The 72,089-nt window shown below is 47.5% G+C and overlaps 1 protein-coding gene across 1 annotated transcript; it reads left to right on the plus strand.

Annotated features, from left to right (window-relative positions):
- The first annotated feature begins 7,439 nt into the window (after positions 1-7,439).
- On the plus strand, positions 7,440-52,254 carry LOC149358247 (uncharacterized). Its single transcript, XM_089567532.1, has 6 exons — positions 7,440-7,498; positions 36,293-36,361; positions 39,114-39,453; positions 40,709-41,056; positions 45,371-45,618; positions 52,027-52,254. Exons 2-6 carry the CDS (start codon positions 36,344-36,346, stop codon positions 52,252-52,254), a joined length of 1,182 nt encoding a protein of 393 aa, XP_089423658.1. The 5' UTR covers positions 7,440-7,498; positions 36,293-36,343.
- The last annotated feature ends 19,835 nt before the right edge of the window (positions 52,255-72,089 follow it).

Consider the following 72,089-nt stretch of genomic DNA (forward strand, 5'->3'; position numbering starts at 1 on the left):
AGTTACACGACCTTAAGGCGGCTTTAGCTAAAATGCGGCGAGGTACGGCTCCGGGTCGGGATCGCATAACAGTCAATCTGTTGGCCAACCTCCCAGATTCGGCCTACCTCCACCTGCTAGGGTACATTAACCAGATTTGGGACGGGCGTCCACTCCCTCCCGAATGGAAGACCTCCTTGGTCACTTTCATCCCTAAGCCAGGCAAGCCAGTGAATACCGACAACCTGAGGCCCATCTCACTAACCTCTTGTGTGGGCAAGCTTATGGAGACGATGGTTAGGGATCGCCTCTCTCCACACATAGAGACCAAGGGCCTCTTTGCAGACACTATGTTCGGGTTCCGACCGCATATGTCTGCGCAGGACGTCCTCCTCCAGTTACACCGCTACATAATACGACCCACTGCCATGCGCCACAACGACAAGGCCATCCTTGCCCTTGATCTTAAGGGGGCCTTTGACAACGTTCGTCATAGCAGCATCTTGGCTAACTTGAGTACCATTGATTGTGGGCGCAAGGCATTCACATATGTAAGAGACTTTCTCTCGAAGCGTCAGGCCTTCCTCAAGATTGAGGATGACGAATACGGACCATACACGATGGGTACACGGGGTACACCCCAAGGGGCGGTCTTGTCGCCACTTCTTTTCAACATTGCCATGATGCAGCTTCCCCACCAATTGGCCCGGGTGGAAGGCATTCATCACGCACTATACGCGGACGACATAACAATTTGGACTACCGAAGGGAGCCTTGGGGAAATGGAGGACCGCCTTCAGCGGGCCGCCACCATAACCGATAGCTACGCTATCGGCTGTGGTCTCCAATGTGCTCCCGCAAAATCGGAACTTCTGCACATCAGATCCGATCCTAAGGACAACACGAGTTTGCAAATCTCTCTGACGGGAGGCCCTATCAAAGAGGTCGGGGAGCTCCGCATACTAGGTCTGTTCATCCATAACAGGCTCAGCCCGGAATCCACTATTGCCAAACTCAAGCGCGTAGGCGAACAGGTCGGACGCATGATCCATCGCGTTTCTAACAAGCGCGGCGGGTTGCGAGGCAGGGACGCGCTTCGGCTCGCCCATGCCTTCGTGACCAGCAGGATCCTCTACTCCGCTCCCTACCTTCGCACCACGAAACAACAAGAAATAAGAATCGACACCATCGTTAGAAAGGCTACAAAGCGAGCACTGGGCCTCCCAGTGGCCACCTCCAATGCTAAGTTGTCGGCGTTGGGGGTGATCAACTCCTACCAGGAGTTACGAGAGGCCCACCTCGTGAACCAATATACGCGACTCTCGCAGACGGCATCCGGGCGCCGCCTGCTAGACCGCTTGCACATCCAACACGAGTGCACTCCAGAGGAGACGTGTCGGATTCCGGAGCTATGGCGTCACAAGCTCTGGGTCCCTCCACTCCCGCGCAACATGGACACACATACACACGAAGGCAGACGAGAGGCGCGCGCTCGGGCCCTCGAACACCAACACGGATCCAAACAGGGTGTATACTACGTTGACGTGGCAGGGCCGTCGCCCAATGGATTCTACACGGCCGCAGTAGTTCACCAGGATCAATGCGTTAACGGGCTCTCCTTTCGGGCTCGAAATTCAGCACAGGCTGAGGAAGTAGCCATTGCGCTTGCCGCCTCGGACTTGAATTCGAAGGTAATCGTGACAGATTCGCGTCGAGCCTGTCAACACTACCTGGCTGGCGAGATTTCACCTTTAGCCTGGAGTATATTAAAGCGCGCAGTGAGGGAATCGGACCCTTCGCCCAAACGCATAGTTTGGACTCCAGGCCATCAGGGCGTTAGAGGTAATGAGGCTGCGGACGCGGCTGCCCGAGCGCTTACCTACCGGGCACCTCACCCAGGCTCTTCCGGCTCGGAGATTGTGCAACCGCTTCTGCGGTTCAGAGAAATTCTGGACGACTATTGCGAACGCCATAGTCTTTTCCCGGTCCCTGCTAAGGGCCTGAGTAAAGCTGATGAGCGAACTCTGAGGCGCTTGCAGACCAACACTCTGTTGTGTCCTGCAATAGTGCAACATTTCGACCCCAAAATTGATGGGCGCTGCCCTCACTGTGGGGAAGTTTCCGATACCTTCCACATGGTTTGGGCATGTCAAAAGAATCCTTCCCTTCCCCCCAATCCTTCCCCTTCCCGAGAGGCATGGGAGGCAGCCCTGCTCAACTGCTCGGGGCTGGAGTCTCAAAGGGCTCTAGTCCAACGGGCGCGAGTAGCGGCCTCGTCCAGCGGGGTCCCGGACTAAGGACTCCACCTATGTAAAGGGCCATTTTTGGTCTGAAAACTCTCCTGTTGTTTATTAAAAAGTTTTCACCACCACCACCACAGCGGCTGCGTCACCGACGAATTCCCGCAGCACGGCCAGGCAGAAACCGCATCGGTGTAATCATCATGCACGCCGAAGACATTGCGACGTTCCACGCGCCAAAAGAAGCCAATGAAGCGAATTGATCACTAAGGGAAGAGAAATGTTGCAAACATGCCTGCAGCCTCATCACTTTGGCAAACGTTCAAAGCGCAGGACTCTCCCGAATTCCCTCGACCCTTCTTCCCGTCGCCCTCTGCCGGTCATGCTGTATAATCTGGCTCATCGGGACGAATAAATGATTTCCTTCCCGAGCGTCCGTCCGTGTTCCATGGAAGCACGACAGGCGCAATGCGTGTACTTGGTAGCATGATTGAAACCAAAAATTCACCCCTCGATGCGTGACCAAGGTGAACGCAAACTTCGAGTCCTTGTCCAAGACATTAATTCATCATTGTTGCTGCCATGAATTGCTTTAATTGCAATGAGGTTGAAGTTTGTCACAATCAAAGCAAAAAGCCAGGTTAAGTGCTCGAACGATAGATTTCATTATTGAAATAATAATTTTGTCTGCTAACGCTTTTTAAGAGGCTTCAGAAGAAGGCGCCAGATAGTTTTCCCCGACATGAACCTTGCTATGCTCACGCATTAAAATTCACTGACTTGTCAAAGCTGTGTGTCGTCCACTCTATGTTTGCATCTGTGTCCAATCGCGCCGTTGCCAATTTTTATGCATGCACAAACTACCGAGTCAAAATATTTCAACTTGTTATCAAACAAAGCGGTAAAAAAAATATAGAACATTCACCATGAAAATACTTTGGAATCTGAACCGGTACAGCGCAATCCTAGCTTGGAGCTTATACCGACGACATCTGTACCGAAGAAAGAATCTTTTGAAAACAAAATCTTTCGCCGGTCCTCGAGCATTTCAAGCACACGAAACGGCATCACAATGCGACGAGAAGTTTTGAACATGAAAAGTGCACCTTTCCTCATGCCTGTACTTTCAATGGAAGAATGTTCTCAACTTTGTTGATGCTTGCTGCTCTATTTTCCTTACTTTTTAAGCTTGGTGTAGCTCGATGCTTTAAACCCTGTTTTTGTCATTTGTTACGCTCCATGAAATATGACACGTCTGCATTTTACGACACCTACGTTAAATGTCTGAAGCGTTCGATGCGTTTCGAAATGCTTCATGTGGCTCTGCTATTGGTGGAATACTTGCAGTATAAGTTTAGTCGCGTAAGTGCTCTTTAAATATTAAGGACACCGCTGCAACAGAAACGCAACATGAATTTTGAACCTCAGGAAATAGTTACTTTGTATATATAAATCAAGCTAGTGTATAGTTTTTTACCACACTGACGACTTGAACGCCGGCTGTTGCCTTAAAAAGGGCAAATGAAGAAGTTTTAGATTTCGACCAGTTTAAAGTTGCGGAATGTGTGAAACTTGCAGGGAAAGCGCGCGAAGCTTTTTTGTGCTCGCAAAAAAAAAAAAACACAACGGCACTTAGGCATTTCTGCACTGCACAGTGCAAGGTAAAGGTACAGGGCGGTACATTTCGAAGCAGGAAAGGTTGATCGAAAGAAAGCCCTCGGGGCCTTGATTGTGGGCGTTCGGCGTGGAATGGAATTGACTAGGCGAAGAGAGCGGAACTCTGAAATCAAACTCAAAATGGCGTTACCACCAAACTTCTCCCAACCAAACAAAGCTCTGAGGAGGGACCTTAAGCCTCGTGTAGTTCTCGAAACAAAAAACGCTCCTCCTTTCCTTATTAAGGCCTTAAAAGAGGAGTATTGCTTGCTTTCTTGAATGGGAATGCAATTGCGCATTGGCTAGCATGTGTGCAAGTTTTCGAGAGTCTGCGTGTGCTTTGATCCGCGCTTGTGTGGGTGTGCATGGGAACGCTTGCGCGTGCATCTGCTTTTTTGATGACGGTGTTTCTTCTTTATTTAAGATCATCAGTAAAGGAAATGTTGAAGCCTGGTAGCGTCTGCGGCTACTCATGTTCACAAATTTGGTTTGGTTTGTGGGGTTTAACGTCCCAAAGCGACTAAGGCTATGAGAGACGCCGTAGTGGAGGGCTCCGGAAATTTCGACCACCTGGGGTTCTTTAACGTGCACTGACATCGCACAGTACACGGGCCTCTAGAATTTCTCCTCCAAAGAAATTCTAGCCGCCGCGGCCGGGATCGAACCCGCGTCTTTTGGGTCAGCAGCCGAGCACCATAACCGCTAAGCCACCGCGGCGGCTGTTCACATATTTAAAGAAATCACTTGCACAGACGATATATTGCTCGAAAAATCAGAACACAACAATACAATAAGTGTTCTTCATCTCTAACAATACTTCGTATCTCCACGAAAGCTGGCGATTGGCAGTGCAGAAGGCAACACGTTCATGACAAATACATTCTTCTCGTGTTGCTGAATTAAGCTAGCTAGCGACAGTAAAAAGCAGATGATCTGTATTGGAGTAGCGTTTCTGCGAACTAGAAATGGAAGACAGCGGAGGGTTTCTGAAGTGGAACTTTCAGCACTTACTGAGCTTTCACATCTTGTTTTTTTCCTTCTTGGCAGGTTCGACCTAAATGAAGCATCATATTTTGCAATTTTTTGGCATATGGTTATAATGTAGATGCCTGTTTTTGATAAATTCTCTGGACACGCGATTGTTTTGGTCATTAGACCTGTGCTCAACACAAACTACAAACTGATAGTCGGATTTCACTCCAGTAGTTCGAAAGTAAAAAATCCAAAGGCATTCACTGCGCTTTCAGATAGGGTCTTGCTAGGTGTGTCTCACTCTAAACAGACGCAAGGCAGCCCGTGAAATACATGTGTCTTTCATGTCAGGCCAATAATTACTTTGGCATATTATCCATGAAGCTCACTTACATTGCTATTGTAACAATTACCTCCAATTCATCTTTTAACCGATAGGAAAGCACTGTTAACAAAAATTGTTGGTAGTGTAGTGTTCAATGCAGCTTTTTCAATAACAAGGCCAAAATGGTGCAGACAACCGTCTTCTGGAAAATATCATCAAACATGCAAGTCTGTGGAAGTATTTAAAGTGCCGAAAAATTGTAAACTGTTGCTGGAAAAGAGGACGCGATGCTATGGCTATTATGCCATGCAATGCCAAGGCACACTGGACTGCGCAAAGTTCTCTATGACATCAGTAGAAGCGAGCAGTAAAATATTCACAGCCGTGAAGTGTGAGCCCTGCGCCAGCACTTCTTAATGTGACAACTAACATGTGCATCTGGTGACACTTGTCGAGCTTAGAGTATAAAATATAAACGGAGCAAGGTTTGCGCGACGTAGCTGTTATGCCGATACACGTTGGTTTGGTTTGGTTTACTGGTGTTTGACGCCCCGAAGCAACTCAGCGTAACTGAATGGAATTCACCGTAACTTAATGGAATGCTTTACCTTTAACAGCACTATGTGACATTGACTCCATTGAAGAAATAGAAGATTGACGCCATCTAACTTATTTGCTTTGTGTTTCGAATTTTCTTTCAGTGTTTTATTTTGTATATTCATTTTGCACTGTATTGCCCCTCCTGCTAGGGCCCAGAAGGGCCTGCAGTATTCTGTAAATAATAAATAATAAATAAATAAAATAACTCAGGCTATGAGGGACGCCGTAGTGAAGGGCTCCGGAAATTTCGACCACCTGGGGTTCTTTAACGTGCACTGACATCGCACAGTACACGGGCCTCTAGAATTTCACCTCCATCGAAATTCAGCCACCGCGGCCGGGATCGAACCCGCGTCTTTCAGGCCAGCAGCCGAGTTGATGCACCTAATGAAACACGGTTGCATTGAAATAATTAAGCTCGCAGAAGGAAATATAATGAAAAAATATGAACAGAGGCAAAGCATACTTAATTAGGGCTCTTTTTCAATAAAAAATCAGCCTCTGAGTCATATTACGGCGTACTTATTTCTCAAGGTATCAGTGTATGGAGAACAATGTATCTTCAAGAGCAAAAAGGTCTATAACAGCAATAACTTTACCTAAACTGAGTTCTCTACTTAGCGTTGATAAATGCGCTTTTCTTGCCTAAACACAGAGGTCGGTTGTAGCAGGCATCGTAGCAGAGGCTTTGGCGGTGGTATATTCCACCTTGTGTTCTTCAACATTCATTAACTGAAATCTAAGTGCGCGAGAATTCTGCATTTCAGCCCGACAACTGCTCTGCAGCAAACCACCAAAGTCTGGGCTACAATAAGTTAAAAGAAGTTTTTCCTTGCTTTTTAGGTCACCACATGTCTGTAAATATTTCTTTGTAGCAGTTCTCATATGTTTGTGGGTAAATTTGATTACACTTTCTTTGTACTGTTTAATGAAACTGCGGCATAGGGAAGTCTCTAAGATTGAATGAACCATCCAGTGGAATATTTTCCAATAAAATCTTGCCAGCATTTTAGTGCGTCTTTTATTCGTGCTCTGTTCCGCAGAATAATATGTGGTCCTAGCCCAATCACCACATTTAATCGGTCCAGCATTCTATGGGAATACTTTATTGTATTTCTTGTCACATCTTCCCAAGAACAGCAAGTTTTTCCTCCTGCGTATTCAGTTACAAACCCCGCATCTGATGCTTCTTCTTAGATAGACGCCCGTATGTTTCAGCTGCTCACTTCCGTAAACATCGCAGAAGAGTTCCACTCTATCGCGTTGATACGCCGGCTTCGAGAGTGCCACCTCGGCGGCAAAGCTATTGGCAAACACCCACGGCACTTGCGCCGACCGCACTACCGTCACGCGCCATCACGATTCCGAGAAGATATGCAGGGTGTTCGCCTGCGTGTTCGGTAATGCACGGTGATCAACACCGTCGTTTGACCCAACTTCGTCTGCCAGAGCTAACAGAAGAGTTTTGCGTTAGGCAATCAAGCAATCGAACGATTTCCAGGAGGGGCACCCACTAATTATGGTGCTAAATGAAATGAGCTACGCAGAGTCGACCTATCGTGAAATGTTTTGGACGAGTATAACGCGCATTTAGTGAGACCACCCAACAACTCATTAGTGGGCCCGCTGCTGAGGCGTGGTAGTCTTTCGTTGCCTGGCAGGTAGAAGTCGTTCCTGAAGCAACGCAGTTAATTCAAGAACTTCGACAACAAACAGATGTGAACAAGTACCTGGCATTTCTCGTGATTGCCATAAACGTCTCAGTCGATGCGACTAACCAGGCGCTAGATGTATTGAGGGCGTTCCACGTCCGCCACTATGGTCGAGGTGGCGTTCGTCAACATTCTAATGGTGAGGCTACATGCAACATAAATACACTCCTTATTATAACGTTGGCCGGCCGCCGTCGTAGCTCATGTTCATAAAGCAGCGCATGAAACGCGCGGATTGCGCGCGTTCAGATCCGACCAGCGGCATGCGGTTGTCTCTTCTGCTTTCTAATCGATTATCATTCAGGAAAAAAGTTCGCGCTCATTCATATCGCAAATAAAAAAATCCGTATACACTTTCCTTGGTCAAAATAAATGTTTGTTTCCTTCCATGCATCAAGTGTGTAGTTGCGCTAGTCCAACATAACATCGGAGTAGCCTCTTTTTCGAAAGATTTTTTGCTCTTTTTGTCGACCTCACATGTTTTACCTACGCCGAAATTTATCGGAATCACTTTTTCATTATTCGAACGCTTCAAGGACTGCCTTACCTGGAACGACAAGTAAAAGCGTCACATCTAAGTGCTTTCGAGAATGCACCTTGCGTTGTTGTGCAAATTATGCTGTCCCAGCCCAGTCACATAGGCATGGTGTCTGCTATTCATGAAGTTGAAACCCGTACTAGAGATTATGTGTTTTAGAGAATGTGTCATCGTTACTGAAACGTTTGGTACGAACCGCGTACTATATAAATTAATTGAATTAGAAAATTTGTATAATGTGAAAGATATATGGATATCCAGCATTCCACATGGTTGCCGTATAAAGGCTATGACGTCATATCAATTCAATCTGCATTTCAACTCCTGAGATAGCATTCCCGTATAGTCCGTGTAGTTCCATATGTTCTCCGCAGGACCGAACATAACAAAGTAGAGGGGTTGTTATATAGAACGTTTGACCAGATGTAAAGAGTTGCGTAATAAAGACAGACCTGGCAATGAGAGCTTCTATATGAGACGTGGAAACCGGCATGACTACCGCTGTCATTCTCCGTGCCAGAACACCAATTAAGTCTGGAAGCTTGATATTTTAACACCGAACTCGTTGTTACGCGCATCTTGAAGCACGCAAATCAGTTACGAAATTAGTCACATAAGAAATAGTTGCAATGAACGACGAATGTTACTCACGGGAAATTTGTGTGGCGTTTCATGTCTCAAAACCTCACTGTGGCCGTGCGATGGAATGATGGTAAGCGCAAGATTATAGTAATAGATTACAGTATAAGAGATAGTATAAGGTCTGGGAATACAGAAATATACATGGGGCACCTTTTTTATGGGGGTTTAACGTCCCAAAGGGACTCAGGCTATGAGGAACACTAGTGAAGGGCTCCGGAAATTTCGACCACCTTATTTTTACCATTATTTTTACCCAGACCTCCCTGTGGATGTGTAAGGCGTGGCCAACGAGGCAGCAAGAACAGAACAGCCTGTTCTAGCGCCACTGTCTTTCAGCACCTGCTAACTTCTTTGTCGTGCCACTGATTGAGTTTCTCTCTCTCTCTCTCTCTCACTCTCTTCCGCGTGACACGCACACAGGGAATGGGCGCACATATATTACCCACACGACTTCACACGTCCGCTATTCCTCTAGGTGCATACAAAAAAAAAAAAAGAGGGGCTGTGCAACATTGAACCGATCTGCTTCAAATCACTGGGACACCTCGTTCGGGGAAAGGTTATCTAAAAGCATTGCCTGAAAACTTTTGTATTGCAAATCATAGCATCATATTATTTTTCTGTCGTCACTCGTCACTTTCTCTTTTTATATGCCTGTTAAGGTCCACAGCAGTGTGATTTAAAGGTGCTGGCTCCTTTCCCAAGCCTTGCACCCTAAGAAGCCGAGCAGCAGGCCGGGCCATAGCCTGTACCTATTTCAGGAAACCGGCAGGTAACTGGCCGGCAGCGGGGAGACGAACCCACCACCTCCCGAAGCCGAAGCTGGTGCTCTGCTTCGAGCCAGTTAAGCGCTGCTACCTCTTTCCTAATTGGCAAAGAGGTTGCTAGAAGAAGAAAGCCTTTTGGTAGTAAATGTCATCCTCAACAAGAAATCATGGAATAACTACAGGCGAAGTTCACCGCTTTACTTTAGTCCAGAGTGAAACTTTCCTTACAACTCCGAACAATGCAAATACATATATCATCTATGACTGGGCAAAGTTTCTCTATTGTTCTCCCAAAACTCCTGTTGTTTACGACATGGCGTGGATTAGCTTAGGTGCTGTTGTGTCCCCTTATTGCTTTTGTGTGTGTGCGCCCCCGCGTCCTCCTCCTAACGACAGTTCGCATCCTCCTCCTAACGACCACTCGCATCCTCCTCCTAACGACCACTCAATCCTCCTCCTAACGACATTGCCCCTCGTCGCACGCTGTCACCAGATGCCCCCCCACGGTGCGCCCCCGCACCCTCCTCCTGTTCTGGGAAGCCACTCCCTCCCGTGGACGCTTCTCAGCTCCCTCCTTTCTTCGGGCGGCCAGTTCGGCTCCTGCCTCGGTCGACGCTGGTCGCACCCTCATCGGCTTTAAATAAACGAAGTCTCAAAGTACCGTGTGCGTCTTTCGCTGCATTCAACACAGCGACCGGACACGACAGTGGCGACGAGAAAGTGGATTCGACCCGCGCTACGCAACGCTATTGACAAGCCATGGCTACGCGAGGGTTTCCCAATCAGATACCAGAGTTCAACGGCTCATCGTGGTCATCGTGGGTTGGACGCCTTCAGTTCTACTTTGAAGCTAACAACATCACAGACCCAGCCTTGAAGAGGGCCAACCTGCTGACGCTGTGCGGGGAGCAGACCTACGATACTGTCTGCGCCCTTATTCAGCCAAGCACACCAGCGGCAGTGTCTTACGACGACATCGTAAAAGCGCTGCAAAAGCACTACGACCCAAGGCCATCCGAGGTCTACAGCCGGGCTCGCTTCCAACGACGAGATCAACTGGGAGGAGAAACTGTGAGCGCCTACGTAGCCGCGCTCAAGAAGCTCGCTGCCGACTGCAATTTTGGAACGCTGTCGACAACAGCTACCGGGCAGGAGGGAGACGCAGCTTCTTCTGCTAACACCACCATGCTTCCCTTGGACGTGATGTTACGCGACAGATTTGTGTGCGGACTGAGTGACGAGTCACTGCAGCAGCGCCTGTTCGCTGAGAAGGACCTCACATTCAGCAAAGCTTACGACATCGCCGTTCGAGCGGAGAGCGCCGGTCACCAGCAGAGAGGGATTCGCCGGAACACCGAGCCGGTACACCAGACAAGCAACCAGGTGCGCAAGCCTTCTGTTGTTGTAAAATCGGTCAAAAAGGCACAACGCTGCTGGCGGTGTGACGACCAACACAACCCCCAGGGATGTCGATTCCAGTCAGCCACGTGTAATTTTTGCCACAAGCGAGGGCATATCGAAAGAGCATGCATTACGAAACGGAGACTTGCCAAGATAAAGTCACCTTCCCAGCCTAATCACAGCGTCAACGCCTCAGAGAATACGCCGCTATCTGATCTCCATGGAACAACATCAGCAACACCATCTGTGTTGTACGACCTGAACACCATGAATCTCGGCACGCGACCGAAGATTTTTACAGAAGTAAGCGTACATCACCAGCTGATTAAGTTCGAGGTGGACTCCGGCGCAGCCTGTACTCTGATCAGTGAGGACACGTTCCGAACTTCATGGCCATCTGACGCACCCGCCCTGCAACAAGACGACACGCACCTGCGAACGTGGTCAGGACAGAATCTGCCACTATTGGGCTCTGCCAACGTGCAGGTTAACTACAACGGCCAGACCCATACGCTACCTCTGCTTGTTGTGAAGGGCACAGGATCAAGCCTTCTAGGGAGAAACTGGTTTTCTCCACTAGGCGTGATGATATGCGGCATACACCAGACGCCGAGCCAGAACATGGTTGAGCAACTGCAAGAGAAATACGAAAGAGTATTCTCGGAAGAGATTCCAGGAAACGAAGGGCCCCCGGTCACACTGGAGTTGTTGGACAACGCGCAACCCAAATTTCTGAAGGCCAGGCCGGTGCCGTTTGCTCTCCGAGATTCAGTTGAAAAAGAGTTGGACAAACTGGAGCAGCAAGGTGTCATCGAGCCGACGCAGCATTCAGAATGGGCCACACCACTTGTCGTAGTTCGCAAGAAGAACGGAACCATACGCCTCTGCGGAGACTACCGGAGCACCGTCAATCTTGCGACTAAAGCGTCCTCTTACCCGCTACCGACACCTGAAGAAGTATTCAGTGTACTGCGTGGCGCAAGAGTCTTCAGCACATTGGACCTCACCCAGGCGTATCAGCAGCTGAAGGTGAGCGAGTCAACTGCTGAATTATTGGCAATTAACACACTGAAAGGCTTGTACAAAGTCAAGCGACTGCCTTTTGGCGTAGCTGCAGCCCCGGCCATATTTCAAAAATTCATGGAGACAGTGCTTCAGGGCATCCCAGGAGTTTGTGTCTACCTTGACGATGTCATCATCAGTGGCACTTCCACTGAAGAGCATGCAGTGCGCCTAGAGCTCGTTCTCGAAAGGCTAGCAAACGCTAATTTGTGCATAAGCAAATCGAAGTGCTGTTTTGCGGTGCCAGAGGTGCAATTTCTGGGACACCGAATTGATGCGGAAGGCATTCACCCTACCGAGGACAAAGTGCGAGCGATCACAGAAGCACGAGCTCCAACAAACAAGCAGGAGCTACAGGCTTTTCTCGGACTCTTGACGTTCTACGACCGGTTCTTGGAACAAAGAGCTACCGTGGCCAACGACTTATACCAACTCCTTCGGAAAGATGTGACATGGACATGGTCGCCACGCCATCAGCAGTCATTCGATGCCCTGAAAGACCTGATTCGAAGATGTACAGTCCTCCGCCACTACGACGAAAGGAAGCCTCTGCTTTTGGCTTGCGACGCATCACCGTACGGAGTCGGCGCGGTTCTATCGCAAACTGACGAGCAAGGAAGGGAAGCTCCCATCGCCTTCGCCTCACGTACGTTGTCGCAAGCAGAACGCAACTACGCGCAACTTGACAAAGAAGGGCTAGCCATCGTCTACGCGGCGACACATTTTCACCAGTACATTGCCGGCCGGAAGGTGACCTTTATAACCGATCACCGACCGCTATTGGGCATTCTGGGACCACAAAGGCCTATGCCACCAACTTTGTCTCCGCGAATGACACGTTGGTGCATCAAACTCTCAGCGTACGACTACGCTCTGGTCTACCGCAATGGGAGTAAACATCAAAACGCCGATGCGCTAAGCCGTCTGCCACTAGACGCAACTGTTGACGAACCATTTCCACCAGGAGACGTTCTGATGTTCGAAGCACTGCCAGAACCTCCGCTTACAGCAGGCACAGTTGCAGCATCTACGCAGAAGTGCGCAGCTCTCCGGCTAGTTTACACAGCTGTTCAACAAGGCAACGTGCATAAACTCAAAGGGGACAACTTCGACGCTTACCGCAGGCGAGCTACAGAGTTGAGCACCCATCGCGGCTGCATCATATTTGGGTCCCGAGTTGTGATGCCGAGAGAACTACGCGCACAAGCTATGTCTCTCATCCACGCCGGACATCGGGGCATCGTTGCAATGAAAAAGTGTGCCAGAAGCTACATGTGGTGGCCTGGAATTGACAACGACATCGAAACAGTGGTGCGAGAATGCAAGCCTTGCCAGAGCAGCCGGAGCGCCCCGCCGAAAGCTCCTGTCCCAGAATGGGAAAAGCCAGACACACCATGGCACACACTGCACATTGATTTTGCAGGACCAATTGAGGGCTGCACTTTCCTTGTGGTCGTAGATGCCTACACAAAGTGGCTTGAGATAAGGCAAATGGGACAGACCTCTTCGGCAGCAGTCATTGACAACCTCCGATCACTATTTGCAACGTTCGGCCTGCCGCGCAAGGTAGTGTCGGACAACGGAACACCGTTTGTGTCTGCGGAGATCCTCAAGTTTTATCGCGACAACGGGATCTCATCAGTTACATCGGCCCCCTACCACCCAGCGACAAACGGACAAGCCGAGCGCTACGTAGCCGAGCTAAAACGCGCCCTTGAAAGAGATCAGACAGGCTCGCTGCAGCGCCGCCTTGCGCGCTTTCTCTTCAAGCAGCACACGACGGTTCAGAGCACAACAGGCGAGACCCCCTCGAAAATGATGTTCGAGCGTGAAATGCGAACCCAGCTCACAGCCATCCTCCCCGAGCCAAAGGCAGAGACGTTCCGGGAAGAAAAAGCAATTCCGCGCTGCGGCACGCTTAATGAGGGGCAGCGCGTCCTCGCCCGACAGTTTCTGAAAAAGCCACGCTGGGAGGAAGCTACAATTGTCAGACGCATAGGCCTGCGCTCTTGGCTCGTCAACATACATGGCACAGTAGCACGCCGACATCTCAACCAGCTGCGTAGATTTACGACGCCGTCTGAGAGCTGTCCGCCAGCGGAGAGAGCACGTGCACCATTTTCCCACATAGCCTGGCACCTCTTCCCGGAAGAAGAGACTTCGCCCAGGACAGACCCAGGAGACACAGCGAACAACAGCCAGCCTACAAGTGTTTCTCCCCCGAGCGCACAAAGCCAGCGCGCATCCACGCGTGAGCGCCGACTCCCTGCACGATACCAGGCAACTTTCTAAGGGGGAAGGAAGTGTTGTGTCCCCTTATTGCTTTTGTGTGTGTGCGCCCCCGCGTCCTCCTCCTAACGACAGTTCGCATCCTCCTCCTAACGACCACTCGCATCCTCCTCCTAACGACCACTCAATCCTCCTCCTAACGACATTGCCCCTCGTCGCACGCTGTCACCAGATGCCCCCCCACGGTGCGCCCCCGCACCCTCCTCCTGTTCTGGGAAGCCACTCCCTCCCGTGGACGCTTCTCAGCTCCCTCCTTTCTTCGGGCGGCCAGTTCGGCTCCTGCCTCGGTCGACGCTGGTCGCACCCTCATCGGCTTTAAATAAACGAAGTCTCAAAGTACCGTGTGCGTCTAGGTGCCTACTGAGAACTGCCAAGTGCTGTGCAACATAATGCTGCACATAATTTCTAGCGTAATGCAAGAAAACAAGGACATGATTAAGGGCCGAGTTACTGGTTGTCACCGTAATTTTTGCCACGACAGAGTCATGCTAGGTGATTAACAATGCTAAAGAATGAAAACATGCCTCAAACGAACAGAAAAGACGACGACGAAACCCGCAAGGGATTATAAACAAAAGCAGTGTAGGCCAGCACTAACGTTGCACAACGCAAGAAGGTACGGCACAGAATACTAGCCGACAGCGCGAGACCTGGAGGTGCTGGAAACGCTGCTGAAAGAGAGCAACTATGCTGAAACGCGTAATGGGGGAGAGGTGTGAACAGCAAATTGAGATGCCAGTTGTACTGGAAGAGCAGTGTGGCTAATAATGCAGCAAATGGAGAGACACATGGAGTACGATTATCATCGGTTAGAAGCAAAGTAAACGAGAGCAAAATATCAAGAAAGTGGTCGCAAAAAGAGTGGTGAAGTCATAGAAGGCTCTAAACGAGGAGCAATGGTAAGAACGTTACGCGGAATGGAGCGGACTTTTGCGAACGAATAGGTAGCGAAGCATACTTGTTTTTGGTAGGCCAAGGCTTTTTCTGCCTGGGCTGTGGTTCCTCGAATGAAGTTAAAAATATAAATAAGCAAGGTAATGACAAGCGTTGCTGTCAGCGCAGCATATACATGAGCTTTCAGGTACGCCGCAGTGGAGGACTCTGGTACAACTATGAATGGACCGTCTGGATTTCTTGAACGTACGATGGCGTAGCTCATCACAAGGGCGTTTTTGTACTTCGCTTGCACTGAAATGCGACCGCCTTAGCTGGAGTCGAAGCAGCTATTTTTGCATCAGCAGCCGAAAACCAAAGCCGCTCAGTAATGACGACAGGTCGATTTGGTTTGTCTTAGGCCATCATTCAAACTCAGTGCAATCATGAATCAAGGCTTCGAAGATAGCGTGCAGCTTTGCAACATGCTAGCGTGATGCCATTCTGGATCACCGAAACAACACCTCTGAGACCACTGTCAGCGCTACAGCCTCAGATCACCACTGGACGAAAAATTGTTTTAGGACGACAGTTCACTAATTAAAATACGGCCAAGCAACCAAAGGGTTCGCGCAGCCACATAAGTGACAGCCTCCATCCCACTGCCTTATCTGATCATGTCACAGAACTTCTTTCTCTGCTTAAAGCCGTAGCGAAAAAACAGCTGCCCTTTTTTACTTTTATTCGCATTAGGCCTGACGTGACGATTCACGCCGCGCTTCGATGCGGTAAACATGTAGCTCGGCGAACTAGGCCAGCTGACTAGGCCGAAAAAAATCAGCTCGAAAAAGTTTGGCTACAACGCGTGCGCCTGACTACACGCCACAGGAGAGGAGTCGTTGCAGTTCACACCATCTGACTGCGCCATGGAAGAAACACGGAAGGAAAGATAATAACTTCTCAACACATGGACCTTTTGTTTAAGCTGTCCTTCGAAACTAACAATATCCATCAGAACGACGGTATTTCAGAGAAACCGGACCTGAGCAGTATGTTACGAAACATTACTGCGAAAAGGCACCCCTTGTTTTCCATAAACGGCAACCTTATGAGTACTGCTAAAATTAGATTCGCCGGAAACAATTTTGGGCCAACCACCAGCATGTGCGCGAGTGTTTCTCAGAACTCCCTGTAAAGCATAGCACGTACGCTGTGCATGTCACGATGGCCGCAGCTGCAGTAATAATTAGCTCGGTTCCTCCGACCCAACTGATTTCAGCTACCGTACTGGACATAACTACTTTGCTGCATTAGAGCGTTCGGTGAAGGGGCCGTAAGGAATCAGGCGTTGCTTAAGAAAGTGATTCAGTCAGTCTTGATGGGGCCATTGCTCTGCCTTGTCCAATTTCGTCAAATAAAAGCCTACATATTTTGCATTACAAAGCAGGAGCAGGAACATGGCGTATTGTTGTTGCTAACCTCGTACAATGACGCATAGCTGTTTTGGCGAGATTATTGCCTCCCCTGCTTTCTCGGCACTATACACGAAAGCGCGTGGCCGTTCCCTCTGCCCATGCATTTTCTTTAGAACTGAGTGCTTCGGGATTTAATAAACATTTTGGGAGAATCTCATGTTGACAGTCGGTCGCCTTCCGACGACATGCTTCCCACCCTCTATGTCAGGCAACGGCTACCTACTTGCGGCGATTTTTTTTTGTTGTCATTTCGAGGTCATGAGCTGGCTGTTCACTAGCCCTCGTTTGCTTGGCTAGTTCAAATATTTTTTTCCGCACTCATGATTCCTCCCTTTACTTTTCTATGTACCGAATTCGGCGAACAAGTCCTGGGCTTTCTCGAGGCTGAGAAACTTTAAATACATTCTTTACTGAGTGCTCTCCTCGCTGCCCTGATCATTTCCGTTCAGTTTATCGTCACCGTGAGATTCTATTTCTACCGCAATCTATTTTAAAGTTTGCCGTTTTCTTCCGTCAAGGTAATTTTTAGAGAAAGGACTGAGCTTGCAACATGACCACCATTACCAGCACTTTTGTACCAGCTCTTCTCTTGCGGAACAAAAAGCTTTGGCTTCTGTTCAGTTGCTTTAAGCATTTTCTGGAAAAGGACATCTCCTTTTTTAGATTTTAAACGCTCATACGAGTGTGTTTACAGTAATGTTTTTGGTGTTAGCCCTGAGGGGCGCGAAGCATCTCTTCTGCCCACGCAGCCGATATTACGTTTTAGTTTGTTGCTACTACCGCTGTAGAATTGCTTCGCTCAGCATTCTGAAAAACATTTCTCGCGGAGCTTTGTCGTGGAGAGAGAAGACGGTTTGCTGCTAGAGGATCTGAAGGAATACAGTTGTATCATTGACCCACAATGTTCCAAAATTAGTGATCTTGCCCTTTAAGAGAGCTTTCCTGTATACATTCTCGCAGAGCTGGTGCCAATTAAATACGTCTTGATGCAGTTGCCAGCCTGTTTCGCCCTTTCTGCATCGTTTGCGTTCATACCGACTAAAGCAATTAGACTCCAGATAAGCCATATTTTTTTTTTAATATTGACATCCATGGCGGGTTTATAAATTGGTGTGCCGTAAATGGCTTCTTTAGAAATATGAGCCCGATCTGATGGCGCGACCCCGCACCGACGGCCGCTTCTCCGAGCGCGCACCGTTTAACCGATGCTATTTTTATGTTCTTTTCTTTTAAACTCTATATCTGTTGTTGAAAACTCCAGCTCCGCGGTGACACTACCCATGGACAGAGCTTGAGTTCTCGTCCTATAGCAGCGACGTTGTCTATTCCTTTTTTTTTCATCCTCTTGGAATCAAGGCCACCGGCACCCACGCCTTATTCTATTGTTAGCCCCGCAAGACGCAAACAGTTTACTCTAGAAATATCATGGCAGTGCGCGTCAGCTTTTGTGATATCCGAGGCTGTTATTAGTTTTTCACCTAGGTGCCTTCTGTGTCTTCTTATTTCAGTTATTAACGGTTTAGTTAGCTGTAGCTCTCCGCGAGGAAAGCTAACTCATTAGAAGCCATAGTGTCACTCTTAACAAAGAATTATTTCACTCATCAACGCCACCTTTCAAACGATATGTATCAACGTAAACCCAAAACGAGAACAAAAGAAATCTACTGCCGAAACAAAGATATTTAGTCAACATGAAATACACGAAGGGCCTAATAACAGTTCCACTGAGCGCTGATTCCATTTCAACCGTCTTGTTCGCGGTTCATTTCACGCTGATAGCACACCAGAACTTCGTACCATTGGAGCGTTCCTACTTTTATCTAGCTATTTTTGTTGCAAACGCTTACAGTCCCATTTCCTCAACCAAAACAAACAAGCCTTTTTGCGAATAATCCCATAACTCACCAAGACAGTATTTATGCGAATCACTAATAAAAGAAACAGTTATTCCTTTTCATATAATCTTCCCACCCGGCACCTTTCAGAAGTCATAGAATACAAGTACCTAGGAGTAACACTAACAAATAATTTTAGTTGGAATAAACATATTGAAACCGTATGCTCTTCTTCGTTTCGCAATCTCTGTTTTCTTAGGCACAAGTTAAAACAAGCTCCCCCTAACGTTAAGCAATTGGCATATTGCACCATGATTAGGCCAAAACTTGAGTATGCATGCACTGTTTGGGATCCTCACACAAAGACTAACATTAATGCCCTTGAAAGAATTCAGCGCAAAGCGGCTCGGTTTATATTTTCTAAATATCGTACCACTGACTCACCATCTGCTCTGTTGCTTCAACATAATATGCAGTCCCTTGAAGCTCGGCGTAGAATACTAAGGTTAGGATTTCTCTTTCTATTGAAAAATAACAAACTGTCGATGGCTCCCGATTTGTATCTCCAACCGATAACGTCCAGGTCAACAAGAAACAGGCACACTGAATCTTTAAAACCTTACTTTGCCAAAACTAACATATTCATTTTTTTTTCCCCCGCACCATTACCGAGTGGAATCAGCTACCACCATCGTCAATAGTTGACATTGATGCCATTGAACATGCCGTTCATTGAATTGTTTTTGTTTCATGACTTGCCTTGTACTTTTATTTTGTACTTTTTGTATTGTGATTATTGTGCCCCTCCGGCCAGGGCACTTCACTGGGCCTGCAGTATGCTCTAAATAAATAAATAATAAATAAATAAATAACAAATTATAGCTTATACCTTTCCGTAACGCTTGCATTTTCGTTCACTGCTGCCACATCCATTTCATGAAGCTCCAGAGTTTTATCCATTCCCGCCTCTAATCTGTCTAGAAAATAGCTAAAAAACGGTCGAAGCAAACGGGAAAATTTCGCAAATATTTGTTTCCTTGTGCTTTGATACCGTCTCATAAGCGTGTATTCTAATTTGTTTGTCTATTTTTATCCTTTCGTGCCATAGCCTTGCGGGAGACTGAAATATGTAAAAATAAATAAATAATTAAACAGAGAAAGGAGGTAAATGCAAGTTGTAATAACAACCAACTTCGGACATAAGCCGCTTTTAAAAAATTCGCATTCGTTCGTGCATTGCGTATTGTTAAGAGTGGACAACGTGGTCCTGAGAGCCGGGTGTGTCTCATCGCAAAGCAAGGGATATGACGAGGCCTGGCGCCGGCGGCAGAAGCATAGACGACGACGGCCGGGGCTGTTGCACTCCAAATCACCGATCCTCCGAACCGATCGAAGGAGGCCGTCTCCCACGGGCCTGGGTGAAATTACTGTCAAACGAGTGTCGTCGTTAGGCAAAGATGCGGCGAGAACTTGGCACAGCAGCAGCACGGCGGAAGCAGCGGTATACGTTGGCCGAGTCAGCCTTCGGGTCACCGGACTGGATGGTGCTACGCAAGGTCACGCTGAGCGAGGCTGCTAATTGAAAGACGCTGTGTCGAAGGGGTCTCGTGCTTCGGCCATCCGGCGGGGGAGTTCGAGAAGGTTCAACCACCTGCGAGGAGACTGCGGGATTCTGCTTTCCCACGGAGGCAACGTACAGAAAACTTGCAGCAGTGGTCAAGGTGACGCATCTGTGTTTGATGACTGTCTTCCCCTTCTCATCCCCCGAGCTGTGAGAGAGCGAGAGAGCTTCAGCACCGCCCCGTGCCGTGGGTGGTACCGCCAGCGTCATCAATGGCCCATCCGATTGGACAACGTTATTCGAACCAAGTTCCCCAGTCAGGGATCTAGGGAACGCGAACCGTATTTAACGGGATGTTGTTGTGTGATCGGAGCATTATTGCATTGCATTCAATTCGATTCTCATCTGTAAATATGTAGAATAAACCCTTCTGTACAGTTTCCTCGATAACGCAGTCCGACATCGTCATTCGGAGCCGGTACCTGCGGGCTAAACGAGTTAGTCATCTCCAGGACCCCTCCGTCTTCAACTCTGGTTCCAGCGGTGGGATAGAAGCCCCATCTTTAACACTGGTTCCAGCGGTGGGTGTGTGGCCCCGTTCCCAACAGTATTTACAAGGTCGCGCCTCAAACACAGTGGAACCTGCCTAAAACGTCCGAAAAAATGAAAGCCTCAAAAGATATAGCGACAAAATAAACACCATTATCTTCGACAGCTAGCGCTAGTTTCCTGCCCGATGAAAGCTTAACGAAGCATGTGCGTGACGGGGAAAACACGCAGTGAATTATGAAAGCTAAGCATTTTCACTTGTTTTCACAAACTGTGCCGAAACGAACAATATTGCCTGACGGCGGTACCGCGGTTCGAGCCGTCGACAGAATCCCAGCTAATTCGTAAACAATGTTTTTCCAAGCTCCATGCTTGTTCCATGCAGAGATAGAAAAGAAGCCGCAGACGATCAATAAAATTCATGCGGTGGAGGACGCGTTAGCATTACAATTTGCCTTCTGTTTTTGTGTCAGCTGCTAGGCGACCCGTTTGGTGTTCTTGAATTAGAGCTTTCACCATGGTTGTGTTATGTTAAGAGTGTTATGTGAAAATATTGGAAGATATTTATAACGATTGCACAGCTACTATAGTTCTCTATAAAGTCAGCAATAAAATTCCAATACGGAAAGGTGTCAGGGAGGGAGATACGATCTCGCCAATGCTCTTCACTGCCTGCTTACAGGAGGTATTCCGGGGACAGGAAAGGGAACAGTTGGAGATAAGAGTTAATGGAGAATACCTGAGTAAATTGTGATTCGCTGATAACATTGCCTTGCTAAGCCACTCAGGACAAGAACTGCAATGCATGATCAATCAGTTAGACAGGCAGAGCAGAACGGTGGGGCTAAAAATTAACATGCAGAAAACCAAAGTAATGTTCAACAGCCTAGCAAGGGAACAGCAGTTCGCAATTGGTAGCGAGGTACTGGAAGTAGTAAGAGAATATGTCTACTTAGGGCAGGTAGTGACCGCAGATCCGGATCATGAGAGGGAAATAACTAGAAGAATAAGAATGGGGTGGAGCGCATATGGCAGGTTCTCTCAGATCAATGACTGGTAGCTTACCAATTTCCCTATATGTAGCTTACCAATATCCCTGAAGAGGAAAGTATACAACAGCTGTATCTTACCGGTACTCACCTATGGGGCAGAAACGTGGAGGCTAACAAAGACGGTTCAGCTTAAGTTAAGGACAACGCAGCGAGCTATGGAAAGGAAAATGATAGGTGTAACGTGAAGAGATCGGAAGAGGGCGGAGTGGGTGAGGGAACAAACGCGGGTTAATGACATCTTCGTTGAAATCAAGAGGAAGAAATGGGCTTGGGCAGGGCATGTAATGCGAAGGCAAGATAACCGCTGGTCCTTAAGGGTAACGGAGTGGATTCCAAGAGAAGGCGAACGTAGCAGGGGACGGCAGAAAGTTTAGGTGGGCGGATGAGATTAAGAAGTTTGCGGGGATACAGTGGCTGCAACTGACAAAGGACAGGGTTAATTGGAGAGACATGGGAGAGGCCTTTGCCCTACAGTGGGTGTAGTCAGGCTGATGATGATGATGGTTGTGGGGTGTGGTGAAGGCGTTTGGAGGTGTCTGGGTGCGTGGAGGTGGGTGAAGGCGTTTTGAGAATGCAGGTTCTTAAAGGGAAAGTGCATAGGTTTTAGAATTCAACGAGCTTAAGAGGGTCAAATGTGTGAAACTTGCATGTAAAGCACGCGAAGTCTTTTTGGGCTAGCACTTGAAATAGTGAAGTAATCGCCGATTAAAATCCGGACGCCCTTCAAGCTTCTCCGCAGCGCACAACGCCAAGTGGGGGGCGAATGATGATGTCATCGAAGGTATCGGTACATTTGCAACGCACAAAATCTTGCTTTGAAGGAAAAAAAACCAACGCCATCGAAGGCAAACCCTGCCGAGAGTTGTTTGGCAGCGTCTAACGAGTCAGGGCAGGGTGTGGCTGACGACAGCGGTAATTTGAAATCATACCTTCCCTGACGTCACGCCGAATTTCTTTGCACTCCTCCGGTGTACTGAGGAGAAGCGCAAATTTCAATCGTCGAATACGTCGCTATACGTCGTCGAATACGTATGCTAGTGCAAAAACACTTGGCATGCTTTATCTATAGCCTATATAGATTTGAATCCTTGAATATCGCGAAATTTTCAAAAAAGTGCTGCAGTTGCCCTTTAAACGATGGTGGCTGGATGCTCGTAGGTGGTATAGATGCATTCTGACGGACGGACGGACGGACGGACGGACGGACGGACGGACGGAGTGCTGCAGTTGCCCTTTAAACGATGGTGGCTGGATGCTCGTAGGTGGTATAGATGCATTCTGACGGACGGACGGACGGACGGACGGACGGACGGACGGACGGACGGACGGACGGACGGACGGACAGACAGACAGACAGACAGACAGACAGACAGACAGACAGACAGACAGACAGACAGACAGACAGACAGACAGACAGACAGACAGACAGACAGACAGACAGACAGACAGACAGACAGACAGACAGACAGACAGAGAGGATGGGAGTCGCCGCTTTATAGAGCGTGTGGGCTCCGCTTATAAGCGTGTATCTTATAGCATACTGCCCACACAAAGCTTTTCTTTCGCGATGCCCAGACAGTGGGTGGAATCCCGTATAACCTGTACTACTGAAGGAAAAACCCAGGGCATGCATTCCACCATTTATGTTGAAATTTGGCTTCAGTGAAAAGGCATTCCTACCGTCTGCATTCTGATGTGCATCTCAGCAAGACAAGATCACTAGAGCATTTTATATTTGGGTTCGCTGAAGTGTTCGTAGAACTGCCGGTAGGGTTTCGCGCTTATTCATGAGGCTGCGTAACTTCTTTCCCCCATACGCCAGTCGTACAGGGGCATTTAAAAGCAGTAGATATTTTCGGCCGCAAAGGTTGTTTGAATTGTTATTTTCTGCTCTATCAATGCGCGTGGGAGACGGAGTATTTAATGCACAACACTGCTGCGGTAATTATACTGATGACACGACTTTTCTTCTGTGTCGCAATAGAAATTAATAAGGCTGAAATACGATGTAAGCCAAGATGAATAGAGCATCGCGTCTACAAAATGAAACTTTGAAATGAAGCTAGACAGAAATTCGCGGCAGGGCTAACATAGAGGCTCTATTGCAAGTTGTGAGTCGAAAGTTCGACCGTGGATGCCTTGATTCATTAGGTCTCTCTGTACCGCCGTATGTTTCACCGGTTGCTGCGCAAAGGTAATGTACATTTCGCATGAGCGGGGGAACAAAGGCCGCATGCAGTATTCCCAGTAATTCAGAGATTTTAATGAGCCCTCTCTCCCGTATGCTTTCTTATTCCTGGCCTTCTCTTTTGAACAGCAGTTTGTATCGTCAAGGGGCAGCCCAAAAGCAGCAAATTTTACATGCAGGTGACTTTTTTCTTCGCTCTGCATTTAGTAACGTGTGGTATCAAATAGAGATTAATTATCGGCAGTCCCCAAAATGCCTCCGCTCTTATTCAGACTGAAGAAAAAAAAAACATTTTGCTTTTGCGCCATATTTGTTAGAGGCTCCCCGTTTAAGATCGTTCATACTATGCCTCCCTCTTCTACACCATTGCCTATTCACACCAATTTTCCGATTCGTGCGAACATCCTCCGCACGACCGCACCTGCATGCAATAAAAAGGGCACTGAAAGCTTTTTGCAGCAATTCCTGCATTCACTAACCACGCCGTAACGTTTAATTTTACCGCTACATTCAAGGCTTCGCCTTGCATTAGGCCTATATGCTCTATTCGTAAAAAAGGCCAGTAATGCGATTTGCCGTTAAGCTAAGTTTTTGTTAAGGGATGGAATTCAAACATTTTATTGAAGCATGATTATGGTCAGGCCGAATGTCTGGACCTCTGAGCCCAGCTATGCCCGACAAGTTACTGATGACTGCTGGATTTGCAATTAGACGGCCCGATACGATGACAGTTCGGTGGCAAATGACACCAATGGCCGGCTTTTCAACGTTGCTGCCGAGAATCGTCATGTGGAGAACAGTCGGAACTCGTCGGCCATTCTTGCCGTCATTCGCGGTATGTGATGACAAGGATGATGCTCGCCATGTTTCCGGGAATGACCCCGCGAATTTTCGCGAGTGTTATAAGTGAAAAGTCTCCCAGAATGGATATATAAATTCGTTAGCTATATATGACAGGTCGGTATTCTTTCCGAGCCATCAAAACATCTGCTAACAATAATGTGAAAGTGCTTTGTAGTTCTTCAGTTAGCATGTGGATTTAACGACGCCTGACCCATAAGCCACGCCTTTTGTCGCAGGTAGCAACGAATGACCGTCTTTGTTAACGGTTTGAAGAACTAAAAAAATTAAGCTGCATAACTGTGTTTGAACTCGGGCCTCCGAGAAGTAAAGATGACCTTTAAGGTTAATACCTGCATGAAACGCTGTCGTCACACTTTCTCATGAGCTTGAAGCTGGAATGCCCAGCTGAACCTTCAAAGATAGTCTTGTGAGTGGTTCAAGAAATAAGCTATCAATTTCAAGGAGCTAATCATCTAATGTCATGAGCTCTAATGCAACCCACCTATGGGTGGCGCTGCTGGCCTTACCAGGAACTGATTCATCAACTCGTGACTGTGACGCGCATGCAGCTACAACTACCTTATTAAGTCTTCGATATGTTATGATGTCCGGCTGTTGATCCGAGTGCCATAGCCAGCAAAGCTTGCAACTTCGCTTGTAGGACGTTTATTTTCGATGACCTCAGCCACAACCGTTACCTAAGATCCTCTACTTGTGTAAATTGGGGTAGACTAGAAAGCGCCCAATATAAAGCATTGGCGTTTACTTTTAATTCGTAAGACAGGACACCTGTTTCTCTGAGGGACGCCAAGACTGGCTTCATAAAAATCTTGGAATAAAGATTGTGTCTTGTTTCAGCTCAGATCAATAATCGACAGCCCTCATTTGTGAGGCTTTTAACTCGCTGTGTAAACGGCGGAAATAATTTCTCTTATTCCGCAAAGAATGCGAATTGCAAAAGTGTCATGCTTCCGGGAAAATATTTTTGTTATTATTTGGGCCAGGTTACCGAACATTTCACAGTTGAGATATCATTGACAGCTCAGTTTCAGTGGTCGCCTACCTTGCATTATTCAATTTTTTGCTGTCATGCATTTGGAATACATAGATGTTTTTGTGCAGCTATTTGTCGCCACTACAAGCACACGACACTGTAAGAAATGTATCATTTTGCCCACTGTGATGCCTTTTATGAAACAAAAAAGTGTGCCATGTGTAAAATTTCAGAATTTCTGAAAAATTCATTATTTGAAAAACCTCTTCATAATAGGACTCCTGGTTGTAACAAAACTGACTGCCATTTTCCGCTAAAAATTTCATTAGAAGAGGTGTGGCCACATTATTCATATAGCAAAACATGTTCATACCAAATTTCATTGTGATGCGGTGAGAGCAACTGCAATAATGTCATGCGCAACCACTGAAATTGCATGAAAATGACAAGCGTAGTAGGATGCGTCCCAAAGGATTTAAAGAGATGGTAGAGATGCAGCTTCTGTTGTGATAAAAACGCTTGTTTTAAATTTTTTCCCGAACTAAGAAACTGCCGAAGAATGGGTCTGAAAGAAGAAAGGTTCCTTTACTTACATGCAGCACCTCAACGGCAGGAAATGCCGCTATTTAAATTTGTTGCCGTCGTGAAAGTAACTCAATTGTGCTCGGTTTTGGTAACTTGGCGTGTTTGCACGGCAGGCCTCAGTAATTACGTGTTTACATTCGCCGCTGTTACTGTTGGACATGAAAGAGAAATTCTTGTACATAAACAGGAAGCAAAAGCTAAAAATTCGATTTTTCGACAAAAGGTTTTTTTCTCCCTCGTGTCCTCTTAAGTGCAAGTTCCGTTGAAAAACTCGGCAATTTGCTATCCTGAACAGCAACAGTTTCCAGGTTCCTGTTTTTCCGCCTCGCTAATAGTTGCTTTTCGCCGAGCTGTTTTCTTCAGTCTCCATTCATGCTATTTGTTACGCCCACATCCTCTAAGTATGCAGGTTTGCAGAATTGTCAGTAAGTATACAAGTAAGGTGGCAGCAGATGCTTTGATGCATATAGAGAATATATCAGCCCCTTTTGTTTCCTCTATGGTGACCTCGACCACAAGGAATGTGAAAGCAGGGTTTTCGTTTATAATATAATTCTCTGAAATATGCAGTGCAATATTCAGCGTGTGCCCTGACACTTTCGACCCTGCTCGCCGGAAGAAACTCTTAAGCCAGGTCCTACCGCGAAGCTTTGCCGAAGGAAGAACCATTTTAACTTCCATGTGACCCATTTCTTATTTTCCTTATAGCAGCAGTTACACGCGACCGCCAACGTTTTGAATCTCGAGCTTAATCTTTGAATGTTTTGCATAAGTTACGCCGTATTGTAAAAAAACAAAATAAAAACACCAAGCCGGCTTGATAGCCCAAGCAGAATATGTTAGCTGTATGGTCCGGTCATATGACTTACAGTAGTTAAATACCAGAGAAGGGTATGCTTGTAGATAAGCTGGTAAGACATCAAAAGACAAAAAAAAACGCAAAAGAGGCAGGACACAGGAAGAATACAGCCCAAAGCTGTGTTATCTGCCTCTGTTCGATCTCGTTCGCGGTTTTTTAGTTGTTGTAGTTAATATGACATGAAGTAAGTAAAAGCTAACAAGGTCATTCTGAGGCCTGAGTAAATCGATCTAAATTCACCATGCCTAAATACGTCATACCAAGCGGCGGCGGCGGCGGCTCCGCGGCGAGGCGCACGGTGTGACGTCATGCCAGATGGCACGGCAAGAATACAACAGAGCAAGTCGCCAGAATCGTGCGAAGAATCAGCAGTAGAAAGAAGGGGATGAGAGAACAGGACACCCTAAGACTCATTGACAGCCTCGTCACGAGCAGGGTTACGTACAGCCTCCCCTACCACGAACTAAACAAGCAAGAGACTACAAATCGACACCATACTACGCAAAGCGTACAAAACGGCGCTCAAACTTCCAATGTCCACACCAACCGAAAAACTAATGGCCCTGGGAGTATCAAACACCTTCGACGAACTACGAGAAGCGCAACGTAGTGCTCAATTAGACAGACTCACTCAAACCAGAACGGGAAGACACCTACTGGAGAAATTACGGCTACCTCTAGGTACACAAAGAGACAAGGAACAGATTAATAATGAAGACAGAAACAACATCCGGGTAAGACCAATACCACGACACATGGATCCGAATTTACATCATGAAAGACGACAAGCCAGAGTCCGAGCACTCACCAGGGAACTCAGCGACAATCCCAACGTAGTCTACACGGACGCAGCAAAGTACCGATACCAACGCAAAACAATCGCCGTTGTAACAGACGAAGGAGGGCAAGAAATAACCAGCTCAACGATAAACAACCCAAACATAGAAGCAGCTGAAGAAGCCGCCATTGCTCTGGCAATATCGCACGGCAACGCAACAGGACATAACCTCACTATAGTGACGGACTCCAAACAAGCATGTAGAAACTACACAAGAGGCAGGATCGACAGCATCGCCAATCATATTCTACACACGACGAGAAGACACAAAAACACTAAACATAGTATAGTGTGGGTTCCGGGACATGAGGGGATGAGGGGCAACGTGGCAGCAGACGAGTTAGCTCGAGGATACGTGAACCGAGCAGACTCAGCACTTTGCGCCACAGGCACCTTTGACCCAGTTACCCCCACGTACTCGGATATACTCGATCATTACAGGGGTCAGCGGAAACGCTACCCAGCCCCACACAAAAGGCTCACCAAAGAGGAGGCGGTAGACTGGCGCAGACTACAAACCGGTACCTACCCACACCTTCACAAACTACACAAGATTTTCCCTACACAATATGCAGACGAATGTCCGTGGTGTCAGGGTAAACCTACACTAGAACATATCACATGGACCTGCCCTAAGGCAGACTTAGAACCAAGAATAAACCCGAGTGTGATGCAGTGGGAGCACTTGCTGGCCAGCGAGGACGAGGAAGCGCAACGATTCCTTGTGCGCCGAGCCACGATGGCAGCAGTCAAGTGCGGCATCCTGGACCAAGGATCGACCACGGCGCCCAGTGACCCGTAGAGGTCAAGAACACTTCAAATTTATCAGCAATAAAGTTTTTTCCATCCATCCATCCACGGCAAGCGCGCGGCGTCCGCCAGGTGCGGCGGTTGCTAGGCAACGGCTCAATGTCGGTCTCTGTGAATCCTCGGAGCGGCGCAATAGCGAAATCGCAAGTTCGTGGTCAATGTAGCTTTCGCTACAAAAAATTAACGACAATCACGCGCGTGTTAATGCGGATGATGAGCTCAAACTGCGGAGAAACAGTCACGTTTCAATCCCAATTTTTCATCGACGACATCATTTATGCAGGCTGTTCCGGCCTCCCTCCAAGTTTCGCATCCTCGGTGCATCCGAATTCCGCGTAACCAGAACTCGGGGATTGAAGATACCAGGGGAAAGCATTGTTCTAGAGAGTTTGCGAACCATCTTCTTTCGATGCCTCCCTCCTCCCCCATCCTAAGCCCCCGTACGGGGGCCTGGCCTCTTGTACTTTACACTTTCGCATTGTGCAAAGAGGTCGGCGTGACCGCCCACTGGCAGCTGCGTGGGGGGAGCCGCTTCGAAAAGCAAGTCTCCTGCGGTCGATAACCGCAACATCCTGCTGAATCGCTGGTCATTAAGTGGTTCGTGACTTTCTTAGCTGTTCCTTCGCCAAGAGTTCCGGGAATATTGCTTTTTCGTCATTTCTTGCGTGTTCCCTTTCTTTTCGAAGCCTAGCAGCGGCGACTGCGCGCTGTCTTTTTATATCTGTTTTCTTGACCACACGGAGTGGCCAGCAAGAAAGCGTTCGGGCCACCATCTTTCTTGTTCGCCGCGGACGCCACCCCAATATAAAAGCTACTACGTCGTTTCCGGGAACCATCTGTCTAAGGGCTAGCGTTCTAAATATAGACAGTTATGTCCTGCGGCAAAGAGTGAGCCGACGGATAAAACTGAGCTACACAAAAAGACATCTGCAGAACTTATTAGCGTGCACGGAATCTCTAACGAGAAACAATCGGCCTAGATATTGGATACGAACATCTCTTGGCCAGCGTTGGTGTCAGCTGCGTAATATTATAATGGATCCTTCGAATAAATTGTATTTGGACAATGAAAATGCGGTTGAAGTGGCCATTGTTTCCGCAGAAATATATCGTTCCCTGGGAGCAAGAACCTCGGAATCATCACTGGTCTTCATCCCTAGCTATCGAACCCGAGGTCTGTTCCATTTGTATCAGGTTGAAACACATATAGCCTTGATGCCCATAACGTGCAAAATGGGCCAATTAAGTAAATGCTTCTCAAAATAGTACACTCGTTGTCGCACATTTATAACCTTGCTCGTGTGACAGGCGTCTTTTCCCGCTCACATGCAATTAGAAATTCGATTAGAAATTTATAATAAAAGCGATAAGGACGCCCTTAGGAATAGTAGGAATTTATCGTGTCTGCGGTATTTTTCAAGAGATTTTGAACGAATAATCCTTCACAAAGTTCGGAAATTTCTTTGCAGGCATAATTACATACCGTCCATTCTAATTCGCACCCAACAGATCGACTAAATGCGCTCTATTCATACAGAAGAAATACTGCGTAGTGTAAAAAAAAAAAAAAAGCTATTCGCTCATGAAAGTGTAATATTGTAATTGTAATTAAATTGTATTTGTAATAATGTATATTTGACGCGAAACTTAAATATTATGGCATTCGCTAACTGAAGCTCTTGTCGTATCGCATCTAGGCTCTGAATCGTAGAGCGCACGAATTGAAAGCTACTGCTGTGATATACCGGCTATAACAAAACGCAGGGTGTTATTTTGGAATCGCTGTTTTTTCAAGATGCATCAAAACAATATTTCAAATATAAACGACAAAGCGACATACATTATATATGCTGACACCAGCCATTTCATGAGCTCCGAAAGCATCACATTACTCACGCTGCTCACCATGCTCTGTCTACCTTAAAAGCATGATTACTTGTTTAATCTTTGGAAATTAATTAATCAGATCACTGCAGCCTTCCTTTTTTTCGGAAAGAAAAATGCGTGTTGAATCTGTTTGCTGTTTAGTCTGTGACACTATCAGAAATGTACACAGCTTCAAATCACTTGGCATACTATTGACATCCACAATGACATGGGACTCCCATACAGCAGCATTATCCTTTGCCCTTTCTTGATCCAATTGTTTTGATCCAATTGCAATTGTTTATCGGCAAAGAAATTTCTATTACTAAAAGCCAGGGTGAATCTGCATTGTATGTTTTTTTTTATCCGTCGTTTAGATATTGTCTTCTTGTGTATAAAAAGACGACAGTGTCAAATATTAGTCCAGAGGTTTACATGCTTGTAAAAATGAGCGGTTTCCAAATATGTCTCTTTCCTTCCTAATATTTTAGCGCTCATTCCCCGTTCATCTCTTACAGATTGTAAAGAATTGAATCTTGTGTAAAGCCCGTAAACAGAACAACAGATAGGTTCACAATGACGAGATATATCTTACCTCGGTGCTAGACTCAACCCTCTCTAATCAATTCAGTACTGTGCCTTCGTCACCATTCGTAATCTGTACATAACTCCCCTTCAACTAAACTGCTGCCTCTCCTTTTATTGAAATGCAATGCTTTCTAAAATCCTTAATATCTAATTGTGACAGAATGTACATTATAATTCAATTTTTTCAATATCCAAAACTAGCATAGCGGTATGGTAGAATTTTTATGCTTTTATGAAGTCGAATTTGTAACGAGTGTTGTTGAAATATGACTTTTGTTTGTACGTTACTCGTTCAAACTTCTTTCTATATTTGATTGTTTGCTATCAATCCTTAGCGGAGATGAGCCAAAGTGAAATAATATGAAATGAAACTGACTTCAAAGTACGAAAAGCCATCAGAGCTACAGCCAGGCCTGCTGTATTTGACGCCGATCCATAGCAGGCATAGTTAGGTGAACACATTCACTACTACTGCCACCGCCAGCAGCCGGGTGCTGCTTGGTAGTAGTAGCAGTAGTAATCAAAATAAATCATAATAAAAACAAAATCTTCTACTGCGGATTGTCGGTATTTCAGGACTCCAATGGTCATGGCTGTTTATCTTGCCAGGGACAACAGGTACGCCTCAGCGGCCATTTCAACAGGAGCTTTGCCGTTCGTATCGTACCGTACCCTGTGAATATTATTTAAGTGCCGCATGTTTTGTAGCACTGATACAGATGCTGTTTCTCCTTAACCTGAAACAAACCTGTTTTCTTATTCGGTTTATAGCGGTGTTACCACTCTTCTTCGTCGAGTGCTTGTAGGACGCGTAAACCGCATAAATAAAAACAGTTTTGTCCAATTATTCTCGTTTGCACGACACCGAAGTCAAAGTTTTAGTGAACTTGGCAAGATCTCCGACAATTTCGAGGACGAAACACCGCGGGTGAGTGGCCACATTCCCTAACTGCCTTATGAATGCACTCGTTACCTCCAGAACCCCAGGTGGTCGAAATTTCCGGAGCCCTCCACTACGGCGTCTCTCATAGCCTGAGTCGCTTTGGGACGTTAAACCCCATAAACCCAAACCCAACCCAACCCAGTTTTTTCTATCCCTCGCTCATCATAACTCCATGCATGCAGCCTATAAAACGTCGAAGCTAAATAAATGCTTCGATTTCCTAAAACTGGTCGCATTCATTGGCACTTCGGCATTGCACTACATTTATACAGAACATTAGGCGCCAAATAAATATTGGCTTCAAGCGAGAATGCTATTCACTGAAATGATAGAGAACTTGGCTTCTTCTTTTTGCGGTGAAAGTAAAACAGTTTCGAAAGACGAGGAAGAAGACTACGCGTGAGTACATTCCGATTGTTACAGGACCACCTAAGATCCTTTCCTTTTCATATTCTCATTGCTACCGATGCCTCGCAGGATCGTGAAAAGGCAGGTGTGGGCATTTTTTCTCCTGCATTGGGATGGTCCTTTTCTCTCCGTCTCCCTGACTTCACTCCAATTTATCTGGCCGAATTATTAGCTGTCATTCTAGCTTTACGTAAATTAGATCCTGCCGTTTCCAAAGTCATGGTTATGACGGACTCTCTATCTATTTGCTTTTCATTATCATCACCCTCTGAGTCTCGGGCATTACGCCTCTTTAAGCAGCTGATCCCGCTTCATCTAAATTCGGTGAGGTTGCTTTGGGTACCGGGTCACGTGGGCATTCAGTTAAATGAGGTTGCTGATTCATTAGCAAGGGCCTCTCTCTGTGGCCCAATAATTGCGGTCCTGCCAACCTGCGCATATACAGCTGCGGTGAGGTTTCGCAGTTACACAATATTTCAGGAATTTACAGCCTCGGCGCTTACTTCATCCCCCGAATACAAGCATCTTCTGCACCCTTGGAGCAGCAAAGACTGGAGTTCGCGCAGACTGGAGGTCTCTTTCACGCGTTTGCGATGCCGAGTTCCTCTGCTAAATTTCTACCTTCACAGATCTGGTCTGGCGGTTTCTCCACTGTGCTCATTTTGTGCCGAGCCTGAGACAGTGGATCACTTCCTGCTGTTCTGCCGCCGATTCTCTTCTTTGAGGAGGCGCCTATTAGAAATTCCGTTTCATCAGCTGGGTCTGCCTGTGTCCACTGAGGTTGTTCTTTCCTTTGGCGCTACTTCGCTTGGACGAAGCAACAGGAGTGCGCGCTGTGCAGTTCAAAAATTTCTTTTAGAAACACAGCGACTCCCATGCTAATTTTTTTTTTACTTTTTTATTATTTATTTTTTTCCCTTTTTGTTTTCATTTTTCTGATTATCAAACTTTTAATTTATTATTATTATTTTTATTTTTTCTGCCTCTCTTTCAGTCAATACAAAATTGAACCATTCCAGATGTTGCATTCAAATCTGCACATTATGCCGTCCTCCCATCTTCGATCTCCCAGCTAACAGGACCCCTTTCGTTGCGTCGTCCAATCTGTCAGCCTATACCCTATTAATTCTCCTTTTCCTCTAAAGCTCCTAATCATTCCATCAGTTCACAGCCTGTGTCTTGGCCACTACCCCGTAGTGGGTATGTGCCATTCTACTCGAGGCCAACCAACCAACCAACCAACATTCCGATTTGTCGTCTCCAGACCTTTCCAGATCTTTTTCAAGCTCTCCGCCGCATTATGTACAACGAACTGCATTAATGGGGTGGACTGTTTCTAGCGACTAGCTTAAGGTGTAGGTATAAGCATACATTGAGGGCTTGTAATGTGCACTAATAGCACCGTAACTCCCTCGACGTGCGTTATGTGCTTTGTTGGGGAATAAAATAGGGGACTATCTAGAGCGCGCTCTGAGCTGGAGGCAAGAAATTAATGGCCTGAGCACAATCTCTTTAAAGACGACTGCAGACCCTCACAGTTACTCTCCATCAGGAGCAGCCAATACGTCTAATTAGTTCATAACCATGGGCGTCCGGAGGGGGGGGGGGGGGGGCAAGGGGGGGCGGCTGCACCCCCCTGGAAAATCACTCACTCGAACCGTGAGTGATGGCCGCACGCCAGGGGCGGTGGTGCGCTCAGCCAAAAGGGTAAAAGCAGCCCCGCTTCGACGCTTGGTCACATCTGCGAAATGCCGCGTCCGGGCGCGCGTCGTTCCGCCGTTTTCAAACCACGCCACCGCCAGCTCTGCTGAAGGACGACCTGTTGCAGACATGCAGCGGCACCGGCGAGCATGTGTTTCGAGCCGTCTTGAGATGGGTGTCTGTTTCTTTGATCTCTAGAGAGAAAGACACGGAGGCAGACAGTGCACAGGGCACAGGTCGCTCGCTATAATCATGATACGTTCGTACGCCGGCCACCGATGAATTCTTGAGGGGGGAAGGACAAATCAGCCGTGTCCACCCCCGCTTTGTCGGGCTGCTCAGGGGCAAGCGGGCGACGAGTTGGCGCCGCCGCCGCTCGCTGTCTCCTCCGATCCACGGGAGAGCTCAGTGCGGTAGAAGCGCCGCTTTCAGAACCTTCGGCAAAGGGGATTAGCTGCTTTTGTTCACGGCGACGCAGTCTCCAGAGGCGCCCCCACACCAGCGTTCCTTGCGTCTTCTCCGAAAACCAGCGCCTTTGGTCAACGCAGCCCGATGGCGCCTGCCTGGCTCGCCTGTCACCTCTGGCTGGGCCTCAAATCACAACAGCGCCCATGTACTGTGCGTGTCAGTGCATGGTAAAGAGACCCAGGTGGTCGACATTATCCGAAACTCTGTACTACTCCGTCCCTCATAGCCTGAGTCGTTTTGGGGCTCTGAACCCCATAAAAGCACAAAAACAAATTTTCCGACCGAATTAGTTGCGGGTGTCCCTTCCCCTCGGAAGTCGCGCGGCGTTCCTTACACCCCAAAAGTGCGCATTCGTGGATATTGTGGCAAGTAAGCCCTTGCACGTGTGCGCGCCTCTGTGTTTGTGCTTCGGTGTTTTTAGTGGCGGGTTGTCAACGAAGGTGAGAACAACCAAGACAGCGGACGAGAAAACGACGAGCGGCGAGCAGTGTGTGTGCGGTTGCTCGACTGTGCGGATGCGCGAGCAAGATGGAGCGAGGTGTATGAAGCTGCGAGCGTGCATTTATCTTGTAAATAAGTTTTCGTTGTATATATAGTCATCTTTTGTTTTCAACGTACTCGTTCAACCATTTTTCCAGTCAATATATATGATGACTGTGCACTGAGAGCGTGTAATGAAGCACAGAAATGAATTTATCACCCGTGTAACTACGCAATTCGCCCAGAAAAATCCGAGGCGCCTACAGTTGCTGTTCAAGGAAGACTGACTGAGTGACTGTAGTTGCGTGTTTGTGAACATATTGCGCTGTGTGCTGGTCATCAATTCGGGTGAGTCGAGAACCCGTATGCAGTAAGACTGAGCACTTCGAGTATTAATAGTATCTTTTTGCATTTTTATTAATTTTAATTGTTTCTTTGTTGATAAACTCCAATGTATCTCTACAATCCGCGCTTTAATTTGCTGCTTGTAATTTTCTTTCATGTGTGTATTTTACTTATTTTTTATTTATATATAAATAAATAAATTTACTCCGCAAATAGTGCCTTTTCGCTACGAATATACCCCCCCCCCCCCCCCCCCTTCCGGCGCCAACAACCAATGGGGCCCCCCCCTGCAAAAAATTCTGCGGACGCCCTTGTTCATAACGCGTAAGTACATGCCGTATAATTATGTGACCACTGCTTCGATTGCTTCGTTTCTTGTTTTAAGTGACCTTTAGCTCTTTATTCCATGTTCTGTGGTCTGCATTTCATTTTTATTTGCTCCATTTTTCGGATGGATATATTCCAACTGACAGTATCAATAAAGTTCTAATTTAACTGTGTCGCTTTTGCTGGACATCATTTAAATAGCTTTAGTTGTTTAACTTAACACCTCCGTCATTTAGCCTGCCACTGTTGAAGGGTTGCTAGCGTACGTGTCCTGGCCAGCGAGTAACACTTTTTGACGAGCTAGTTGGTTAATGATCTTTGAAAAACAACTGCGCGTTTAACAGACGAAGATAGAGGGAGAATATACACGATATGCGCGTTGCGTGTCGTGTATGTTCTTCCTCTTTCTTCGTCTGTTAAGCGCGCAGTTGTTTTTCAAAGATCCTTGTCATCGAAAGCGTTGTTTATGAGGGAAATAGCAACCATTTTATCTTTTGGCGTCCTGTTCACTTCAATTACAGTGCCGCTACAGCTACAGCTGTCCCAAAGCAGGAGCTGGGAGAGTGCGCATCATGAGCTCAAAGAAAGCGGTGAGCGACTGACAAGTTAACTTTCTGTCTTGGTAAATCCTAAACTGTATATTAGCGTCCTTGCATGTAAAACCTGTACGGATATTATGTTGTCATTTATAACGCTTCAATAATGCTTCATGAGCCCGTATCTAAAAGATTAGCCCAACATACACAAAAATTTTGTTAATGTTAGTGCCTGCCAACGCCTCATTACACTTCAGTTTCATACTGACATGTTACAAAATTGTTGCAAACTGCCTTCCCTTTTTTTTCTTTTTACGAACACTCAGTGATCGCAGCTGTGTTAATCGTTTTCTCTGTATGGCCATTATTAACGTTTCCAATGGACGCAATTTTCGATGCAGTGTAGACAGCGCCACTGCCGCACATTGAAAAAAAAAAAATCGTTGAAATCAGATGTTGCTTTTTCGTTCACGGCGATGACTCACTAAGAAAGCCTTCATCGCAGCGATGAAAACATGATTCCACCAGCATGAGTTAGACAACCGGTGCCTTCTAATAGATACCGTTCTTAATCACTATTTTCGCAGCTCGCTGCCAGCAAAGCTTCCTAGAGGCGATTGTTTTTGGCGCAGTTGCGACTCCAGGTGCCGTATTATATGAGCTGTTCCCCGTTTCACCTCTATTTGGTCAATTCTAATTGGTCGCTCTGATATACCCGCGGCTTTCAATCGTCCGTGGCAGGCGACCCGATCATTGGGTGGCTGGCGAGCGGACCTCACCATTGGCTGGCACTGGCTGCCGTTGGTTGCCGTTGGTTGCCATTGGCTATCAGTGGCTGCCATTGGCTGTGGTACGCAACCAATCACCCAATGGCCGGGTCACTTCCTACAGATGCTAGAAAGCCGCAGGTATATCTGAGTGACCAATGACAGGGGACCAAATGCAGACGAAATAGACGATGCAAAATGAACAGCTTGCAGAATACTGGCCCATATATACGTATATAAGCAAATGGCTGAAGAACGAATCATAGTCACATTGGCGCCTTTAGTGGAACAAGTCTTGAATGCAGAAGTAGAAATCACACCACACCAGTACGTGCCTCAATTCAAAAAGTTGCCTTCAACCATACCGTCTTTCGAAGCTTGACGTGTTACTGATTATTACACAACGGTTTGTGTAAACCTTACGGTTCATAGTTTATATGCATGCCAGTGCAATAAGGTAAGACTGTGCAGTCGGCGTTCAAAATTACGTTATAGAATGGTGTGCTAAACAACCAAAAATTGCGTTTTGAATAATGTAATTTCATGCAACACTCATTAAAACTACGTGTCAATATAAGATAAACACAAGCAATAGAGCTAAAGCAAAATTCATAATAGTGTACTTAAATATCCTGAACAACACTTCATATAAATTGACCCGTGTAGTGGCTGCTTTTAGCAATTTGGCACAACTATTTAGATAATATGGGCCTTACGATTCGCGATCGACAAAATTAAGTTGCGTAGGCAAACTCCTCAGTTAGAGGTACATCGTCCCAACCGCAGTCGTGCGTGTTTCCATGTTTTTGTTGCGGAAGCAACACTACGTAGGTGTGAGCGATTTCGCGGACGCATGCGCGAGGAGCGAGTGTGCGACAGTTACTACGTAATTTCCTTTCCTCAAAAACAATTTTAATTTTCTTTATTGCGGCCCCTCTTTCTCTTTCTTCTTTCACTCCAACTTCCTCCCTTCCTCTACAAACGGATGACGGTTGTCCACCGAGATATGTGGGACAGTTACTGCGTAATTTCCTTTCCTCAAATGCAGTTTTCATTATCTTCAATGCGGCCCCTCTTTCTCTTTCTTCTTTAACTCCTACTTCCTCCCTAGGGATCCTGTACGGTGCGGTTCAGGAGTCCACCGAAATGACAGGAAATTACTGCCATTTATTTTCCTCAAAAAGCGTTGCGTTCAAAGGGCAAGGCATCGCGCCGAACGGGTGGTGGCGTTCCGTGGACTCCCTGGCAGCGCTACAACACGCTGTCAAGTTCCACTCCTAAAGGCGTAGCTTAAGCGTCATTAATTAGGAGTTAATTGGCATTTAGTCATTAATGAGTGATTAGCTATTAATTTATGATTTGCCAGTACTTAGTAATTAGCACCTAATTATGTGTGGCGTCATCCAGTGGTGACGTCACCAGTACCACAGAGGCAGTCAAAATGGTGCGGAAAACGCTTTCGCCTCTACGCACTTTAGACAGCGAAAGTGCCCCCTGAGATGCCGCCGCCGCTGCGATTGCCGCGCGCCGTTGCTTCCGCAATTCTACCCGGGATGGCCATTGGTCAAACCACAGCCATTTTTTTTGTGCTCAAATATTATGCAAATATTACGTCAACCAGGAGAAATGCATCGTACCGGACCACGTAGATTGAGCAATGGGCGAGATGAAAGCCTCAGCCAGTAAGTTACAAGAAGGGAGGCAGAAAGGGAGGAAAGCCACTGGCCAACGTTTGGGCAAGAGGACTTCTCTTTGTCCCGGCAATACGAGTACTCTTGTCCAAACGTTGGCAAACGAATGCAGGATTTCTCTTCCGTTCCTTGTTATTGTGAGCTCGCTAAGAACCCCACCTTCATTGACTTCGTATCTGCCATGCACGTAGTCATTACAAACTCGTCATTTCAGGCTTGCACTTAGTGATTGTGCAGGCGAGTACTGAGTGAGTGCGTGAAAAGTTATTCTACTCAATTATAAATTACTGGACGAAAAGCAGCCTGTCGGGCGCCTTTCTTTTCTTTCAATATTCGTCATTTGCACAGGGCATTGAAAGGAAGGATCACCCCGCCGATTCTCCCCACCAAGAAGATCGCGAGGAATCCCGTAAGGACGACCATAAGGACGATAAGAAGCAAGCAAGCAAGGATGACAATAAAGATGACCAAAAACCCGGCAAGAAGCAGTCCGAAAAGGATTCTCCCCAGGACGATCAGCAAGACACCCATCATGATGCCCAGTCCGCCACACCCAAAGGTGCTCCCAAGAACACCTCTGGCCCGACCACGCCCCGCGCGTCAACAGCCGATATACTGATGAAGCTTATTCGTCAGCGACAGTCAGAAGGTCTGCCCTTGACTCCCCACGGAGGGAGACATCCTCTAGGTGAGCAATATCATGAACGCGCATAAGAAGGCACTTTGTTGTCGGATGGCAGTTAGCATGCTAACTCCTCCCACAACCCTTAATAGTGCGTGGCCTGACAAAAATTCTTTAGTTTAATTCTTTGCATGCTGAATTATAAAGTGACTAATTGAGTGAAATTGACTGATTGTCTAATTGATTAATTGCTTGAAAGATAATTGGTTCGAAGCTCGAAGAAAATGAATAGGAGCCACATATTCGTCCTCTTTTCATGCAGCCCTCTTCTCACCTCACCTCTTCTCACCTGCCCCCTCCCTTCACCTGACTATCATGGTCCTTCCCCCCCTTTTTCCTTCCCTCTGCATTAAGGGCCTCATCACGGTAAAAACCGGCAATGTGATCTGTCATAAAACTCACTGATTGATCGAAACAGTTATGACATCGTCAGGTCATGGGACGTACCACCTGCCAACCATCTTCCTCTACTTCCGCCAGCTAGGCACAGCATTGAGAGCGCCAGCCAACGCCTTCTTATGCTATCACATAATCCCACGTAATCAGCGGTCAAGCGTCCCCTTGATTTCTTTTCTGGGTGGGGGTGAGGTCCTAGGAGTAAATAAATCGGGATAATATTTTAAATCCGAGATAGCGCGACGAAGTATAACACTCAAGTACTTAGCGAGGATTTAGAGACTTTCGCTCTAAAAAAACAAAAAAAAACAGCGTGGCTGTATTTCTTTGCTTTCCTTGGTTTCATGTACAATTGGCCTAATTCGTACGCATATGTTGGCAAAGCTAGCAGGCTCAGGCAATGCTGCTTTGAACCACGGACAAATATGTAACTAAAGCAAAACTACAGAGAATTTCATTACACTCGAATCGGAACGAAAGCACGGATTTGTGCTACGTAGAAGACGACGGTGAGCAGGCAGTGCCCCGGGGACGGAGCAGATGGAAGTTGATGAAGACGACTCTCTCCAATGCACAGCGCGATAGCGTGGTGCACTTAACACGAGGTGTGCTGATATATATATTTTCTGTACATAACCATGTAGAATAAATACCATGAAAGAAAAAAAAAAACAGCGATAGCCTAGTGGTCTCGCTGAGCGGCCCATACAGGAGATCTGTTCGACTCCCGGTCATGGGTATTGATTCAATGTTTTTTCTTTTTCATGGTTTGACCTCCAACTCAGCTGAAGGAAAAACTTACACAGTCTGCGATTAAAGCCCGAGGTCGTTAAACAGGCAAAAATTAGGTGATTATTTTTCGCAGCGCCATCGGAGCTCCTGGCGGCGTCAGCCCTGCATCGCCACGCACACTGGGACGACCCCGGCGGTGTGGAAGCAGATTCTGGCCCAGGTCACCACGCCAGGGTCAAGGGATCACCTTCTTTTCCCTACCCCACTATCGGAACATGCAGCTGCCACCCTGCCTGCAACTGCCGCAAACCATGCAAATGTGATCCTCCGCCGTGTCCATGCAAGGGGCCCATAGTGAACAGCTTCGGCGGTGTCGGTTCTGGAAGCGTCGTGTCCACTATGGTCCCCATGCCTGTTCCTTTTGCCATTCCCGGATACAACGAAGGGCGCTCCCCTGGTGCTGCAAGTTCCGGCAGCAGAGGTACGAAGGCGTAAAATTTAATGCACTGTTTTTTACTTTGTATTTCCTTGGACGAAACGCTTGGACGACTCAACCTACACTTAGGAGTACAGTTTGATAGCATTAAACATATCTTCCTCGCAAGCATTCCTTGTCTTCCGTATAGATTAAAACATCGCGGGGAGTCCACATATCACCACTAGCGCAGTGGTGCGGCAGTTGTGCGATGAACCACTACCCCGGCAGGTGGCTGTTGCAAATACGGCCAAAGTTTAGGCTTGAGAGATACAGGTTGCTCTTCGCGAGCTCCTGTACAGCTCATTTTTCTCGGATAGCTCATCACCAGGCTATCTCTCGACCACTGAGCTGATTGATGCACTTTGCCACAGTGGGGAGGTGGCAGTTGCTTTGAGCTTATTTAAATTGATTTTATTGCTACCTGCCATAGTGGTAACGTTGCCCGTAACCAGATAGGCCAACTGCTTTTTTGTGATAAGAACGAATCGACACCGGCTTTTCGTGAGAACGGGACCTCTATTGCTATCGCATTTGAAAGGCAATCAAGGACACCTGGTTTCTTCGTCCCATTAGTGTTTCATTTCATGAGTGAGATCAGGATACATGTTTCTTGCGGTATCCATCGCATTCCAAACATACACTATGGCTTTGTTGCATTCGCAACTTTGAAGCTTCTAAATCGCGAAGGCGCACTGAATTTAACATCAGCACCTATTTTAGTACACTGCCTGCAGCATCGCGCCCGTTTCCGCAGTATTGCGATGGTCCGTCTGGTTCACTGAGGGACCGCGTGAGGGCGCAAGCCTATTACCCCATCCCTAAAGTTTTATTTTTACCTATGACATTTATAGATACTATTAATACAGGTCGTTTTTCATAATTGATGAAAACAGTTCCCTCGATAGAAAATGCGCACAAGTTCTCAATATGGCTGGTAGAAACCTCAGTAAGTGAGCACTCTGGCGTCGTTGATGAGAGGTCGTGCTGCGCTATTACCCAATATTACCCAGACCGACCGCCGACGCTGCAGGCACTCTACTCCAGGAGGTACTGCTAACACTTCACGTCACCCTTCCTCTTTTCACCTCACACCTTGCCAAGATTTGTTGCTGCATTAGAAGAGAAGCTTTATACTTCACTCATTTTACTCACTTCCTATACAAGCTGAGCTCTTTCAGGCGACAAATTAGAGGCTGTGAAATTGATATTCAATGCTTAACTTCATCGGCGTCTCCCATGTGAATGATCTTCTGTTTTCGCAGTAGGCCTAGGTATGTTCTGTAGCCATATTACGGATAAACGCAATCCTGCTTCCTTATTTACTTCACCTTTTTCAGCCGAACCGGATTGATGCGCAAATAATATCTGCTTCTCTTTATGTTTCGGAACTGTGCTCGTTGCACTGAAAATTGGGAAAACATGATTAGACTATTGGCGATCTTCCTCATTAGTGCGGGTTTCCATTCAGCACAACTCGTGTCTTCCATCCGCTCTTGTACCGTAGAAAGAGTCATCTGAATCAGCTGCCTGGATCATGAGCTCAAGGTGGCCGTTAACTTGTAACGAGTGAAAATGTCGAGCAACTGTACAAGCTAACAGCAGTCTAATCCTGTAATTAGTTGTGAAAACTAATTACTAAAACTTATTACGCAGCTCATTCACAAAGCACTCGCTTTTGCTCGTTTTAAAATCAACAGGCTGGCGTGCATGGTCCTCATGCAGTTCCTAGCTAACTGTTGAAATGCTCAAGCTGTCCAATAATAGTTATCGACTGTCTGCACCCACTGCAAGCTGTGCGGTGGCATAGAATCATCATGTAAATAAAACGCGTCATACCGATCGTATACGAATACTGCAACGATGTCTTAGCGCTGTTGGTCTCGCACAAGTTGTTTGCAAATAGGATGAAATACGCAACTCTAAGCTTTGGAAAACGCATTTCGGTAAGCAGGATAAGTCCCTAATGCTTTTAAATTTGATTGGCTTAAGACCGCGATGACTCCGTTTGGTGTGGGCTCCATTTACTATATTTTTGCCTTTCATTTTCTTCTCGAAGAGTCATAAACACGCGATGAAATGAACAGACAGTAGCGCATTGGATATTTTGAGCACCTAAAGGAACCCCAATATCATTTCTTGTGCTGAATAGAATGACCTTTACTACAGCGTACCTAACAATCCGCATACAGTTTCGCCGCTTTTATATACCGGGTAGCTGAACAGCGGTGAGAACAGCCTCACATTTTTGTTATCCTGTATTACGGATTGAAAGTGTGCGGCGTTGATACTTATGTTTTTTTTTTATTTTTCTTTCCCTGTGATGTCCCGCAAATAAGGGTTGACAGTATTAATAAATAAACAGAATAATATCGTAAATAATTACGTCACATATGCGTACATGCAAGTATATCGGGTGTTTCAGGGAATTCCGCCACTTAATGTTTATAGATAGGGTTTTTGGGTCAAAGGGAAGATTTTTTTTCGGCGTAGTATTATCAGTGTAAGAAGACGCAAAAAAAAAAAGAACAGCTGAATCGGGGTGACTAGTAAGTTAATACCTAAACTCTGATCGTTGACTTTTCAACTATTACCAGTTAAGCACCTCCTTGCAGTTAGAGATTTGTAGCCGACGGTTAGTAATAGCAAAATCAGTTTTTAGCACTCCTAAAGTGCGATTACTCATGCCACTGTGGCTCTACTAATTAGTGCTATTTCTTGCGCCATTCGATGACCGCGTGCATTTAAGGAGCGCAAAGTGGCGTCAATAAAATCGCATCATTCCGTGACACATGTACCACACGACAATCTCTGCCCTACCGGTGCTACGGAGCTCCCCTCTCCTCGCCACTTCACTTGTCCAGCGAGGACGAAGCAGAGATTGTCGCGTGACAAGTGCGTCACGAAGTGACGCGTTTTGATCGACGTCTCGTTGCGCTCCTTAAAGGCGCGCGATCTTCTAGGGCGGCAGAAATCGCCCAAATTAGTTTAGCCGCAGCAGCGAGGTTAATAGCATTCTCAAAATTAAAAAAAAAACTAATATGGCTGTTAGTAACGGCCTAGTACAAACCTCTAAATGCAATCACGTGCCTATCGGTAATAGTTAGAAAGTTAACCATCATAGTATGGGTAATGACTTCACTATTTAGGAAGATTCACCTGTTTCTTGATGTCCGCCAACTCATGGTGTTACTGTGCTCCAAAAAGGTTCTCTTTCTTTATTACCTGAAAAGAAAAAAACCCTATTTTTAAATATTAACGCCAGGCTTCCCTAAAACACCTGGTATGCCATGGACAAAAGTTTACAGGGTGCGAATTTGTGGTTAAAAAAAAAAACATTATTTCCGTGCTGTCATGCAGATCAGCTGGTAAATGAGAAATTCACAAATACTTGGCCCAACCAATGAAACGAATACCAGCTTAAAAAGTGGTAATTCAACGAAGACAAATTTTTCCCGTGTATGTGCAACCCGCTAGCTTTTGTTAAAGAGATCACAGGCCAACTTAAAGCTGCCGGGATTGATTAATTACTAGATTATAATTAAAACCAGGCTACTTAAAATGAAAACAGAGCTGGCATATAAGCTAGAAAAGAGCAAAAATTGAGCGACAGCCATGCCCACAGTAGTACATTTCCATAACTAGGCTGCGGTGGCGTCGCGAAACATTTTGTTGAATATAGGAGGAAACTAAAAATAATGGTGCCTGAATCTTCGCTTGTGCATCAGATGGCAGACTTTTATTACGCAAGAAAAAACCAAAACGAAATGTAAACGTGCTCTACGAAACAATGGTAGAGAGAGGGTGTGGTTGATGGTCCTTTGCGATCACAAAAATGAACAAGGGAGGGGAAAACCTCAGGTTGCTTGAGCCAACGTTTCGACAAGGGGACTTGTCTTCGTCTGGGCCATTCGTCTGGCCCAGACGAAGACAAGTCCCCTTGTCGAAACGTTGGCTCAAGCAACCTGAGGTTTTCCCCTCCCTTGTCCATTTTTGTGATCTACGAAACAAAGTAACCCACACCCCTCGACATCATCACTAACGCCATGAAGGTACATAAGTGTCGAAAAAAGCATTTTTTCTTCAAATACAGATTTCAAAGCAAATAAAGAGCCTTTTAGTGATGAACCAACGCGAAAAATCAACAGAAAGGCAAAAGATTCAGCTATAGATTTTTGTTTAAACAAAAACAACAACCCTTGAGTTCGCCTTTAGAAGTTGTACACAAGAAAGCACGACGAGGAAGTGCATTCCTATAACAATCAGTGCACCCGCAAAAAAAGGAGGCAAAAAATCGTGCACCTGAACTCCTCTGCGCAGGAACCAACGAGCCTATCGTCATCAACCCTTATCCGCCAACCACGAGCTCAGCGCCCACTGCGGCAACACCGGCCACTGAACCCCCACCTGGACCACATGGCCGACCACCAACCAGCGTGCATGACATCATTTCTCTTATGAAGACGCAAATGCTGAACCGCATCCGGGACGACCTGCTCAGGCAGTGGGGAGTGGAGGTTCCCACTTCTGCGACGAATGCTCGGGATTCTGCGGCGGCGACACCCGCCGTGAGTCTGAGGAAAACAGCCGCTTTAACTGCTCGCCTATATTGAACGAAGTCGCCACTCGGACGTTCATTTTGGGACAAAATAAACCCCTTCATGTGCCCTTCACTACGGCTTCACTCTCGGGCCATGGGCAGCGTATTCATGTCTCCGCACCATACCATACCATACCATACCATACCATACCATACCATACCATACCATACCATACCATACCATGCCATGCCATGCCATGCCATGCCATGCCAAGCCATGCCAAGCCATGCCAAGCCATGCCATGCCATGCCAAGCCATGCCAAGCCATGCCAAGCCATGCCATGCCATGCCATACCATACCATACCATACCATACCATACCATACCATACCATACCATGCCATGCCATGCCAAGCCATGCCATGCCATGCCATGCCATGCGAAGCCATGCCAAGCCATGCCAAGCCATGCCAAGCCATGCCATGCCATGCCATGCCATGCCAAGCCATGCCAAGCCATGTCATGCCAAGCCATGCCAAGTCATGCCAAGCCATGCCATGCCATGCCATACCATGCCATACCATACCATACCATACCATACCATACCATACCATACCATACCATACCATACCATACCATACCACACCACACCATACCATACCATACCATACCATACCATACCATGCCATGCCATGCCATGCCATACCAAGCCATGCCAAGCCAAGCCATGTCATGCCAAGCCATGCGTAGCCATGCCAAGCCATGCCATGCCATGCCATGCCTAGCCATGCCATGCCATGCCATGCCATACCATACCATGCCATGCCATGCCATGCCAAGCCATGCCATGCCAAGCCATGCCAAGCCATGCCATGCCATGCCAAGCCATGCCATGCCAAGCCATGCCAAGCCATGCCATGCCATGCCATGCCATGCCAAGCCATGCCAAGCCATGCCATGCCATGCCATGCCATACCATGCCATACCATACCATAACATACCATACCATACCTAAATCTCAACACAAAATTTAAACTGCGATACGACAGGCTGCTCGTGGGAAACAAGATTTACGTGTTTGACCATGATTCCGACAAAGTTATTGAACTAACAAATAGCAACCAGTCACAACAAAGCGCAAAACCAGCCATCATGACCCATATCCTCTATCATTTTTGTTAGCCAATATTCGAAGTGTCATCCCTAAACGAGATCGCTTATGCAGCCTAATTTCTTCGTCTTCTTCCAATATCGTTTTACTAACAGAAACGTGGCTTAGTTCAAACATTCGTGACTCTGAGATTCTGCCTTCACTATCAGGTTTTGACGTTTTTCGCAAAGACAGAGATGACAGCATGCGCGGTGGTGGTGTCCTTATAGCCACGAAATCGGAACTGCGTTGTTCCCGCTTAGCTATCTCATCCCCGCTTGAAATAATTTGGCTCATTTGCACTGAAATTTTTCCAAACGTCATCGTTGGTGTCTGCTACCGCCCGCCCAGTTATGATAGTTCCTTTGTATCTCTCTTCCATGACGCGCTGAGCACCATCACCACCACACACCAAAACACTCCTATCATGCTCTTTGGCGATTTCAACTTTCCGTCAATAAACTGGTCTGATACAGCGTCCATGCTAACCAAATGTACACTACCAAGCGAATTCCTAAACACGTGCCTTACGTTCGGTTTAACACAGTTAGTTACCACTCCTACGCGTGTAACAGATCACTCCGCCAACATTTTGGACCTTGTTTTAACGACTCATCCAGAGAATTTTTCCTCCATAACTTGTATGCATGGCCTGAGTGATCATTTGGCAGTTCACACTACCTTCTCTTGCAGCATGAATAATCACAAAAGAATTAAAAAGACAATTACACTTTATGATAAAGGCAATTACGTAAGCATAAATCGCGACTTAACAACCTTCTTAGATAAGTTTACACCTGGGTTTTCTTCTCGCTCCGTAGAATCAAACTGGATACTTTTCAAATCGGAATTTCAGCGTCTCTTAAAGCTATATATACCAACCATAGAAATAACCGAGCGGGCTGGTTCCCCATGGTTTAACGTATCGTTAAAACGACTAAATAACAAGAAAAAACGCTTATTTCGAAAGGCTAAGCTCACTAACTCTCCCCTAGCATGGACGAAGTATTACAGCGCCGAAAAACACTACAACACGCAAACAGCGCAAGCAAAACGTACCTTCTTCTCCAACACTTTACCATCAATGCTACAAAATAACCCCAAGCGATTTTGGAAAACCATTATGCCTCATGAACCTTCTGTCATTACGCTCTGTGATAATTCCGGATTTCCGATTAATGATTCTCATGTGGCGAGTGTCCTTAACTCTGCGTTTTCTTCTGTGTTCACCAATGAACCTGCCGATAACCTTCCCGATATCCCATTTTTGGATCATCCAGTCATGGAAAACATATCATTTGAACCTCAAGGCATTGCAAAAATTATTGACTCTCTAACCAATACTTCGTCCTCAGGTATCGACGCCATAAATTCAAAAGTTCTGAAGAATACTAAAGATATTAGCAGTGTGATCTTGTCGCTCATTTTTCAGCAATCGCTATCATCAGGATCTTTACCACGTGACTGGCGTATCGGCAAAATCATTCCAGTGTTCAAAAAAGGTAACCGTTCATCCCCGTTAAATTATCGCCCGATTTCACTCACCTGCGTTTGCTGCAAAATCATGGAGCATATTTTGTACTCGCATGTTGCTGCCTTTTTAACTTCTGTAAATTTCTTCCATCCTAATCAACATGGATTCCTTAAAGGCCGCTCATGTGAGACACAGCTTGCCCTTTTCCTACACAATTTACACTCGTACTTAGACCGTAATATTCATTGTGACGCTGTGTTCCTTGATTTCGAAAAGGCGTTCGATAAAGTTTCTCATGGTCGCTTAATACACAAACTCTCCCGTCTGAATCTGCACCCCTTCATCGTTAATTGGATTCGTGCCTTTTTAACTGACCGTCATCAGTTCGTCTATGCTAATAGTCACTCATCATCTCTTTCACCTGTGAAGTCTGGCGTCCCACAGGGAAGTGTACTAGGTCCCCTTCTTTTCCTAATATATATTAATGATCTTCCACTTAGTCTTTCTTCCAACGTCCGACTGTTTGCTGATGATTGTGTCATATATCGCCCCATAACAAATTCTTCAGATATCGTCGCTCTTCAAGAAGACCTTTCACAAGTGCAACATTGGTGTAACACGTGGCTCATGTCTCTTAATATCTCAAAGACCTCACTGATTTCTTTTCACCGTCGCCCCAACTTCATCGCGCCAGTGTACACTATTAATAACTGCCCAATTTCTTCGGTCAATCATTACAAATACTTAGGCGTCCATATCTCTCGTGATCTAACTTGGACTCTCCATATCACCAACATAACTAACTCCGCAAACAGTGTCCTTGGGTATCTTCGGCGCAACCTTGCTCTAGCACCAAGTTCTCTCAAATCGCTCGCTTACAAGACTTTCGTCAGACCTAAACTTGAATATGCTAACTCTGTCTGGGATCCCTATCAGACTAACCTAATTAATACCATTGAGTCTGTTCAGAATCGCGCCGCGAGGTTCATCTCATCTGACTATTCCTATCATACCAGCATCTCAGGTCTAAAATCACGATTGCAATTGCCTACACTAGTCACCCGTCGGAACACATCACGTCTCTGCTTATTTCACAAATTCTTCCACAACTTTACAGAAGCCAAGCAATAAATTCCACGTGTCCATCGCATTTCCCGCCATAACCACCCGAACGCTGTTTACCCTGAACGTGCCCATACCACCACATTCCAGCAATCATTTTTCTTAAAGACTGCCCGTGACTGGAATAACCTCCCTGCTGAAGTGGCCACCATCATGATTCACCGACTTTTCAAGAACACCATCGAGGAAGCCCATTCATCAATGTAATTTTTGTCCATTTTCTTGTTAATATATAATATTTTTTTTTGCCGTGTTATCCCCACCCCTCATGTAATGTCCCGAAAGGGACCTTTGAGGAATAATAAATAAATAAATAAATAAATAACATACCATACCATACCATAACATACCATACCATACCATACCATGCCATAACATACCATCACATATCATACCATACCATACCATAACATAACATAACATACCATACCATACCATACCATACCATACCATACCATACCATACCATACCATACCATACCATACCATACCATAACATACCATAACATACCATAACATAACATAACATACCATAACATACCATAACATACCATAACATAACATAACTTAACATAACATAACATAACATAACATAACATAACATAACATAACATAACATGCCATGCCATGCCATGCCATGCCATACCATACCATACCATACCATACCATACCGTACCGTACCGTACCATAGCATGCCATACCGCACCATACCACTTCATACCACACCTTGACATACCATACTATCATACCATAACTTATCTTGTTATAGCATATGCCGTATTACTAACGTATTTCACGTGGAGATACTGTTGTTTTCTGCAGGCTGCGGCAACGAAAGTCGATACAAGTCTTTTCGGTACGCGAAGACCATCGTACACTTTATGAACACTGCAATAAGGCGGCACTTCGGAGAGCAATACTGCCAGGGTAGCTTAACGGAATCTAGTCAAGGTGTTGTTTAGGTATTACACCACGTATTACTGAATATGCAGAAACCATTGATTCCCCGCGGCTGGCCTTTTCTGGTTAGTTTCTTCTAACTCTTCTTAATTTTTACAGCAGGAAAAACAAAATTCTGGAGGGGATACCTAAGCTCCGCCTTAAGGGTATGACGCGATAGCTTAATGGGTTAATGCCCACATAAGCAGAATAGGTCATTCTCTCTTTAACATTCATAGATCCCTGGGAGTCTGCATACCGCTCCTATAGCTGACGCAGTGGTGCAGCGGTTAAGCAATGCGCCACTGCCCTGCGAAGGAAGGCAGGCGCTGCAATTTGTGGGGATTGTGCGACCGAGGTTTCTCTTGCCGGACAACATGTAGCTATTCATTTAATTGCCACGGTACGCAGCTTGCTCGCAATCCGATGGGGAGGTTGTGATGAAGCCACAAGGTGAAGCCACCTAGGTGGCCCACCTGCCTCCTAGGTTGCTTCTCTCGAGATTTTTAGCGGACGTTTCGCTCACGTTGAAAGACACCGACGACGACACCGGATTTCCTGCAGCACGAGCTGCTTAACTCTCTCGCGCTGAAATTATAGCTGTACTGTGCCGCTAGGACATCATGACAGTCGCGGTATTGTTCACGGCGTTGTCACCACTACGCGCTGAGCATAGAACATTCTGAGATAAAAGGCGTAAAAGATCAGAGTTCTCAAACACCGTGGAAACGGCAGCGCAGGATTATGACTCCTCGAGAGTTCTGTGGTCCCTTCTTGCCTTGGAAACAGAGGGATAAGCCCAAGCGTCACCAGCGATAAACAAAGCACGAAAGTAAAAGGTCAGGGGAAAAAAAGCAAACAATGGTTTGGTTTATTGGGGTTTAACGTCCCGAAGGGACTCAGGCTGTGAGGGACGCCGTAGTGAAGGGCTTCGGAAATTTCGGCCGCCTGGGGTTCTTTAAGAGGATTCTGGTGTGGGCTAGTTGGTTCATGCTTTAATAAACAGATTCACACAGCGCTACGGAACGAGGGCAAGAAGGAACACGAAAACACAGGACGGGCGCTGACTACCAAGAGTTGGTAGTCAGCGCCCGTCCTGTGTTTTCGTGTTCCTTCTTGCCCTCGTTCCGTTGTGCTGCGTGAATTTGTTTCTTAATGGAGTTCTTTAGCGTGCACGGACATCGTACAGTACACGGGCCACCGCTATCGTGATCGAACCCGGCCGCGGCGGCCAAATTTCGATGGAGGCGAAATTGTAGAGGCCCGTGCTTAGCCTCAGCATCCATTCCGAAACTTTATATGACAAAAGAAGACTTTTGTGCTTATAACTTTCCTGCCTGTTTAGTTTGCGACGCTTTCACCACCGAACTAATTCCTTCCTTTCATTCAATGTTCTCCAAGATTAGCCTAGTAATCAAAATAATAAAAAGATAAAGGAAAATAAAGGAAATATTTAATAATAAAGGACCCTCGCACGAGGGTTGACAGTATTGTTAAATAAATAAATAAATAAATAAATAAATAAATAAATAAATAAATAAATAAATAAATAAATAAATAAATAAATTTTCCCTATGGTCCTTGGTTATGGTGAGTGTTCGCTTCTTTCATATGCTGGATCCCAGCGTCATTCGTATCAGATCTTTCTGTTACGACGCTGCTGTTCCTGGTTACCTCTAGGTAAAGGTGTTGCAGCACAATACTAGAGTCTTATTCTGCGAGAATAACTACAGATACCACATTCTATTTCAGACGCCTGGAGCAAGGAGCCCATCACCAGCTGTCCTCTTCGAACCAGATCCAGGGCCTTCGCGTATCGCACAGGAAACTGCAGCCACCCGCCAGTTACCGATACCGTTGCGTAACTACGGCACAGAGCGAGACGACGATGAGGAGACTCCGCCTAGATTAACTGCCATCCAGCGCAGGCCCAGCGTAGCGCCGCGTATCCTGAAGGGGTTGGGGAAGCGCAATCCCTAAGTGGGAATACGGAAGTGACGCTCCCGTTTTGGCATAACCCCGGTGCCTCAGACACCTCATCTGATAAAGTATGCGGAGTGACTGAGCTGCAAGTTAAGCATCAAGTTATGCACTGTGATTCAATTAGGCACTCGGTGGTAATAAGAACGTCATAAAACAGTTTGTGCTGAATGAAAAGTTGCTTGAATTTTTGGCATCATTATGCAGTTTTAATTTGATTAAGTTTCAAAAAATAAACGGTGCGTAAACAGATTCCAATAGGGTGCGTAATGACAGGGCAAATGATTTTTATCCCTGTCTAGCTCCCTTCGGGAGAGCTCGCTGCTGTTTAAATTATGTGGTTTATTGCTAAACCCAGTATAATCGCGTAAGACGTCCATGCGATCTCGGCCTTAGATGCATTAGTAGTAGGATGGTGTCTTATATTGCGGCCCAGCGCACCACAAATCGTGATTGCAACTTATATGACTGTGCGGTTGAGTGATCTTTGATGGTTTAATTGGTTCACTGAGGAATATTAGTAAAATGACCACATTTATATCCCCAAGTATTGGGTCTACTACGCCAAAAGTTTGGAGGAAAGAAGAGTGTTTCGGTCGGTTAACGCAAACATGTCGAGTTAACTTGGCAGACGTTTGGAGTGCAGTGCTAACACGTACGTGAGAAATTGTAACCTGCTCACAAGATTCCCAATTCATGCCACGCATTTCGGAATTCTTCTGCCTCTCCAACTCTAGGTAGGTATAAAACGAACTTTGGAGTTAAAGGAGAGTGCCTTATAGTCTGCGATGAATGTTTTCACAAATTCATTCTTCCTGAGTATGAGTGCATGTGCATGTATAGCGCGACAACTAGGAAAAATGGGAATCTTCCGTACGAACCTCGAAAACGGTTTGAACGCGACGCGTACATAAATCTTTGCAGGAAGCAGACAAGTCAATAATTTATACGTATTTTTAGTTTAGCTGTTCTCACAGTTGAAGCTAAGCTTTCGTTTAACCTGGCGTAAACGTGTACAAAAGCCCTTGCATGGACAAAAATCTACCACCCGCTATTTCCATCTATTGGCGGGTCGTCTACCTCAGCACGATGCTTTATGCTAGGTATCGGTTGCATGACATATACGATATATATCAGGCCTTATCGCCAATCAGAATCAAGCAGGGCTATGCTTGGGTCCAGTTTACAGTTCTCGGGGCCTGGCTTTTGAACGAAACGTATGCTGGAAAACAATATTCCTACAAGTAACTGACCTAGTTGTGAATATTTCGTTAAAAATTTTTGCGAAAGCGGCCATCAGTGGACAGAGCCTCCACGCGTTAAAAAAAAAAGTCATTTAGATACTGTCGTGTCCGGTCGCTGTGTTGAATGCAGCGAAGACGCACACGGTACTTTTAGACTTCGCTTATTTAAAGCTGAAGAGGGTGCGACCAGCGTCGACCGAGGCAGGAGCCGAACTGGCCGCCCGAAGAAAGGAGGGAGCTGAGAAGCGTCCACGGGAGGGAGTGGCTTCCCAGAACAGGAGGAGGGTGCGGGGGCGCACCGTGGGGGGGCATCTGGTGACAGCGTGCGACGAGGGGCAAGTGTCGTTAGGAGGAGGATTGAGTGGTCGTTAGGAGGAGGATGCGAGTGGTCGTTAGGAGGAGGACGCGGGGGCGCACACACACAAAAGCAATAAGGGGACACAACACTTCCTTCCCCCTTAGAAAGTTGCCTGGTATCGTGCAGGGGGTCGGCGCTCACGCGTGGAGGCGCGCTGGCTTTGTGCGCTCGGGGGAGAAACACTTGTAGGCTGGCTGTTGTTCGCTGTGTCTCCTAGGTCTGTCCTGGGCGAAGTCTCTTCTTCCGGGAAGGGGTGCCAGGCTATGTGGGAAAATGGTGCACGTGTTCTCTCCGCTGGCGGACAGCTCTCAGACGGCGTCGTAAATCTACGCAGCTGGTTGAGATGTCGGCGTGCTACTGTGCCATGTATGTTGACGAGCCAAGAGCGCAGGCCTATGCGTCTGACAATTGTAGCTTCCTCCCAGCGTGGCTTTTTCAGAAACTGTCGGGCGAGGACGCGCTGCCCCTCATTAAGCGTGCCGCAGCGCGGAATTGCTTTTTCTTCCCGGAACGTCTCTGCCTTTGGCTCGGGGAGGATGGCTGTGAGCTGGGTTCGCATTTCACGCTCGAACATCATTTTCGAGGGGGTCTCGCCTGTTGTGCTCTGAACCGTCGTGTGCTGCTTGAAGAGAAAACGCGCAAGGCGGCGCTGCAGCGAGCCTGTCTGATCTCTTTCAAGGGCGCGTTTTAGCTCGGCTACGTAGCGCTCGGCTTGTCCGTTTGTCGCTGGGTGGTAGGGGGCCGATGTAACTGATGAGATCCCGTTGTCGCGATAAAACTTGAGGATCTCCGCAGACACAAACGGTGTTCCGTTGTCCGACACTACCTTGCGCGGCAGGCCGAACGTTGCAAATAGTGATCGGAGGTTGTCAATGACTGCTGCCGAAGTCGTCTGTCCCATTTGCCTTATCTCAAGCCACTTTGTGTAGGCATCTACGACCACAAGGAAAGTGCAGCCCTCAATTGGTCCTGCAAAATCAATGTGCAGTGTGTGCCATGGTGTGTCTGGCTTTTCCCATTCTAGGACAGGAGCTTTCGGCGGGGCGCTCCGGCTGCTCTGGCAAAGCTTGCATTCTCGCACCACTGTTTCGATGTCGTTGTCAATGCCAGGCCACCACATGTAGCTTCTGGCACACTTTTTCATTGCAACGATGCCCCGATGTCCGGCGTGGTTGAGAGACATAGCTTGTGCGCGTAGTTCTCTCGGCATCACAACTCGGGACCCAAATATGATGCAGCCGCGATGGGTGCTCAACTCTGTAGCTCGCCTGCGGTAAGCGTCGAAGTTGTCCCCTTTGAGTTTATGCACGTTGCCTTGTTGAACAGCTGTGTAAACTAGCCGGAGAGCTGCGCACTTCTGCGTAGATGCTGCAACTGTGCCTGCTGTAAGCGGAGGTTCTGGCAGTGCTTCGAACATCAGAACGTCTCCTGGTGGAAATGGTTCGTCAACAGTTGCGTCTAGTGGCAGACGGCTTAGCGCATCGGCGTTTTGATGTTTACTCCCATTGCGGTAGACCAGAGCGTAGTCGTACGCTGAGAGTTTGATGCACCAACGTGTCATTCGCGGAGACAAAGTTGGTGGCATAGGCCTTTGTGGTCCCAGAATGCCCAATAGCGGTCGGTGATCGGTTATAAAGGTCACCTTCCGGCCGGCAATGTACTGGTGAAAATGTGTCGCCGCGTAGACGATGGCTAGCCCTTCTTTGTCAAGTTGCGCGTAGTTGCGTTCTGCTTGCGACAACGTACGTGAGGCGAAGGCGATGGGAGCTTCCCTTCCTTGCTCGTCAGTTTGCGATAGAACCGCGCCGACTCCGTACGGTGATGCGTCGCAAGCCAAAAGCAGAGGCTTCCTTTCGTCGTAGTGGCGGAGGACTGTACATCTTCGAATCAGGTCTTTCAGGGCATCGAATGACTGCTGATGGCGTGGCGACCATGTCCATGTCACATCTTTCCGAAGGAGTTGGTATAAGTCGTTGGCCACGGTAGCTCTTTGTTCCAAGAACCGGTCGTAGAACGTCAAGAGTCCGAGAAAAGCCTGTAGCTCCTGCTTGTTTGTTGGAGCTCGTGCTTCTGTGATCGCTCGCACTTTGTCCTCGGTAGGGTGAATGCCTTCTGCATCAATTCGGTGTCCCAGAAATTGCACCTCTGGCACCGCAAAACAGCACTTCGATTTGCTTATGCACAAATTAGCGTTTGCTAGCCTTTCGAGAACGAGCTCTAGGCGCACTGCATGCTCTTCAGTGGAAGTGCCACTGATGATGACATCGTCAAGGTAGACACAAACTCCTGGGATGCCCTGAAGCACTGTCTCCATGAATTTTTGAAATATGGCCGGGGCTGCAGCTACGCCAAAAGGCAGTCGCTTGACTTTGTACAAGCCTTTCAGTGTGTTAATTGCCAATAATTCAGCAGTTGACTCGCTCACCTTCAGCTGCTGATACGCCTGGGTGAGGTCCAATGTGCTGAAGACTCTTGCGCCACGTAGTACACTGAATACTTCTTCAGGTGTCGGTAGCGGGTAAGAGGACGCTTTAGTCGCAAGATTGACGGTGCTCCGGTAGTCTCCGCAGAGGCGTATGGTTCCGTTCTTCTTGCGAACTACGACAAGTGGTGTGGCCCATTCTGAATGCTGCGTCGGCTCGATGACACCTTGCTGCTCCAGTTTGTCCAACTCTTTTTCAACTGAATCTCGGAGAGCAAACGGCACCGGCCTGGCCTTCAGAAATTTGGGTTGCGCGTTGTCCAACAACTCCAGTGTGACCGGGGGCCCTTCGTTTCCTGGAATCTCTTCCGAGAATACTCTTTCGTATTTCTCTTGCAGTTGCTCAACCATGTTCTGGCTCGGCGTCTGGTGTATGCCGCATATCATCACGCCTAGTGGAGAAAACCAGTTTCTCCCTAGAAGGCTTGATCCTGTGCCCTTCACAACAAGCAGAGGTAGCGTATGGGTCTGGCCGTTGTAGTTAACCTGCACGTTGGCAGAGCCCAATAGTGGCAGATTCTGTCCTGACCACGTTCGCAGGTGCGTGTCGTCTTGTTGCAGGGCGGGTGCGTCAGATGGCCATGAAGTTCGGAACGTGTCCTCACTGATCAGAGTACAGGCTGCGCCGGAGTCCACCTCGAACTTAATCAGCTGGTGATGTACGCTTACTTCTGTAAAAATCTTCGGTCGCGTGCCGAGATTCATGGTGTTCAGGTCGTACAACACAGATGGTGTTGCTGATGTTGTTCCATGGAGATCAGATAGCGGCGTATTCTCTGAGGCGTTGACGCTGTGATTAGGCTGGGAAGGTGACTTTATCTTGGCAAGTCTCCGTTTCGTAATGCATGCTCTTTCGATATGCCCTCGCTTGTGGCAAAAATTACACGTGGCTGACTGGAATCGACATCCCTGGGGGTTGTGTTGGTCGTCACACCGCCAGCAGCGTTGTGCCTTTTTGACCGATTTTACAACAACAGAAGGCTTGCGCACCTGGTTGCTTGTCTGGTGTACCGGCTCGGTGTTCCGGCGAATCCCTCTCTGCTGGTGACCGGCGCTCTCCGCTCGAACGGCGATGTCGTAAGCTTTGCTGAATGTGAGGTCCTTCTCAGCGAACAGGCGCTGCTGCAGTGACTCGTCACTCAGTCCGCACACAAATCTGTCGCGTAACATCACGTCCAAGGGAAGCATGGTGGTGTTAGCAGAAGAAGCTGCGTCTCCCTCCTGCCCGGTAGCTGTTGTCGACAGCGTTCCAAAATTGCAGTCGGCAGCGAGCTTCTTGAGCGCGGCTACGTAGGCGCTCACAGTTTCTCCTCCCAGTTGATCTCGTCGTTGGAAGCGAGCCCGGCTGTAGACCTCGGATGGCCTTGGGTCGTAGTGCTTTTGCAGCGCTTTTACGATGTCGTCGTAAGACACTGCCGCTGGTGTGCTTGGCTGAATAAGGGCGCAGACAGTATCGTAGGTCTGCTCCCCGCACAGCGTCAGCAGGTTGGCCCTCTTCAAGGCTGGGTCTGTGATGTTGTTAGCTTCAAAGTAGAACTGAAGGCGTCCAACCCACGATGACCACGATGAGCCGTTGAACTCTGGTATCTGATTGGGAAACCCTCGCGTAGCCATGGCTTGTCAATAGCGTTGCGTAGCGCGGGTCGAATCCACTTTCTCGTCGCCACTGTCGTGTCCGGTCGCTGTGTTGAATGCAGCGAAAGACGCACACGGTACTTTGAGACTTCGTTTATTTAAAGCCGATGAGGGTGCGACCAGCGTCGACCGAGGCAGGAGCCGAACTGGCCGCCCGAAGAAAGGAGGGAGCTGAGAAGCGTCCACGGGAGGGAGTGGCTTCCCAGAACAGGAGGAGGGTGCGGGGGCGCACCGTGGGGGGGGCATCTGGTGACAGCGTGCGACGAGGGGCAAGTGTCGTTAGGAGGAGGATTGAGTGGTCGTTAGGAGGAGGATGCGAGTGGTCGTTAGGAGGAGGACGCGGGGGCGCACACACACAAAAGCAATAAGGGGACACAACAGATACATGTCAAAAGTCTGTTAGCCCAATGTTTGCATTGAGAGCCGCTCTCCCAGAGCGAAGGTGCAAAGGAGGAAGGAAGAAACAATGCATTTCCTAAGACCACAGTTTTATAGTTTTGATAGTTTTTAAGTACTGTTACAAGAAGGAGGTTTTGAAGGACTGGACGTGTGCGAATGGAAGTAGTGCGTTCGTTACGGTTCGAGAAGAGTGTTGGCCTTTGTGTGATGTGATATTTGCTGGAGTATCCTCGATCCTGATGGAGCATCCTCGGAATCGAAACGCATTACCAAAAAAAGGCTATTGAGTCCTGGCACATTCAAACTACCCCGAACAACATCAACCAAACAAAGAGAAACCTGTCCGCAGTATATGCGCAGGGACTTGGCTCTGCGGCTCAAAGAAGAAAAGTCTCCATTGACCGCGTCCCCACAGCCTGACCACGTGACTCTCAGCCTTAGCCCCCCCCCCCCCCCCCCCCTCTCCTACGCCTTTCTCATCACAGGTTTCGTTCTTTTGAGCTCCCCCTCCACTCCATGCAACTTAAAGACGCTAGCTGTTGCCCCCAGTCACCCCTGAAGTAGGAGCCGAGCCGGCTCCGAAACGCTGGGTTTCATACAAGTTCTCGGTTGGAGATGTGTTCGAATTTTTGATCAGCCATAAATTCGCAGTATTTTAATTTTAGTTCAGGTTACTTGATATGAATTTGAGCAAGCTTTGCATCCTCTGAACTCTTTTTCAGAAATGGAAGCGACCAGCAAGGTTTCGAATATGACATTTGGTTATTTTTATTCCTGTCGTGTGCAGTCAGCAATAAACAGGCTTCAACATAACTGAATTACCATTTGTCGTTAATTTCTCGCCACTTTTTGACCGCGTTTATTTAAACCACACACTACCACTTTTGCAATAGGTGCTCACTAAAGGCCGCGGAATAACCGCATCCGTGCTGTATGCAATTCAATTACAATGCTATACTGTACTCCTTTTTTTAGTTTTACTCCCTATTTTTCACCTGCAATCCTTCTTTAAATATGTGTCAATAAATTTTTTATAACTGTATATGCTCTTCCAGGTGAAGCATTTCACTCATTTCGAATGATTAGTTAGCCATGGGCTTAGTGATAGTTTGTTAAATGCCTTTCTCATCACTGTATGAGCCACTCCGGTTTCATGTAGGTTAACACGGCACCCACACCATTATAATAATATGACGCCAAGTAAGCAGTTACAGCAACGTTTTCACTATGTCCAGGTAACTTTGAATTTCAACAAGGTTCACAGGCCAGCTATAGGGACAGGAGTTTGCTCGCTTCTCGCTGGGAATGGCACTCCTTTAAAACTTGGTCCAATGGTTAGGGGAATCCCCTAAGGTGGCGTAGATTTGTAAAAAGGGAGTAATTACTCATTGACATCCACCTGAGCGCAGCCATACGGCTACAAAAGAAAGCTACACAGCTTTCTCAGAAACTTCGTAGTTAAAAGAAAATTCGCCCTGGTCCGGGGTTCGAACCCGGGACCACCGCTTCACCGGAGCAGTCGCGCTACCAACTGAGCTAACCGGGACGGCAAGCTTATGGTAGGGCGAGAGAGAATTGATCAATAACTCGAAGTGGGAACAGTGTCGGTAAAATGTTTAGGGGAATCCCCCAAGGTGGAGTAGATTTGTAATAAGAGAGTAATTACTCATTAGCATCCACCCGAGCCCAGCCATACGGCTACAGCCGTATGGCTGTATTAGCTGTACCTGTATCGCTGTACCTTCGAATTATTGATCAATTCGCTTTCGCCCTACCATAAGCCTGCCGTCCCGGTTAGATCAATTGGTAGAGCGACTGCTCCGGTGAAACGGTGGTCCCGGGTTCGAACCCCGGACCAGGACGAATTTTTCTTTAACTACGAAGTTTCTGAGAAAGCTGTATAGCTTTCCTTTGTAGCCGCATGGCTGCGCTCGGGTGGATGCCAATGTGTAACTACTCCCTTATTCCTTTAACACTTCTATTCTTGGGCGTCACTTGACTGTCTTGCAATCCGTAAGGCTTTTTGACGGGCTAGTTGGTACATATTCATATTTAAAAGGCTGTGCGCTAAAAAGACGTTCACAGGAAAAAGGATAGAGACAACTGGAAAGAAGCGCATCTTGACATCCGAGCCAACAGCTGCTTGTCTTCTCGCACACCAATGCACAAATCTGCGCGCTGTACCATCTGCCACACGCCAATGTCTCATAAATGTGGGTAGTTACCTTGGTGAATAGCGAGCCCGTTATTCTATTACACGAGCTTTTACAGCGGTGCTTGAAATTAAATGTTTGTGGGCGTGCAGAATTGAGTCATGGACGTGTTTGTATCTGTTTTTATGCTAGCACGGACGCTATCTTCGTGGGAGACTGTGTTCTTCGCTCGCCTTAATATATGGCTGACGATGGACTAAAAAAGCTCTCTATGCGAAAAACGCTGACGTCTGCATCACAAACAAGGTCATACCGCACCGCTAGCAGAACGTTCACCGCCCACGTCCGCCCACGCTTACGTAGCTTCTCACGCTTCAAAGCGCAGCGGCCCGGGGTAACAGAAGCAGCGATGGGAGAAACTCCTTCAATTTTGATGAAAAGACCGGGCAATCTCACTGATCATAAAGCACAGGCGTAGCGCTAACTCATGTCTCGGGTGCCTCTGCCCACGCGGGTGAATCGCAGAGACCTATGTTTGAAAACAGTAAAAAGTCCTTCCAAAAGTAAACACGTGCCTTCGGCTCGCACTAGGCAAGAGATCGTTCCATAGATAACACTCGAGCAACATACGCAAGAAGAAAGAGTAATAACGTTGAGAACGTCCCACCTTGCTTCTTGTTTGTGTTGCCTCTCTCATCTCTCCGCCGTATTGCACTGAGGTGTTTGGTTTTGAGGAGTCGATGCTGTTTGCGCGAAGAGCGCAATCTAGCGGCAAACATAATTTTTGATCCCGGTGATGCCTACTTGCACGTGCAACTGCAAGTACCCCTCCAGGAAAAAGCTTTTACAATCACTATTATGTATCTTTAGGTCACGGCCATAACGAGAGCCCGCCTTGAGTCCTCGTACAACCCAAGACCGTTGTAGTTATACTTGGAGTTGCAGAATTTCGCAGTCCAAGCCAGGCTGAAAGCCTAGCCAAGACAAAAGAAAGAAGAGAAAGATGAAGAAGAAACGAAACAAGAAAGGAAAGAACTAGAGAATGAGATGAAAGAAGAGGGAGAAAAGAAAGAAGTGAATAATGAGGAGAAAATGGAGGGACGTGACGTCTCTCGCGAATGTTTTAACTAAACAAAAGCCTAGTTTAGCTAGTAATTTTCTCTTAGCAATCTTATGCTGCTTTTTAATGGCATAAGCCGCTGACAGTGATAACAACTGGCAGACTATCCTGGTAACCGAATACGGTAAAGGACAAGGTTCGCAAAATACACGTAAGTTATCAATGAATCCAGAAATATTATCAATGCGATGTCGACATTGGCATTCTGGGGGAAGATGGTTGAAAAGGCGCTTTATAAATGCATTGAAAAACTTTTGAAGAAGAATTGGAGCTAGGGAACTGTATCCCGCTCGTGAACTGCAGAGGAATGCGAGGGAACCGCTGAAACTCAATAGAAGTTTTAACAAGTGTACAACTGCACAAGTAAAGTGTTCGGGGTTCTAATAAATCAAAGGGTACCTCTACTGTAATATGTATGGGAAATGTACGCCCCCTCCTGTGGAGATCTCAGCAATAAAGAACAGCACCAATGACCTTTAATAATCGCACAAGAGAAAGGAACGCGAAATTCTCGTCTAGGATGGCGTTAGTGCAATATGCGAAGATTTCAATTAACGCTAAACAAAAGCGGACATTTTCGAGTGCCATTTGTACTTAATTGGATTTTTCCAAGACCTGGGCCTGCTGAGCCTCAGGAAAGAGAGAAAGAGAGACTTGTCATCAAGAAATTTGGTCATGGTGCAACTTAGAGGCAATCTCAAAAACCGCCGTCTGCCACTTGCATACGTCATCGAAAAAAGACAATAACGAAAGCCTTCACATTGAATTAAGTTCTTAACCAAGCCTGCTATTTACACGATGATTTTGGGACATGAAAGCTAAAAAATAATGTAAAAAAACTGCGTCATTCTCGCAGATAATCTCCTGATTACGATAGAAAAATGTCTTGTAGGCCGCGAACTTTGTTTTTTTTCTTCTTTTTGCTTATTTCCTGCTCGCGTCCGATAAGTCAGTAGTTTACGCGAAGGCTTTGCCTCACAGGCAGCAGAAAAGCATTAAACTACGTTTGGCAACGAGCTCATTTAAAAACACAAAAAGGAACTTTTGTTCCGAAACACTGAGCACAGAAAAAAGATATAGGCTTCAGATGTAGGCTTCAGGTGGTCAGAAAATTCCACGCAATTCCTTTAGTCTCCATTTCCGAACGTTGTTCAGCTCAGTGCATCTTTTTACATCCTCCTGGCACTTGTTCAAGTGAAGGCACTTGGGAGGAGAGGTGGTGTGGTAGCTTTCTCGCTCTTCTAAGCCGGATTGCCAGGACACGACCACACCCGCCGGACTTGCAAGACACGAACCACGACACCACGTGATTCGACCCCGGGGTTCGAACCCGGGACCACCGCAGGGTTCGAACCCCGGACGAGGACGAATTTTTCTTTAACTACGAAGTTTCTGAGAATGCTGTATAGCTTTCCTTTGTAGCGGTATGGCTGCGCTCGGGTGGATGCCAATGAGTAATTACTCCCTTATTACAAATTTACTCCACCTTGGGGGATTCCCCTAAACATTTGACCAACACTGTTCCCACTTCGAGTTATTGATCAATTCGTTCTCGCCCTACCACAAGCTTGCCGTCCCGGCTAGCTCAGTTGGTAGAGCGAATGCTCCGGTCACGCGGTGGTCCCGGGTTCGAACCCCGGACAAGGACGAATTTTTCTTTAACTACGAAGTTTCTTAGAGAGCTGTATAGCTTTCCTTTGTAGCCGTATGGCTGCGCTTGGGTGGATGCCAATGAGTAATTACTCCCTTATTAAAAGAGCTACAGTAACTCAGGAACCCGGGTGTTCAAAAACAGTGCGCCATTTAGAGACACACATTGAAACAACGCACAATACAGCACCACCGTCCCAAATTAGTATTGCCTGCACTCTTCCACGTGGGCCAGGGGAACAATACCACAGAGACTATCCTTCTGAAGGACTGGTGTGGCGATGAAAAAGGGGGGAGGAGGGGAGAGCGAATAAAAAAACAAATTTGAACCTCAACCTACCTACCATGACGTCCATTTTCTACCTACGATGACGTCCATTTGTGGCTACAGCGGACCCCGAAAAACACTTCAGCGTCTGTGCCAAAGAGGCCCTGAGCACGAAGACTCAGTGTCGAGCTCAGGGCGGTGGCGTTAACTGCAGGTATTGTTCTTGAACATTAGTAACAATGAAAGTCCCGTTTCCTTAATCGCAGTTTGATCAAAGCAATACTGGAATCAAGCAGTTAAAAACTGCTGTAGCTATCACTGAATCCCATGAAGATCCAAGACTTATTTGGGCATAATAATTTTGAAGAGTTGCACTTCAAAACGCAGTGAACGCATCTACTCACTTGAAAAGTGTACCTATGTGAAGGGCCGCCGCGGTGGCTCAATGGTTATGGCATTCGGCTGCTGACCCGACAGACGCTGGTTCGATCCCGGCCGCGGCAGTCAAATTTCGATAGAGGCGAAATTCTAGAGGCTCGTGGACTGTAGATGTCAGTACACGTTAAAGAACCCCAAGTGGTCGCACTTTCCGGAGCCCTTCACTACGGCGTCCCTCATAGCCTAAGTCGCTTTGGGACGTTAAACCCCTATAAACCACAAACCAAACCCATGTGGAGGAGCCTCAGAAAAGCCATCGCAAGATGGCTACCCTTATTTTATTCGTGCTGGAGAAACTACGGAGGTTCCCCCAGAGTGTGGTAAGTTCCCTCGCGGCGTTCATTCGCCACACCTGCGGTTTTATTCGAAGCATACTACTTTAGCTACCACTTCAGCCCTTCACCGTGGTTATGCGCCTCCAAATCACGTGATACATGACGTCACACCACGTGACACGATGACGTCACGACAGTAGAGAAACGGGGGCCCACCTCGCGCCGTCACTGTGGTTGTGCGCCTCCAAATTACGTGACACGATGATGCCACACCACGTGACACGATGACGTCACGACAGTGGAGAAACGGGTGGCCACCTCGCGCCGTCGCTGTGGTTGTGCGCCTCCAAATCACGTGATACATGACGTCACACCACGTGATACGATGACGTCACGACAGTGGAGAAACGGGGGCCCACCTCGCGCCGTCGCTGTGGTTATGCGCCTCCAAATTACGCGACACGATGATGCTTCGCATTTTCCAGGCTTAACCAAGTTAAGCCTCAGCCATTTTTTTTAAACAAAAGCCCCCGTAACTTTTCTCCCCCGATGGAGGGTCAGATTCGAGAAGCCTTTTACTTTCCGCTTTATCACGCAACACCGCAGAACAGGACACGGACGTAGAAAAGAACATCACGACACGAGCGCTGACTTTCAACAAGGTTTATTGAGAAGCAGGCCACGTGTATGTGTCGTGTCCGGTCGCTGTGTTGAATGCAGCGAAGACGCACACGGTACTTTTAGACTTCGTTTATTTAAAGCCGATGAGGGTGCGACCAGCGTCGACCGAGGCAGCAGCCGAACTGGCCGCCCGAAGAAAGGAGGGAGCTGAGAAGCGTCCACGGGAGGGAGTGGCTTCCCAGAACAGGAGGAGGGTGCGGGGGCGCACCGTGGGGGGGCATCTGGTGACAGCGTGCGACGAGGGGCAAGTGTCGTTAGGAGGAGGATTGAGTGGTCGTTAGGAGGAGGATTGAGTGGTCGTTAGGAGGGGAATGCGAGTGGTCGTTAGGAGGGGGCGCACACACACAAAAGCGATAAGGGGACACAACACTTCCTTCCCCCTTAGAAAGTTGCCTGGTATCGTGCAGGGGGTCGGCGCTCACGCGTGGAGGCGCGCTGGCTTTGTGCGCTCGGGGGAGAAACACTTGTAGGCTGGCTGTTGTTCGCTGTGTCTCCTAGGTCTGTCCTGGGCGAAGTCTCTTCTTCCGGGAAGGGGTGCCAGGCTATGTGGGAAGATGGTGCACGTGCTCTCTTCGCTGGCGGACAGCTCTCAGACGGCGTCGTAAATCTACGCAGCTGGTTGAGATGTCGGCGTGCTACTGTGCCATGTATGTTGACGAGCCAAGAGCGCTGGCCTATGCGTCTGACAATTGTAGCTTCCTCCCAGCGTGGCTTTTTCAGAAACTGTCGGGCGAGGACGCGCTGCCCCTCATTAAGCGTGCCGCAGCGCGGAATTGCTTTTTCTTCCCGGAACGTCTCTGCCTTTGGCTCGGGGAGGATGGCTGTGAGCTGGGTTCGCATTTCACGCTCGAACATCATTTTCGAGGGGGTCTCGCCTGTTGTGCTCTGAACCGTCGTGTGCTGCTTGAAGAGAAAGCGCGCAAGGCGGCGCTGCAGCGAGCCTGTCTGATCTCTTTCAAGGGCGCGTTTTAGCTCGGCTACGTAGCGCTCGGCTTGTCCGTTTGTCGCTGGGTGGTAGGGGGCCGATGTAACTGATGAGATCCCGTTGTCGCGATAAAACTTGAGGATCTCCGCAGACACAAACGGTGTTCCGTTGTCCGACACTACCTTGCGCGGCAGGCCGAACGTTGCAAATAGTGATCGGAGGTTGTCAATGACTGCTGCCGAAGTCGTCTGTCCCATTTGCCTTATCTCAAGCCACTTTGTGTAGGCATCTACGACCACAAGGAAAGTGCAGCCCTCAATTGGTCCTGCAAAATCAATGTGCAGTGTGTGCCATGGTGTGTCTGGCTTTTCCCATTCTGGGACAGGAGCTTTCGGCGGGGCGCTCCGGCTGCTCTGGCAAGGCTTGCATTCTCGCACCACTGTTTCGATGTCGTTGTCAATGCCAGGCCACCACATGTAGCTTCTGGCACACTTTTTCATTGCAACGATGCCCCGATGTCCGGCGTGGATGAGAGACATAGCTTGTGCGCGTAGTTCTCTCGGCATCACAACTCGGGACCCAAATATGATGCAGCCGCGATGGGTGCTCAACTCTGTAGCTCGCCTGCGGTAAGCGTCGAAGTTGTCCCCTTTGAGTTTATGCACGTTGCCTTGTTGAACAGCTGTGTAGACTAGCCGGAGAGCTGCGCACTTCTGCGTAGATGCTGCAACTGTGCCTGCTGTAAGCGGAGGTTCTGGCAGTGCTTCGAACATCAGAACGTCTCCTGGTGGAAATGGTTCGTCAACAGTTGCGTCTAGTGGCAGACGGCTTAGCGCATCGGCGTTTTGATGTTTACTCCCATTGCGGTAGACCAGAGCGTAGTCGTACGCTGAGAGTTTGATGCACCAACGTGTCATTCGCGGAGACAAAGTTGGTGGCATAGGCCTTTGTGGTCCCAGAATGCCCAATAGCGGTCGGTGATCGGTTATAAAGGTCACCTTCCGGCCGGCAATGTACTGGTGAAAATGTGTCGCCGCGTAGACGATGGCTAGCCCTTCTTTGTCAAGTTGCGCGTAGTTGCGTTCTGCTTGCGACAACGTACGTGAGGCGAAGGCGATGGGAGCTTCCCTTCCTTGCTCGTCAGTTTGCGATAGAACCGCGCCGACTCCGTACGGTGATGCGTCGCAAGCCAAAAGCAGAGGCTTCCTTTCGTCGTAGTGGCGGAGGACTGTACATCTTCGAATCAGGTCTTTCAGGGCATCGAATGACTGCTGATGGCGTGGCGACCATGTCCATGTCACATCTTTCCGAAGGAGTTGGTATAAGTCGTTGGCCACGGTAGCTCTTTTTTCCAAGAACCGGTCGTAGAACGTCAAGAGTCCGAGAAAAGCCTGTAGCTCCTGCTTGTTTGTTGGAGCTCGTGCTTCTGTGATCGCTCGCACTTTGTCCTCGGTAGGGTGAATGCCTTCCGCATCAATTCGGTGTCCCAGAAATTGCACCTCTGGCACCGCAAAACAGCACTTCGATTTGCTTATGCACAAATTAGCGTTTGCTAGCCTTTCGAGAACGAGCTCTAGGCGCACTGCATGCTCTTCAGTGGAAGTGCCACTGATGATGACATCGTCAAGGTAGACACAAACTCCTGGGATGCCCTGAAGCACTGTCTCCATGAATTTTTGAAATATGGCCGGGGCTGCAGCTACGCCAAAAGGCAGTCGCTTGACTTTGTACAAGCCTTTCAGTGTGTTAATTGCCAATAATTCAGCAGTTGACTCGCTCACCTTCAGCTGCTGATACGCCTGGGTGAGGTCCAATGTGCTGAAGACTCTTGCGCCACGTAGTACACTGAATACTTCTTCAGGTGTCGGTAGCGGGTAAGAGGACGCTTTAGTCGCAAGATTGACGGTGCTCCGGTAGTCTCCGCAGAGGCGTATGGTTCCGTTCTTCTTGCGAACTACGACAAGTGGTGTGGCCCATTCTGAATGCTGCGTCGGCTCGATGACACCTTGCTGCTCCAGTTTGTCCAACTCTTTTTCAACTGAATCTCGGAGAGCAAACGGCACCGGCCTGGCCTTCAGAAATTTGGGTTGCGCGTTGTCCAACAACTCCAGTGTGACCGGGGGCCCTTCGTTTCCTGGAATCTCTTCCGAGAATACTCTTTCGTATTTCTCTTGCAGTTGCTCAACCATGTTCTGGCTCGGCGTCTGGTGTATGCCGCATATCATCACGCCTAGTGGAGAAAACCAGTTTCTCCCTAGAAGGCTTGATCCTGTGCCCTTCACAACAAGCAGAGGTAGCGTATGGGTCTGGCCGTTGTAGTTAACCTGCACGTTGGCAGAGCCCAATAGTGGCAGATTCTGTCCTGACCACGTTCGCAGGTGCGTGTCGTCTTGTTGCAGGGCGGGTGCGTCAGATGGCCATGAAGTTCGGAACGTGTCCTCACTGATCAGAGTACAGGCTGCGCCGGAGTCCACCTCGAACTTAATCAGCTGGTGATGTACGCTTACTTCTGTAAAAATCTTCGGTCGCGTGCCGAGATTCATGGTGTTCAGGTCGTACAACACAGATGGTGTTGCTGATGTTGTTCCATGGAGATCAGATAGCGGCGTATTCTCTGAGGCGTTGACGCTGTGATTAGGCTGGGAAGGTGACTTTATCTTGGCAAGTCTCCGTTTCGTAATGCATGCTCTTTCGATATGCCCTCGCTTGTGGCAAAAATTACACGTGGCTGACTGGAATCGACATCCCTGGGGGTTGTGTTGGTCGTCACACCGCCAGCAGCGTTGTGCCTTTTTGACCGATTTTACAACAACAGAAGGCTTGCGCACCTGGTTGCTTGTCTGGTGTACCGGCTCGGTGTTCCGGCGAATCCCTCTCTGCTGGTGACCGGCGCTCTCCGCTCGAACGGCGATGTCGTAAGCTTTGCTGAATGTGAGGTCCTTCTCAGCGAACAGGCGCTGCTGCAGTGACTCGTCACTCAGTCCGCACACAAATCTGTCGCGTAACATCACGTCCAAGGGAAGCATGGTGGTGTTAGCAGAAGAAGCTGCGTCTCCCTCCTGCCCGGTAGCTGTTGTCGACAGCGTTCCAAAATTGCAGTCGGCAGCGAGCTTCTTGAGCGCGGCTACGTAGGCGCTCACAGTTTCTCCTCCCAGTTGATCTCGTCGTTGGAAGCGAGCCCGGCTGTAGACCTCGGATGGCCTTGGGTCGTAGTGCTTTTGCAGCGCTTTTACGATGTCGTCGTAAGACACTGCCGCTGGTGTGCTTGGCTGAATAAGGGCGCAGACAGTATCGTAGGTCTGCTCCCCGCACAGCGTCAGCAGGTTGGCCCTCTTCAATGCTGGGTCTGTGATGTTGTTAGCTTCAAAGTAGAACTGAAGGCGTCCAACCCACGATGACCACGATGAACCGTTGAACTCTGGTATCTGATTGGGAAACCCTCGCGTAGCCATGGCTTGTCAATAGCGTTGCGTAGCGCGGGTCGAATCCACTTTCTCGTCGCCACTGTCGTGTCCGGTCGCTGTGTTGAATGCAGCGAAGACGCACACGGTACTTTTAGACTTCGTTTATTTAAAGCCGATGAGGGTGCGACCAGCGTCGACCGAGGCAGCAGCCGAACTGGCCGCCCGAAGAAAGGAGGGAGCTGAGAAGCGTCCACGGGAGGGAGTGGCTTCCCAGAACAGGAGGAGGGTGCGGGGGCGCACCGTGGGGGGGCATCTGGTGACAGCGTGCGACGAGGGGCAAGTGTCGTTAGGAGGAGGATTGAGTGGTCGTTAGGAGGAGGATTGAGTGGTCGTTAGGAGGGGAATGCGAGTGGTCGTTAGGAGGGGGCGCACACACACAAAAGCGATAAGGGGACACAACAGTATGTACATTTGCAGCCAAAAAAAAACAACAAACAAATGCGCCTTGTCACAACCAGAAGGAAAGTATGTGAAGTTAAAAAAAAACAAAATGCCTTGATTATGAAACGTTTAAAAGCACGAGCTCTTTCTTAGTGTACCGAAAGGAGAGTTAATGCAATAATTATGGTTTGGTTTGGTTTATGGGGTTTAACGTCCCAAAGCGACTAAGGCTGTGAGAGACGCCGTAGTGGAGGGCTCCGGAAATTTCGACCACCTGGGGTTCTTTGACGTGCACTGACATCGCACAGTACATGGACCTCTAGAATGCAATGATTATGGTTCTTTAGGAGGCTAAAATCTCAATGCAATGATTATGGTTCTTTGAGATTTCAGCCTCCTCTATTATGTCGTGCACCATTTAATTTTTTTTTTCTGCGCCTTTTAAGGACAGTGCAGCGTGTGGATTCCGGCTCACAACAAGCAGGTTTCTGCAGGCGAACGCACTCTCGGCAACGAAGCATCAAGTTGCCCCTGACAGCCCTGTTCCCATCCTAATGGTGTTCTTTCAGCCTCTCATTCACACACCTGACAGTTTTGACAGATCTAAACATCGCCACATCTCAAGGGGATCGAGAACAAGATGCCTTCGGTGCGTTGATGAAGCGATTTTGATGGTTGATCTTGCAACCTGTGTTTTATTCCCGATCTTTGTCGACATAATTACGCAGATTCTGAAGCGTCTCAGGTGCGGAGAAAACAACACTAGCGCCAACTCGACTGCCAACTTCATTGAACCAATAGGCAGTCTATTGAACTAATAGGATAAATTGTGGATGTATGGAACGGCTAACACCTTTGTTTTGGCACTTGCGTGCTCGACAGGGGAATCGCTACTGGCATTTTCCATCTTGTGTTTAAGGCGCGCGGCAACAGACACCAACAAACGAACGGGACATCCTGCGCTAGACAAACGGCCCGTTTGCTGTGTGAAACTGGATGTCATGGCTTGTACGCAAAATTTTATTAAGGCAATGGTGATGCAAAGGTTCGCAATAGCCCTCGCAATAGCAGGTGAATGCGGTAAAAACATCTTATTTACCGTTGGCTCCTAGGCCCAGCAAGTGGGGTCACCCGAGAATGAAATTCTGACATCCAAAAACCGTAATGACGCATACTTGGAATTGCCACTTGTAATCTTGCTTAAATGCCGAACAACTCTAAAAACTGTTTCGTCAGGGTCGAAGAAGGAATCGCCAAAGAGAACCAGATAGTCGTCCACGAATCTAAATACTTTACGCACACAGGTTGCCGCGAGTTCACTCAGCAAAATTCGATTTGTTGAAAGTCAGCGCTCGTGTCATTGAGTTCTATTCTTCATCCGTGCCCCGTTCTGCGCTGTTCAGTGATACATTACCAATAACCCCGGTCTTCCGTCTTAGGGAATTTCCGCTTTATGCGTTATTCGCTTACAGGGCTGGATGCGAAAATGGCATGTACATTCCCTGTCGAAAAATTGCAGCCCAAGGGGTTTCCTTCCAATCCACGTAGCGGAGCTTTCCAGAACATCCGGCAGTCCTAAGCTTGAGAGGGAAGCGGGAGTTGGCTCCACAGCTACAAGGCTCTGAAGCAAACTCTTCGAGGTGTTTATTTTATGTGAAGACTGCACAAGGTCATGCGGGCAGAGTGCTTACGTTCATGCATTTTCTGCTGCTTAAAGTCGCAATTTTGCATTATATTGCATAAATTAAGTATTCTCGCTCTATACGAATAAGTGCTAGGACACGCAAGGAGCCAAGATGGAATAAATTTTCCGTGAGGCCTTCCACAAAAAAGGCTAGATATAGAAGGATAAGACCGCAGAAAAATGGCGCCGTAGGAGGAACAGCCGCTATTAAATAAAGATAAAAGACTAAAAGTTGAAGTTCACCTCAAAAAGGAGACCACTAGCAGGCGCATTTTACTGTATGGCCAGGAATAAAGGGTGGCAATAACATAGCTGCTGTGCCTTCTGTAGTCTGTGCAGCAATTCCTGCGGACATTGAGGATTTTCAAAAGATCAGTAAAGTGGAAAGAAGTGGAAAGACTGGAAAACGCAGATGGCACGAATTATACACGCACACCCGCCCCGCAGAAAACCTGACAGACGAAAGAGGTCGGCGCTGGCGTATAATAAGCAGAAAATAACTGACATATTAAAAAAGAAAGAGTGAAAAAGCCAGAAAATATAGAGAGCAGCGCAAAGGACGCCATAGAACAAAATTAAAGAGAACATTAAAAAATTATGTGGCTAAGCATGGAAACGGCCCAGTTAATCGGCGTAGGCCGGCCATTGGGCTGCGGCTACTGCTTCAGCCTGACCTTT

Source organism: Amblyomma mixtum, chromosome 2, assembly GCF_055824585.1.
Source record: "Amblyomma mixtum isolate Tamu chromosome 2, ASM5582458v1, whole genome shotgun sequence".
Classification (NCBI taxonomy): domain Eukaryota; kingdom Metazoa; phylum Arthropoda; class Arachnida; order Ixodida; family Ixodidae; genus Amblyomma; species Amblyomma mixtum.

Excerpts from the sequence above, each read along its gene's own strand:
- LOC149358247 (XM_089567532.1), top strand. Across the intron at positions 41,057-45,370 it reads TGCAAGTTCCGGCAGCAGAG|GAACCAACGAGCCTATCGTC; the intron begins GTACGAAGGCGT and ends TCCTCTGCGCAG. Across the intron at positions 45,619-52,026 it reads CTGCGGCGGCGACACCCGCC|ACGCCTGGAGCAAGGAGCCC; the intron begins GTGAGTCTGAGG and ends ATTCTATTTCAG.